The sequence below is a fragment of the Phyllostomus hastatus genome, unplaced genomic scaffold (assembly GCF_019186645.2).
Source record: "Phyllostomus hastatus isolate PE091 unplaced genomic scaffold, TTU_PhHast_1.1 phas_contig_98, whole genome shotgun sequence".
Lineage (NCBI taxonomy): Eukaryota > Metazoa > Chordata > Mammalia > Chiroptera > Phyllostomidae > Phyllostomus > Phyllostomus hastatus.
The window spans coordinates 6764309-6826934 of NW_025333999.1; the positions used below are offsets into that span (position 1 = coordinate 6764309).

The 62626-nt window shown below is 51.8% G+C and overlaps 3 protein-coding genes and 1 pseudogene across 4 annotated transcripts; 1 reads left to right on the forward strand and 3 right to left on the reverse strand.

The window, feature by feature from the left end:
• Positions 1-2736: 2736 nt before the first annotated feature.
• LOC123828582 lies at positions 2737-3325 on the reverse strand (annotated as a pseudogene).
• A 2522-nt stretch (positions 3326-5847) lies between these two features.
• UPF1 (UPF1 RNA helicase and ATPase) lies at positions 5848-40248 on the forward strand. Of its 2 annotated transcripts, none has more exons than XM_045852962.1 (24): positions 5848-6366; positions 19006-19148; positions 20655-20744; positions 22828-22995; positions 23345-23525; positions 24693-24854; positions 25432-25549; positions 25701-25799; positions 26258-26366; positions 26471-26630; positions 26729-26847; positions 27302-27466; positions 27570-27684; positions 28220-28363; positions 28737-28950; positions 32712-32829; positions 33168-33324; positions 33931-34073; positions 35065-35239; positions 35551-35632; positions 36990-37151; positions 37237-37454; positions 37813-37935; positions 38526-40248. In XM_045852962.1, the coding sequence occupies exons 1-23, from the start codon at positions 6136-6138 to the stop codon at positions 37930-37932; spliced, it is 3393 nt and encodes a 1130-aa protein (XP_045708918.1). In that variant the 5' UTR covers positions 5848-6135; the 3' UTR covers positions 37933-37935; positions 38526-40248. The 2 variants fall into 2 exon arrangements, with proteins under 2 accessions (XP_045708918.1, XP_045708919.1); XM_045852963.1 differs by having other exon boundaries at positions 25432-25516.
• A 329-nt stretch (positions 40249-40577) lies between these two features.
• On the reverse strand, positions 40578-42310 carry GDF1 (growth differentiation factor 1). Its single transcript, XM_045853568.1, has 2 exons — positions 41985-42310; positions 40578-41397 (listed from the first exon to the last, which is right to left on the reverse strand). Exons 1-2 carry the CDS (start codon positions 42307-42309, stop codon positions 40610-40612), a joined length of 1113 nt encoding a protein of 370 aa, XP_045709524.1. The 5' UTR covers position 42310; the 3' UTR covers positions 40578-40609.
• A 168-nt stretch (positions 42311-42478) lies between these two features.
• On the reverse strand, positions 42479-60204 carry CERS1 (ceramide synthase 1). Its single transcript, XM_045853570.1, has 7 exons — positions 59897-60204; positions 57552-57711; positions 53110-53290; positions 51340-51501; positions 50596-50743; positions 50249-50358; positions 42479-42611 (listed from the first exon to the last, which is right to left on the reverse strand). Exons 1-7 carry the CDS (start codon positions 60143-60145, stop codon positions 42569-42571), a joined length of 1053 nt encoding a protein of 350 aa, XP_045709526.1. The 5' UTR covers positions 60146-60204; the 3' UTR covers positions 42479-42568.
• Between the last annotated feature and the right edge of the window lie 2422 nt (positions 60205-62626).

The window sequence follows — 62626 nt, forward strand, 5'->3', positions numbered from 1 at the left end:
GTCCTGATGACTTTGTCTATTTCCACCTTGCTGCTGGAAGAGGCTGCACTCTTCCAATCTGCAGTTGGACACAGTGACATGGGGTTGGACCCACTGGAAGGTGCTAGTTAGTTTCCTACCCCAACACCTTCTAAAACAGCCACAGTGAAATTCCACTCAAAATGTATGCCAGCGTGCAGCCTGGTGCGGGAATGAAGGGGGTCCTCAGGGGGCTGTCTTCCTCCGGGAAACCCTGGATGGCCCCACCACCCTCAATGGCAGCTTTGAGTCTCTGTGGGAGCCAGAGCTCTGAGGCCAGGCCAAAACCCACCTCTCCAGACACCTCAGCACATCCTCCTGAAAAGCAACCTGTGATTGAATTAGAATCAAGGTGGCCGCCTGCTGCCCCCCACCCACCCAAGGCCTGCTGTGAACCCATCATCACCTTCAAAGAGACTGTTCAGAGAGCAGAGGAGGCAATAAAACATACACACATGCCTACTGTATTTTTCTTTTCCCACCAGCATTGCCGGGGCCTTGGCCACACATCCATGCCCCACAAGGGGCTGCTTTGAAGCAAGAATGGGGCTGCACAAGGGGGGCCCACAGAAACCCACAAGTGCCCACTATTCCTGGGAGGGCCCCAGACAGGGTCCAGTCCACAGTCTGGCAGGGCCAGCCACCTCTCAACAAGGGTGTGGTTCCCAGGGCCACATCTGTGGGAGCTGGGAGCCTTACAGAGAGTTTCAAAGAGGCTGGTGGCTGGATGGGGGGAAGCAGCTGCAGCATCCTAACTGTCCTTTTCCTAAAGTCCTAGAATGTCCCTGTGGTAGCCATGGGACATGAGAGATCGCTCCTCAAGCGATCTCTCTTGCTACATGAGAAGAATTCCACTTTCCTGGACTTGGAGGCTGGCATGGAACTTGAGGAGAGGCTGGGCCGGCCCTTGGCAGAGTTGTGAATTCAAGCTGGCTTCAGTCACCAAGTTGGATGGGCCTAGGATTGGTTGAGATCTACCTGGGCTGAGGGAAACACACACCTGAAGTGGAGGCCTGAGGGGACTTTGTGTGGTCTGAAAAGTTTTAGTTTAGGTATTTTTTTTAATTTCTATAATGAATTATTAAAATGTAGACAAAGCAAAAAAGACTGATAATTCGCAAACAGCTGACATGTGAGGGCTGGTGGCCAGGTGCTGCCCTAAGCTCTTCACATAACACACTTTGGGTTGTTGGGACCATTAGAATCCCTTTTCACAGGTGAGGCACAGAGAGGCCAAGACATTTGAGAGAGGTCACACAGCGAACCAATAGCAGGGTGAGGATGTGAAATCCAGACCTACTCTAGTTAACCCAAACTCAGCAATGGCCTATCCTACATGGTTAGAACACAGCCATGTGTTATAGTTTTCTTTTTCTTTGAATTTTTGTTTTTAAACTTTTATTTTGGTAAAAATATAACAAAATTTGCCATTTTGATGGTGAAATGTAGTGGCGTTAGGTACAGTCACAAAATGTTGTGTAATTATCACCATTGTCTACCTCCAAAACTTCTCATTGTCCCAAACAGAAACCCAGCGTCCATTAAGCGTCTCCTTCCGCCCAACCCCTGGCAACATCTGATCCACCTTCTGTTGCTATGGATTTGCCTGTTCTGGATATTTTGTATAAATGGAATAATACACTCTGTGGTTTTTAGTGTCTGGCTTCTTTCACTCAGCATGGTGTTTTCAAGGTTCATACATGTCGTAGCCTGTGTCACTGCCTCACTCCTTTTCATGACTGAATAATATTCCATTGTGTGGCTGGGCCATTTTTTCACTCATTCATCAGTTGATGGACATTTGGGGTGTTTCCACCTTCTGGCTACTGTCACTAGTGCTGCTGTGCACATGGGTGTGTAAGGATCTGTGAGTTACAGCTTTTAATTCCTTTATTATTCAGAGTGGCAAAAAAGTAGGTTTATAGTTGTGAGTACCAAAAACAGAGTTTATTCTTGTACTTACTTATTAATTATTGTATTATTTTTCCATATGAACAACTGTAAATCTACTTTTGCCCCACCCTGTATTTTTCTTACACACATTTTTCATATAATACTAACCATCATGGACATTACTTTTTAAAAGTGTTATTGAGTTATGATTGACATACCAAAAACTGCACATAGACTGCAGTTTAATATGTACAATTCAATGGGTTTGACACACATTCACACCTGTGGAACCATCACCTTTATCAAGATGGTGAACACAGCTATCAGCCCAAATGGGTTCCCTCCTGCCTTTGTCATCCCTCCTTTCTGCCCCTCCCCAGACAACCTCTGACCTGTTTTCTGTCTGTTTACACTTGCTAGTTTTCACTTTTAAGACAGCTTATAGTGTATGTGCTGTTGAAGCGAGCAATAGAATAGCTTATAAATGGAATTTTACAGTATGTAGCTTTTTGGGTCCAGCTTCTTTCACTCATCATGATGCCTTGGAGATACATCTGTGTTGTTTCAAGTGTCAGTAGTTCACCCCTTTTTATCAATGAGAAATATGTTGTTGTGTGTTCATCCATTCTCCTGATGATGGACATTCTGTTTTTTTCTAGTTTGGGACAATTGCAAATAAAGCTGCTGTGAGCATTTGTACACAAGGTCTGCTTTCTCTCTGGTAAATAACAAAAAGGAAAAGGCTGGCTTCTACAGTGGGTCCATGTTTAACTTTTTTTTTAGACATATGAAAATTTATTACTATTGTGTTTTTACCATCAGGACTTATGATCTTGGTTTTCCTTTCTTGCCTTTCCAAAAGGCCAAAAGAGAGACATTGCTACTTTGACAACCTTAAAGGGAACTCCAGGAATGTCACCAACACATGACCTTTGTGACCAAATTCAGCAACCAGAACTTCATCATTTTCCTCAATAAAATTCAAACAACCATCACTGGGTACAAAGGTTGTGATTTTTTTTGCCATTGTTGACCAGCTGGTCACTGACACACTTCCTCACGGCAGAATTCGGCTGCTTGGCTTCAACGCCTACTTTTTCCAGCACTATTCCCGCTGCATGGGAAGCGCCTCCAAAAGGGTTGGCCTTCAGGGCTTACCTGTACTGCTTATCATGCCACTTGTGATCTCGTTGGTGGCTTCGGAGTTTCCTGGCAGAATAAGACCGTGACACTTGCCAATCCTGCCAGGCCACGGGCCTGAGCAAAAGTGAGAAGCAGCCCAGGCCACGTTTAACTTTTGAAGAAACTGCCAAACTGCCTCTCCAAGTGGCTGCACCGGTTTGCATATCCAGCAGCCTGGAAAAGACTTCTGTTTACCTCCCATCCAGCGCATAACAGTGTCAGTCTTGGTCATGATAACCATTTCTGGGAAGAGTCATGGGAGAAACAGAAGATTTTGACAACATGTGATGATCCTTTTAGTCATCCCTTCAACCTATAAACATGGGTAGTAGGACTCTTTCTTGTTCTCTCCAAGCAGTGGCAAAGACTCCTGAGTTGTCCTGTAAAATATCTGTCGAGCACTGTGTGCTCCCTGTTGTGCCAGGCCTTGGGCACACAGCAGCAAACAAGACCGACACAGTTCCTGCCCTCAGAGAGCTGGCTTTACCTTGGCTTGAATTGGTTCTCTAGAAGCAAAGCCTGAGATGAGATTCAGGGTCATATGAGTTTGGGAGAAATGTATGAGGGAGTAAGAGAGCAAGGCAAGTTAGGGAAAGATCAGGCAAGGAAGTGGGCTCAGCTGGAGTCAAGCCTCAGTCTGGCCTGGGTGAAGGGTAGCTCTAGAGCTTGAAACCACCAGGGTGATCCCATTTTGATGCAAGGGGTCCAGCCTCGTGGGCCCCATATCATTCAGTGTAGGCTTCCCTAGGGTATGTGTATATGTGTGTTTTCGAGGGGTGCGGGCAGACCCTCCCTGATGAGGCAGTTTGATCAAGGGCAATTCACAAGGGGTGGCTATGAGCTGTTAGCAGCCAATACTTGGGGCAGCTGGTGTAGGAGTACACCAGCCAGTAAAAACGTTCTGGGTGGGGCACCCACAGCACCCTCTACAAAAAATGGTGCCCATTAGACAAATTATCACACTGACAATAATTTAATCACAGTTACGATGAATGCAGCCTATGAAGAGGGCTCCATCAGAGGAAAGTTTTGGGGTGACAGGGAAAGGAGGGCTAAGTAATAGGTCTGGAGTCCTGGCTATCATGTCATTGGAACCTGGGGCTTCTCCAGGACACTCTACTAAAAAGGAAGCTGAGCCTCAGAATTTAAGGAGATTAAGGCTCCTAAACCAGCAGTTGAACTTGGACAACTTTTTACTGAGCACCTCCTGTGTGTGGTTATTATTCTCTACACAGGGAAGACCCTGTGATTAACATAGCCAACCCCTGTCCACGTGGAGCTTTATAAATACCAAGGGAGTGACTAGTAGCTCATTTATTCTTTATCCCATCTTGCTGATGATTATTTCCCTCTTCCAGGAAACTTGAGGCTCAGACAGGTGAAGTCACTTGTACAGAGTCACACAGCTGATAGGCGACCAGGTGTGGATTTCACCCCAGAGCAAGTGGTCCCAATTGCTTTGCTATACATGAATATTATTGTCCGAAGCAGCAGACACAATTTCCATGCACCAGAATCTGTACTAAGTTATGTCCCCATTTGTCTATTCAACAAAGGCACACTGAACACTTATGTGCAGGCACCCTCAGTTTACAGATGCAGAAACTGAGGCCCAAGGGGCATTTCCAAGAGATGGGGGTGCACTGTCCCTGCCACGCCTCCTCAGCTGGGTGTTTGTGGAAAGCAGAACCAATAAAATAGCATTAATCTGATCAAGAGAGCACAAAGTATATAAAACAAAGTAGAGTCACTTATGTCAACCAAAATGACTGTCAATCAGCCATAACACTTTGGTTCAAGAGGGAAACTACCTAAGTCAGAGCAGATATGTCTGGCAAGGAGACACACCTAAGATATTTGCAGAATAGCCATGTCTGCAGAGTGGGACCATCCATAGATAGGCTCCTGGGCAAATTACACACTTGGCAGCAGGGGTGCCAAGGCACTTATTGAAAAGACCCAGAAGGGCAGAGTACACAATTTTCAAGGTATAACTGAGGCAGGTTCCAGACCACTGCTGAGGCAGCCGAGCTTCACACACCAAAGTGCTACTCCAGGACACACTGATCTCCATTGGCATCGGCGCCAGAGGCTCTGCCCTGTTGGACTGGGGACTTTGTCTGCCCTGCTGCCCACCTGGCTCCGGAGATGCTTCCTTACAAGACGCAGACAACTCTCTCATCCAGGTCTCCTGGACCTGCAGCTGAGACTCTGGGACTTGGGTTCATTATTCCTCATTGATTGCTGTGTGTGTGTTATATTTCTGTTAGATTGCTAGAGGGTGATTAGGATATTAATGTACATTGATGTTCTACTTTGAGTGAACCTGCATTCAATAAAAGCTCAGTGAATAGCATAGTTTCTGTGTGTGACTCTTCCCTATTCCTTGGAGCCAGACTGCTCAGCAGGCAGCTAGCTGAGCAGTTGCCTGGCTGACTTAAGAGCAAAGACTATATCAGGAACATATGCTTGTCACGGTGTTCCACCTATATAGAACATTCAGTTTGCTCAATTAATCCAAGGGACAACATCTACCACCATGTTCGCATCGCCTGCCGCCCAGGCGCCACGAAGCAGAAGCCGGGACGGGGCCACGTGTTGGTGTAGCTGAGGCCAAGGCAGTTAGAAGGCCCACCTCGGCCACCTGCCTCGGCCCGGGTCGGCCCCGCTAGTCCGGAGGCCTCGGCGAGGAGCGCGCGCGCCTGCGCTGGCGTCAGACTCGCGCACGCGCGCGCTGGCGTCAGACTCGCGCACGCGCACGTTGGCGGCGGCGGCGGCGGTTCCTGCTGGGGGTTGCTAGCGGCTGGCGGCTCCGAGGGGAGCGACGACGCTGAGGGTCTCACAGGTGGCGGCTGCGGCGGCTCACCACGAGGCTCGCGGCGAGGCTCGCAGCACGGCTCGCGCCTCTGTGGGCGTTTCAGTCCAGTCCAGGGGCGCAGACGAGGTGACGGCTGCGGCCGGAGGCCGGCGGCCTAGGCCTCAGCGCGGCGGCGGGCTCGAGTGCGACGCGGAGACGGCCTGCGGGCCCTGTGCGGCGGCACCATGAGCGTGGAGGCGTACGGGCCCAGCTCGCAGACGCTCACCTTCCTGGACACTGAGGAGGCCGAGCTTCTCGGCGCCGACACGCAGGGCTCCGAGTTCGAGTTCACCGACTTCACTCTACCCAGCCAGACGCAGACGCCTCCCGGAGGCCCCGGTGGCCCCGGAGGTGGCGGCCCGGGGGTCCCGGTCGGCGCGGGTGCGGGCGCTGCGGCGGGACAGCTCGATGCCCAGGTGAGCGGCACATGGCGGCGCCGGAAGACGGGCCGGGCCTCAGCGCCCAGGGACCTGATCCGGCTCCCCCCTCTGGCCGGTTAACCTGCCCGGCCGGCCCGGAGTAACCTGTTCCGGGTCCCTCACTCCGGTTGGGTCCGGAGTAACCTATCTTGGGACCCCCTACTGGTCAGATTAAGAGTAACCTGTCCTGGTTCCCATACTCCTACTGGGCTCAGGGTAGACCTGCTCCGGGTCTCACTCTATTTGTTGCTGGTAATCTGCCTTCAGTACCTCTAAGGCTGGGTCCGGAACTAGTTCAGGCCAGGTCTTAGGTGATTTGCCCGAAGTCCTCTTCTGAGTCCGTCCGAGGTGACCTGCCGTAGGCCCATCTCCGCCCAGGTTGGGGTGACCTGTCCCCGACTGCCCCTCATCTGGGTGCGGGAAGATCTACCCGAATCCTCCTTCCGGCTGAACCCGAGTCCTGCCCCACTCCTCCCACCTGTGGTGGCAGCCACCTGGGCAAACCCCCATTCACACCCACCGAGCGTCGGGATCAGATTTCCCCAGGCCCAGGGACTCTGGCGTGGGGAAGGTGGAGGCTCCTGGAGCAGAAAAGGAATTTTTGCCTCCAGTGGTGCACTCCATACTCGCTGGCTACTGGTACTATTTTAGAGGCAGGTTGCATTTTGTTTTTCCTTTTTGCATTGCCTGTTGCTGAAACCGAAGTGTTACATAACTCCACAGGCCTGCCTTGAAAAAGTTGGGTTTGAGTTTGTTCCTCCAGTGGGTAGTGATAGTGGTTTTACATAAATGAGTGTGCCACATCGGAAACTTTTGTTTTAGATGATGTGAACATTTACCGAAAGCTACTTGGGTATTTTAAATTCGGGTTTGGGTTATGAGAAGTATCAGGCATACGCTTCCTGGACCTGGGTCCTGGCTTCAGAGGTGAGAGAAAGTGCTGGCTAGAGTCCTGGGGAATGTGGCCATCGTCTTCTGTATCTCAGATTCCATTCATCAGCTTTTCCTCTGCCTGGCGCCTCCCTCAGGTTTATTTTCCTGAATTCTAAGCCAGGGAGGATGTACAAGGCTCACCTTGTCACAGGTGTCCCATGGCATGAGGACACAGTGCCAGGGCTGGGGAAGCTAGAAGCTACCCCAGCAGTCAGCCAGAGTGACCTCACACCCCTCTCTGGCAGGTGGGGGCTTGCATTTTGATTGGGAATCTAGTTGGTTGAGTCACTCCTGTGGGTAGACCACCCACTTGGACTTTCTTTTAGCCCTTAATAGAAGCAGAATACATTTGACTCATTCTAATCCCAGATTTCTTAAAATAGAAGCCTGATGGGTGGGACAGCAGGGAGAACAGGTGTGGAAGAATGTGTGTGTTTTTCGGTTTTGTGTAAGTGTAGTGGATGGAGGGAGGTGAGGGGGAGAGTTTGCTTGGAGAGAAGAATGAACTGTGGGAGGTGTGTGATCACATCTCTAGTCTCAGACTCTAGACATCTCTGTTTCCGTAGCTATAAAATGGGACAAAACAGTTTTGGTTTTGTTACTTTTAAACATACGAAATCTGGACTAATGTATGAGTGGACCTGAGAGTGCTGTCTCTCACTTGTGCTCAGCCTGTCTGGAAGACCAAAGATAAAGATCTTTTGGTTGAGCAGTGTGCCATGATCTGTGGCAGCCCAGGGTTGTGAAAGGTAAGTTTTATTACAGATCTTTTTAACTAGCTAATAACGCAAAATAGCAAACCTGGGGCAGCTCTGGTTCCAGTTTTGTTCCTTGTGTTTTCAATTAATTGAAGGCATGTCCTTCAGTTGAAATAATCGATTTATTTCCCTGCACCTGAACACTGAGCTGTACAAAATAGAAGTATTAAAACTCTCCACAAAGGGGAGTGAAGGGGGGGAAATGGGACAACTATAATAGCATAATCAATAAAATATGTTAAAAAACAACAACAGAAAAACCTCTCCACCGGAGGTAAGCATTGCAGCTGAGCTCACTTGAGTTCTGAGGATATCAAAAGGAACTGTCCTTTCTTAATTTTAATTAACCTTGATGACCTACCCACTTGTAGCCTTATTTTTTTTTAAGATCTGATTTATTTTTAGAGAGAGGGGGAGGGAGCTAGAAAGAAAGGGAGAGAAACATTAATGGGCTGCCTCTTGCACACCTCCACCCAGGGACCCAGCCCGCAACCCAGGCATGTGCTCTGTCTGGGAATTGAACTAGTGACCCTTCTGTTTGTGGGATGACACCCAACCCATTGAGCCACACCAGGCAGGGCTGTCGCCTAACTTTTGATTTGTGTATGTGGGAGGGGAATAATATCCTTTGTGTCACAAGAGGAGGCCCTGAATTTGGGGGCAGGAAAGTCTGAATAGACTCAGAAAGTGGAAAAAAGTTGGTTATCTCCTCTGCCACTTGGTGGCATTGGCTGCCTACAGTATTTGAGAAGACTGTTGTTTGTCTTCAGGAGCTGTCTGTGTAACCAGCTATATGATGGGCTTCCAGAGAGACTGAGAAAACCTCCCATTCTGAATGCCTTTTGATTTGATCTTAGTGGATGAGTGGTTGTAAAAGTGTAAGTGCTGTGCAGCCACTTATGTGTGGACCGACCACAGTTTGTGTATCCACATGTCTGTTGGTGAACATTTGGGTTGTTTCCACTTTTACTTATTATGAACAGTGCTGCTGTGAACATTGGTGTATAAGGTTCTTTGTGGATGTATGTCTTCAGTGAAATTGCTGGTCATGTGGTAACTGCATAACACTTTCAGGAGCTGCCAGGCTGTCTTTCAGTGTGCAGCCACTTTTGATATAAGTCCCGACTGCCGGTTTTGCACAGTTGGTTTTTACCTTCAAGTTTGTCTAGAGGCAGAACATCTGTCCTGGCCAGGATGGGAGAACAGCAGTTAGGAGTGAGTCCTCTTGAGTTGGTTCAGGTAACACTCATTTTCTTGTTTATGAAATGAAACTGATATTTATCAAATGCCTGGAGATCCTGGGGTGAAGAGTGCTGACATAGTCCTGCCAAGTATTCTTAGACAGTTTTCATTTGAGCAGCTGACCCTTTCCTGGGTTTTCCCTCACCCCCAAAGGACTGGGAACAGTAATTTCAGAAGTCCTTTGCCTAACAGCTGGTGTTGGAACCCTTCTGGTCTGTATAGTGGGAATATTTCTTCTTGACTGTTGCTACAATTATGTCTCCTCCCAAGATTGGAATTAGGGTGAAAATCTAAGAGTTAGGAATACTACCCAACTAAAAAAAATGCAGTGAACAGTTGATACATACAACAGTGTGGCTGCATGCCCCAGTAATTACACTGAGTGAAAGAAGCACTTTGACAAAAGAAAAGATGCTCCTTGACTTACAGTGAGGTCACATCCAGATAAACGTATCGTAAGCTGAAAATATTCAAAAGTGCATTTAATACACCTAAACTAGTTAATGTCATAGCTTAGTCTAGCCTACCTTAGGGCTCAGAACACTTAACATTAGCCTGTAATTGGGGAAATCGTCTCGCTGCTGCTGTCCTGCCCTACAAGTGAGTATAGTACCAGATTTCACAAGCCCAGGAAAAGATCAGAAGTTTGTACTGAATGTGCATTGCTTTCTCACAGAAGAATCATGTCAGGAACCATCTGTATATACTCTCTGATACCATTCACACAAAGCTCCAAAAATGCTGGCTAACTCTGAGTAGCAGAAAGCAGGTCTGTGTTTGGGGGGAGGGGAGGAAAGAAAGGAGGGAGGGATGACATAGGGTACTGGGGGATTTGGGGGTGGTGAGTCTGTTCATTGTCTGATTGTGAGTGTTTACATACCTTGACGTGTGTAAAGTGTATAAAATTACGCACTTTAAACATATGCCATATATTACATAGGTTGTATCTCAATGTAAGGTAAAAACCACATGGAGATACCACTGCCCACTTATTTGAGTGGCTCTGTTTTTTGTTGTTTTTTTTTTAAGCTGGAAATACCACTTGGAACCCTCATACCTTGCTGGTGGAATGGTCACCCACAGCTCTGTGGTCCAGCAGAGAAACAAGGCAGTCGCCCAAATGTGGGACTGCTCAGAGTGTTACAGCAGCTTTGTTCATGAGAGCCCCAGAGCAGAAACAACCCAGTGGCACTAAACAGGTGTCTGGATACACAAAGGCTCTTTTTCAGTTATACCCCTGAGTACCCAAACTTGGGCTGCTTTTTCCTTTTCAAGTGGGAAAATACTTGGATAGAGTTGTTACCTAGTCTTCAAAACCATACTCCTGCTGCCTTCAGAATTTGTGGAATGCTATCCCGACATATCCTGGACCATCAGGGAAACAGATTCTCTTCTGATAGCTGGCCCATAGCTTATGATGAGGAGGAGTAAGTTTGGTACAGTCCAGAGGTTCCTAAAAATGGTGAGTTTAAAATTGGAGGGGGGGCTTTTTTCATCTGCTTTTGTGACTGTGCAGTTCAGCTGTGGTATAAGCGTGCCTTGAGAAAATCAGAGATAAGACACTGGTAACCTTGCAGGGGAGCTCTGGCAAGTGTTCATCTATCATTTTCCCCTTGTTGGGTTTCCCAGGTTTGTTCCCAAATGGTGAGGACTCGTCCAGCAATTAGAACAAAGGGAGGTTTTGTGTCAGTTAATGGTGAATAAGTGAAATGACTTTTTACTCAACTTACCCATTTCTTTACCCAGATTTAGGAAGATTCAGGGGAAAATTAATGCCAGTGCAAACCAATATTAACTAAATAAAAACTGAAGTTGTCTCTTAGTTCAGCTCCCAAATACCAGAAAGAGACATCTTCCCAGCAGCTTCATTAAGGTATGATCACATACTGCAGAGCCCTTTCGTTTGTAAGTGTGCAAGTCAGTGTTTTTCTAGTAACTTTGCAGGGCTGTCTGACCTGTCTGGCAAGTGTCTGGCCTAGTCACTTGCTGCCTTTGATTTCTCCATCATGCCACCTTTTCTTTCCTCTTTCAATTTTGCTCTTGCTAATCTTTGTAGTCTTTGGTCAACAGCTGTAACATAGGGAGATTGGGTGACCTCTGCCCCGTCACTCCTGGTCATACATTGAGAAGATGTGCTAGACCCTGAACTGGGGTTCAGAGGCAGGAGGTGAGGCCTGGGAGCCCTCACGGGTCGGTCCCCATTTACTTCTGTCCCCTCTATACAGGGTACAGAAGTGCAGGCTAGCCTCTTCAGCCTGGTCCCTGACTCCTGCGCTCTCAGCAGTTCTGCTTGCTCTGCCCTCTTCATGCACAAGCAGTGAGTCTTTTGCCAACTGTAGCTGCTTTGTTAGAAACGACGGGTGCTGCCTAGACTGCAGTTGGTCTTAAGGATGGTGAGGGCCCAGAAGAGGGAGTGGTCTGTCCTGCAAAGGGAGAGACTTTGTAGTGGTTCAGGAACTTGTGCCCGCTGGACGTGGGGGTGGGGGGTGGGGGCTTGGAGGGTAGAGTGGGTGTGGGCAGGGTCTGATATGCCATGTCAAAGGGTTTGGGCTGGATCTGAAGCCTCGCAGAGCTTTTGAGGAGTACCCTGACTTCACTTCAGAGGAAGGGCTCTTCAACAGATGGCTGGAGACCCAGCAGGTTGTGGCATAGGCCAGAAGAAGAGTTCAGACAGAGGGTGCTGTGGTTGGATGTGTGCCTGCGTGCATTCAAGTGAATATATAAATTACCATGGTACCAGGCTGCCACAGTGGTCACTCCTTCAGGGCACCTGCTTGTCCTGCACTTGACGCCCCATTGCTCCCAAGTCCTCACAAGGAGTTAATGTCTGGAGCAGACATGAGTTTCTGCCATCCCCCCAATTGCCTTTAGAGGAAGAGAAAGGGAGGGACAGAAATGTTAATTGATTGCCTCTCTCACAACCCTGGACCGGGTATTGAACCCACAACCCAGGTGTGTGCCCTGACTGGGAATGGAACCCACCACGAGACAATGCTCTAACCAACTGAGCCACACCAGCCAGGACCCTGTCTGTGGTTTTCATCAGGGCCCAGGATCCATAGCTGAGGCAGGGCTTCCTTTGGATTGGAGGTCTAATGGGGGCATTGCTCATCAGCATACCCTTTAAGGCCTGAGAGGGGCAAGGTCCTTACTGAAAAGGGAGTGGCTCTAGCAGAGTGATGAGTGTGAAGGTCGAAGAGTTCAGATTCTTGGCAGCTGTGGTGATCACTGTGGCGGGTTGCTCTTGTGGTGGTGCCGGGCAGTCCTGCAGAACAGAGCCATGATGCCCAGCTGTGTTCAGTGGGTCACAGAGCAATGTGGCCTTGGAAGGTGCAGAGGGGGAGAGGTGAGTCCAGCCGTGTCTCCAGGTCTTAGGGGGTCCGTGAACTCTTCTTACCGAAGCGTTTTTCTGGAGCTTTCCCATGCTGCTTCCTGTGATAAGCATGGGAGGCGGGGTGGACCTGTGGCTGGCAGAGGGTCCTGTTCCTTTTTACATGGTCCAGTGTTGGTCCAGTAGCAGCTTGCAGGCTGGATGACTGAGCCAGGCCTCTCAGGATCCCTGTGGACTGTTCCCAGGAGGCTTCTAGACAGAGCAGATGTAGGCTGCCTGCTGAGCCCTTTGTCACCACTGAAGATGGCACCTGCCTGTCTACTTCAACTCTTTGCAGAGCTCAGCTGAAAGGGATGACAGCCTGGAGAGGTGGCTCTCCTCACCTTAGGTGAGAGGCATTTGATGGAGCTTCTGTGGGTTCCAGGTGGCCATCTGTATCATGTGAAAATGTTTACTATAGATTCTCATGTGTGAGTAGTGAGAGTTAAAACCCTGTCATCCATTGCCTTGTTTTGACAGTGGTGAAGATTTTTCTCTCCCCTTTTTTGTTTTTCTTCACTGAAGTGTTTTAAAGTGTCACTTCACCTGCCTTCTAAAGTTGTTCCGTAAGAATTAGCCATATCAAACCATTGACCTACAGTATTTAATCTGCATTTCTAGAAACATAAGGGCACCTTTCCTTCATCACTGTACTGCTGTTGTCAGGTCAATAGGGCCAACAATATTTCAGGACCATCTAATACCATGGGGCTTCCTTTCTCCCCAAATTCTTCGTTAGTCAGAAAGTGTTGCATTTGCTTGATCAAGACCTCTTTGAGGTCCAAGGTTAATGTGATTGTCATGTTTACCTGTCCTGCTCCCCAGGGAAGCCCTTCCCCCTTCTATTTATGCCACTGAACTGGGTTCCAGTTGGATCATTGTCCTGTGAGGTGTCCCGCCTTCTGGACACACCCCGGCTGCTGCTTCCTGCAGGTGTTAGGTAGGTTTCCCCTCGGTCTCAGGCTCCTTTGAGAGCTGGGCAGTCAGGGGCAGCCCAAGGTGGTTGGGGACATGTCCAGGATCCATAGAGCATGTACATGAACTGCAGGGGTGGACTCAGCCTGTTGAGACCAAAGGTCCACTGTAAGGGGGAGGAGGACAGGTACCTTTTATTTAGAACCCAACTCTCTGTTGGGTGGGACCATACCTTTGTAAATCCAAAATGGTCAACTCTCAGTGTCATGTGGTTAAAACTAATAGGTTAGAGGGGGCTAAGAGACATCACCAACAATGTGTGTTCGTTCACCAGGTCTTGAATTTAAACAACCATAAAGGACATTAGGACACTGGGGAAATGTGCCTGAGCGTATTGGATAGCAGTATTATATCAGTGTTGTTTTGAGCGTGATGCCTGTACAGGCATACCTTGGAGACGATGCAGTTCCAGACCATTGCATTGAAGTCAGCCATGCCAATGTTTTTGTTTCCCGGTGTGTATAAAAGTTATGTTTATAATATACTGTAGTCTGTATTAAGTGTACAGTAGCATTATGTCTAAAGAAACAGTGCACATACCTTAATTTAAAAATACTTTATTGCTATATAATGCTAACCACCAACCATCATTGGAGCCTTCAGTGAGTTGTAATCGTTTTGCTGCTGGGGGGGTGGGGGTGTTGCCTTCAATTTGTTTTTTGTTTTTTTTTTAAACAATATTTGCAAAGTGCAGTAAAACAAAAAATGACTGTAAATTTGATCAGGAAAATAAAAGTGTATGTGCAGAGTGAGGAGGAGAGATCAGGCGTAGTGACATCTGAGTGGCTGGTTGATCCTGGTGTCAGGCATGTGGGTATTTCATTTTGGAACATTTTCAAAAATGGGGGAGGCTGGACCTTCTGTTACCCTTTTCCTGAGGTGGGGTTCAGAGGCTCTGCAGCTCCTCTCTGCCTCAGATATCCTGAGGGAAAGGTGATTTCCCACTCCCTCTTTTACATTTAAACCTTGGGAATAAAAGAATAAATGATGAATCACTTGACAGCCTTTGTGTTTTGGATGAGATGTATTTGTTTAGCTAACACCATGAGGGCCTTCTGGGGTGTGGGATCGGTTCTGGGTGCCGAGGTCATAGGAGGGAGCAGGACAGGCATAGTGGCCTCACTGTGTTTCTTCAGATGGGGTCAGGGGAAGTCTACTTGGGACGTCCTCTGTGGGCTCAGACCTAAAGGACCAGGAGCTGGCTCTGCAGAGGCCAAGGGACAGTGAGTGCTAAGGCCCCGGGTCACCAGCTTACTCAAAGACTGTGGGACAGAAAGGTCTGTTTCATATTGAGTGGTATGATGCTTACGAAGTGTGGAGTAAAAGCTGTGGTCTAAAAGTTCTTCCCAGCACATTGAGGGGTAGTTTTCACATGTACATACTTTCCTCTGTGGGAATGAAGTGACCTCTCTTCCTGCTGCTCTGATATGCACCGTCTCAGTTCTGTAGTGGGTAGTGTGGAACTCTCTACGGCAGAAAGTCCCTGCAGGCCATGATCAGCTCAGCAGCTCATAGATGGACTTCAGATAGCGTGTTCAGAGCACAGAAGGAGAGGAAACTATTTCCCCAGTGATGTGGTACCTGGAGGTAGGCTTAAGGTGCTTGTGGATGCAGGGTTGCCCTGCCCCTCTTGAGCCCAGCAGGATCCAGTGGTCTTGGCTTGAGATGAGGGGTTGATGACCTGGGAGGACTTCAGTCCTGTGCCAGCTAAGGACAAGCACACCCTGCATTCCTTCCATTGTGTCACCTGACATGGGTCGTGGGCCTTCACTGTGCCAGGTACTCTCTAGTGCTTTAACTCATTTAATTACAGTTCTTAAGGTCAAGTGTATTTTTGAAGTTAATGTTATCTTAAAACTTTTCAGAAAGTAGAGGGAGAAACTTAACAACCCAGCTATAAAGGCCAATTTGTGTTGTGGCCAGATTATAGCTGGGCAGGGGTGGGGCTTAGTGGGAGCTAGGAGTGTGTGTGTGCACAGGCACATGAATGAGGGGGACCACATCATACTCCCCAGCCAGACAGCTGTAGGGCCCCTGGGCCTCAGGGGACCTGTACTTCTCCCCAGCTTTTGTGAGGGTGCAGGAAGCCCCCCTGGCCTTGGATCTGTGTATTCCGTTGTCTCCCTTGAGTTCTGAGAGGGGACCTAGATTTCTACCCCTTGCTAAGCCTGAGGGATTAGTGTAGTTTAGAGAGGGTTGCCATGTGGCTGTACATGGCACAGCTGGTCAGGCACCTAACGTGCTCCTGGGGTGCTGTATCCTCCCCGCCCCCTGCCGCCACCCTTGTGGAGGGTAGGGGAGGTGTGAGGCAGGAGTGGGTAGGATGAGGGCGACACAGGTAGTGTGTACTTTCCTTTTACTTCACATACTAATTTTGATTCAGGAAAGTAAAGATTCAGATTGCACCAAGAATAGATCTTTATATATAATAGCTTATGCAACCCGATAAGAGACTTTAAAAATTCTCCTAGACTAGGAGTGAGTAAACATTTTATTGAAGGGCTAGATAGTAAATATTCTATACTTTATGGGACAAGAAGCAAAATTGAGGCTATTTTTAGGTATTTAGTCCAATCATTTAAAAATGTAAATACTATTCTGAGCCTAAGAAGTAGCCTGCAGGCTGATCCACCTTCTCAGCCCCTCCCTGCAGCATGATGTATACATATATATGTGTGTGTTATATATATAGAAGATAGATATATATATCCCCCTTGCTGCCATGAGTTGAAATCAGGTGCCGTAAGTTGGCCACACACTTTCAGAAGACCGAACGAATGTGCCTAGGTATAGTCACACCAAGAGACATTGTGAGCCAGCAGTGCTGGTCCTGTTGGCAGCCTCATACCAGTGTCACTACTACATGTGTCAGAAGAAGCATTGTCAGTGGAGAAGTGACTCTTTGAAGTGGTAACCAGTAAAATTTAATCAAATTAAAAATGGGCAATGGACTTGAATAGACATGTCTCCAAAGAAGGTATGCAAGTGGCCAAGAAGCACATGATGAAAAGATGTTCAGTATCTGTAGCCATCAGAGAAATGAAAATCAAAACCACAATGAGATACCACCTTGTGTCCATTAGGATGGCTTTTTTATTTTTAACAGAAAAATTATAGCAAGTGTTGATGAGGATGTGGAGAAATTGGAACCCTTGTACACTGATGGGAATATAAAAATGGTACAGCTGCTGAGGAAAAGTCTGGTGATCCCTCAAAAACTTAAACATAAAATGACCATGTGACCCAGCAACTCTATTTTTGGGTGAATATCCAAAAGAAATGAAAGCAGAGTTGCTAAGAGGTGTTTGTATGCCCGTGTGCATAGCAGGATGATTCACAGCAACCAGAAGGTAGAGGCAGCCTAAGCGTCCACTGACACGTGGCTAGGTAAACAAAACGTCGTAAATTTCTACAGTGGAGTATTCAGCCTTAAAAAAGGAATATTATTCCTCTTATTATTAAGCCTTAAAAATAGGAAGGAAATTCTGATACATGCTATAACATGGATGAACCTTGAGAACATTATGCTTAGTGAAATAAGCCCAACACAAAAGGACAGATACTGTGTGACTCCATTTATATGAGGCTCCTAGAGGAGTGAAATTCATAGAGACAGAAAATGGAATGGGGGGTGCCAGGGGGCAGCCAGTGAGGAGTTAGTGTTTAATGGGGATGGAGTTTGGCAAGATGGAAAGTTCTGGAGCTGGATGGTGGGGATGGTTATACACCACTGAATGTATTTAAATGTTTCCAAACTGTATACTTGAAAGTGGCTAAGATGCTACATTTTATGTTATGTGTATTTTAGTACAGTTTTTTAAAGGAGATAAGAAGCCCTGGTGGCGTGGCTCAGTGGATTGAGCACCGGCCTGTGAACCAAAGGGTCACTGGTTTGATTTCCAGTCAGGGCACATGCCTGGGTTGTTGGTCAGGTCCCCAGTGGGGGGTATGTGAGAAGCAACCACATTGATGTTTCTCTCTTTTTCTCCCTCCCTTCCCTCTCTAAAATTAAATAAATACAATCTTTTTTTAATAAAGGAGATAAAGAATTCACAAAGATGATGTTATAGCATTGTTTTCTTTGCATTAAAATCTAAAAGTTGATTTTGACTTTTTTCTAACGAAACCAACAGTCTTCATGTAATTAATCTGGTTGTTGCCTTCCTGAAAAAAAAAAAGCATATTAACATGGTGGCTGACACTGTGAAATGGGGTTCTGATCTGGGCCGAAACCATCGCAGACAGGTGTTCCTACAACAGGATGCTGACTTCCTGATACCCCAGGTGTACCTTTGAAATACCTGGAGTGCCCCTCTTGAGAATCACTATCCTTAGGCTTCTACAGGTGATTTGACCAGAGCGTGGATAGGGGAAGCCCCAGTGGGCACTGCTGACTCAGGCTGTGCTGGATCTGGGTTTTGGCACCCCTGCTCTGGGTGTCAGGGGCTCTGTAAAGGGTCAGGGCTGGTGTCTGCACTGGGGCTCCTGTCACTGCTCCCCATATTTCATTACCACACAGTGCTCCTGTTGTCTGACCCAGCCTTGCGGGGGCTGTGGCCCCTGGGAGGAGATGACAGGACTTTTGACTGCCCGCCTGAGATTCCCGGGGTTTGGCATTAGGACTGCAGTTCCCCTGGGGAAGCTGAGTCTGTGTGCTCCTGATGGACTTGTGAGCTCGGCAGAAGTACCTGGTGAAATTCATGGCTTAGTTACTTCAAGTCACCTGTTTGTGTGTTTTTGCTGTTGTAACATAAAAGGTAATACATTTAGTAAGATTATTGCCTGAATTTGGAAGGTTATCCTAACACTCAGTTTCTAATTCATGGTCAAGAAGGGCTGCCTTCTGGAGAGGGTGCTGGCAGTAGAAGTTTGTAAGAGATAACTGCTCTGCTGCATCTTCAGGGCTCACAACCATCATTTCTGGGGGCTTTGGCTTTGGGAGGATCATTCACTTTGTAGGATCCCATGTCATCTGGCTTAACACTGTGTAGCTGTCCCCAGAGGGGACTTTTGCTTGTTTCTAAAAAGTTATCTTGCTCCTGTGACCTTCAGTGACAATAATGAAACATTTTCCTCTGCATCCTGGTTGTAGTTGTGGCTTCATGGGGGTTGGGTCTGGCTGCTCAGGAATCAAGGCAGATGACCAAGGCCACCAAGTGCCCTGTTTTGATGTGAGTAGGTTTGATAGGGAAGGGGAGAGTGTGAAAAGTCAAAAGCAGAAGACACTGAACTGTCTCAAAGTGAAAAGTAGGTCAGTGCTTCACAGGAGGGTTGCCATGAATGCTCACTTGGGGAGAAGCTACTTTCTTGAGGCCTGGAGGCTGAGGCTTGCCTGGTGATGCTGCTATTCTGCGGTAGGTTGGAGGACCTGAGGGCATCCTGCAGAATGGGGCCGTGGATGACAGCGTGGCCAAGACTAGCCAGTTGCTGGCCGAGTTGAACTTCGAAGAGGATGAAGAGGATACCTATTACACAAAGGACCTACCGGTACATGCCTGCAGGTGAGCGCCAACAGCAGTGGTGTCCCAGGGCCTCTGCATTTCAAGTGTGTCTGCTGGCTTCACAGAGACCACTCCAAGACCAGGGACTTGAATGCTTGATAATAAGGAGGTTGCTCTGGCCTGTGGTATACACGTCATTGGGCAAGAGGATGGGCTCAGCACCCTCTGTCACCTGATTGTTTCACCAGGTAGGGAAAGGTTCCCTTCTCTGCTTTCAGGGCCTGGGGGTGTTTCTGGTATCTCCCACACACTGATCAGAACTCTTTTCATTGGGTGAACATTTGGGTCTATAGGGTAAATAGAGCCACTAAGATTTCTCTTAGAGAGAGATTACTGTCAGATTCTTGAAAGTGTCTGCCTCTGATGTGTTCAAGATTCTTAAAAGTTGGAAGTAAATAGTCAGTGGGTAGACCTGCATGTTGACCAAATTTGGAATTCTCATCTAGGGCAGGACCTATCCCTTATGTTTGGACTTAATCTTGCTTTTTTGTTACACGCACAAGAGGAAGTTGAGACCGAAAGAGGTGAAATGATCTTGCTTAGGGCACTCAGCCATTTGGGGCCGCTTTGGGCCTGGGCCTCTACTCAGCTCTGCCTGCCCCTTGGGCATGCTGCCCCTCTGGGGTCTGCTTGAGGGATTGAGTACCATATACCACTCCCACGACCCACAGAGGTTTTCACTTTATTTTAGCTCTTTGTTCACTCTCATTTACAAATATTTTCGCATATGTGTGAGTGATGTATTAGTGTTCCTGTCATATACACAGTTGCCAATCCTGGTGAAGCTGCATGTGGTTAAAGTGTACAACCCCTGGCCCTCCTGGCTGTCCCCGTGTGTGGGGTGTTGTGGCAGGGGAGGCTCTTGGTCTAAGCACATTCTGGTCTGAGACTGAGTCTTGGCTTCACACACGTACTGAATTCTGTTGACAGCCAGTGTTTCTGTTTTTGATGTGTTAACTTGCAGAAAAGAACGAGGCTTAGGGGTTGGGGGTGGGTGGACTCGCCTAATGTTCTCCTTTTGAGCTGACCCTCTGCTGCTCAGTTTGAGTTGAGTGTTCCTGGGAGCATGGCGCCCTCTGCCGCAGTGTGAATGAAGTGTGGTCATAGCTCATCTTCCATGTGCCCAGAGCTACACATGGACACTGGTTTCTCTGCTTGTAAGTCACATTTCTGACACTTAAGGCCTTGAGGGTAACTAGATAGCCCTGGGGGTGTTGGGCTCACTTGGCACCTCGCACAGAGCTTGTCCACCACTTGGAAGGGGCTCCACTGCTGTCTGGGGTATCTCTAAGGTTCTCCACAGCACCCCAATCCCTTCCTGCATTCACAGGGCCAGGAAGCCTCAACAGTTAACTGATTGAATTGTGTTAGTAGGATCATTGGGTTTGAGTATGTGTTTAATGAAAAACATAAAAATGTTGTAAGAGGAAAGAATTTTACATTCTGCCAAATTAAAACCAGAGAATGACCTTCCAGCTTTAACTGTTCATGTTTTGACTTTTTTAGTTACTGCGGAATACATGATCCTGCTTGCGTGGTTTACTGTAATACCAGCAAGAAGTGGTTCTGTAATGGGCGTGGAAATACTTCTGGCAGGTAGGTATCAGGCTGCGCATGTGTCTTTAATCAGGCTGTGTTCAGATTTGTGTGTAAATTATGGAAATGCTGAAGTGAAGCACAATATAAAATCACGCTAACAAACCTGGGTTTTTTCCTCCTCTGTGACGGGTTTAACTTGAAACAGATGGTGGTGTGTGAATGCCTTAATGTATTTACCCTTGATTTATTCTCTGGTTCTTTTTATTATACCAACATAGTTGGCTTAATTCTTGTTCCAGCTTTTATTTATATTTTTCTGCAAGATGAGCTCCTGGCACACCCATTCATCTTCATTACTGGGTGCCCAGGGACAATGAACCCAAGGCAGTAATGGGCATCATCCATGGGAGCTGCTTCCTGAGAAGGCTGCCTCAGTCCTGAGCTCATCGAGTAGTTCAGAGGCTAACACGACCAGATCCTGAATCCTCAGCTTAAATCAAGTTCCGACCAGTGATGGCTCTGGGCTCCCTCTTGATCAGCGGCAGTTGTGACTGGGCCCATGCTTGTGCCTGTGCCTGTGCTTGTGCTTGGCGTTGGGGTGTGAGTAGTGTTTGGGTTCTAGAGAGAGTACATCCATCTAGCTCAGATGCTGGAATTCCTTGGCCCCCACCTCTGACTTAACTCCACTGCTACAAGAAGCAGAACATAGTCCCAGTGGCAAAGGGCTCCAGTTTTTGGAAGGAAGCAAGGAAGCAGCACCTCTGAGGTACATGTTTGGAGCAGTAAAGTGACAACAATCCGCAGGCGGGTTTGTGTGCACAGAGTCCCCACCCACCCTTCCTGTGCAACATCATGTTGCCTCAGGACACAGAGTGATCAGATCCTGGGTCATCTCAGTTAGGATGTGAATTGTGGGGTTCTGAGCAAGGCAAGAAAGGAGGCTGATGTTTTTAAAAGTCTCTAAAGAAAAAGCGTCTTCAGGGTGACCAAAAGAGATTCATGTCCCGTTTTCAGTGTTCTGGGCAGTTTAACTGTCACCATGTTTGCATTAGTTCTTCTGCAGGAAAAGCAATTAAACAACTCCAGCTTCTGGTCAGCAGAGCCAAGATCTGGGAAGTCAGGGAAGGCTCAGTTAACCAGCATCACATGCGTTTCGCAAGGCTCAAATGAAAGCTGATGGGCAGCCTGTTGTCAGTGTAGTTGGGTGAGGTGAGCACAGAAAGTACAAGAGGAAACCACTGGTTCTGGTAACATGGCCAGCAGCGGTGGCTTCAGAGAGGAGTGGGCGACTTTGGGGGTTGCCGAGAGCTGTGATTGTTGGTTAGAAGATCTGATGATGGGGGCCAGAGAATATTGGCATTGGAGCTTAAGCTTATGACAGGAGAGGTTTCCTGGTGTGAAGGGAGGGCTGCTGTAAGGAGTGTTGCACAAACCCATAGCCAGGCTGCAGAGAGCCTGAGGCAGGGCTTGTACCACCCATGGGCCCCCAACGAGGCCGGCTTGGCATAGACCTGGGTTTTGGTGAGCTATATAGCCTGGAAATGAGAACGACAGCATGGTCCAGGCCATGCCAAGACAGCGGGGTTTCAGAGGATTTCATTGGGCCCTTGTGCTTCCTGAGAGTAGCCCTGAACCCCCCATTCGATATTTTTTACTGTCCTCAGGTTTCTAATACGAGTACTTATCAAGTTTCCTGGCCTGCAGCAAATTAAGAGGAGCATTGCTCCTGGCAGCCGGCACAGGGGCCACAAGAAGTGACTTTGAAAGAAGCAACAGAGAGGCTACAAGGAGCAAGAGGAGCTGGGAAAGGGGCAGCAGCTGGGGCCCCAGCTGTAGATCCAGTGAGGCCCAATAAGTTGGATTTAAGAAAGCAGGAACTGAAAGAGAAAAAAAGTAGAAACTATGTGAAACGTGTTAGGAAAATTTTCCTTAACAGTGGTTCAAGGAGGGTTGAGTTTTGCACTCAGTGGGGAGCCGGTTCAGGGGCGGGCTGCTCTCTGGGGATGCCAGATGGATGAGGTGTGACCGCCTCTGCTAATGGACCGTGAATGGTACCGGAACTTTTAACAGGGGCTGGAGAACTGGAAGTGGTGAAAAGCCAAACTTTGGGTGTTAACTATTTATCATTTCCTGATTTAAGCCACATTGTAAATCACCTTGTGAGGGCAAAATGCAAAGAGGTGACTCTGCACAAGGATGGGCCCCTTGGGGAGACGGTCCTGGAGTGTTACAACTGTGGCTGCCGCAACGTCTTCCTCCTCGGCTTCATCCCCGCCAAGGCTGACTCTGTGGTGGTGCTGTTGTGCAGGTGAGGGCGCCCCAATTTCTCTGGGGGCTGGCTCTGTCTCAGTGCTTTCTGCTGACCGGCTAGGTGTGAGGATGTTAGGGGGTTGGAGTTTGTTGGAGAGCTGGGAATGTCAAGTGACTCTGGGGGTATGTTCTGGTTAAATCATAAAAACATTCTGTAAAACCAAAGTCTGTTCTGAATTTTAAGAGTTCAGAGCTCAAGTGTGTGGGGAAATCCAATTTATTACTAACAATATAAAGGTAATGTGATCACATAATAAAAGGTAGAGACTGGCACCTTGGGGTGAAAGGTAAGTCTTGGGGCAGAGGTCATCCTTACCTGGGCTCTCCTGCCCTCGGGGCTTCTATAGGCAGCCCTGTGCCAGTCAGAGCAGCCTCAAGGACATCAACTGGGACAGCTCGCAGTGGCAGCCCCTGATCCAGGATCGCTGCTTCCTGTCCTGGCTGGTCAAGATCCCTTCAGAGCAGGAGCAGCTGCGGGCCCGGCAGATTACTGCCCAGCAGATCAACAAGCTTGAGGAGCTGTGGAAGGTGAGGCCTGCTGAGAATGCAATCTGCCTCAGCACTAGATTTCTGTAGACCTCGGGGGGGTGGGGGTTGGGGAGCTATCTTCATAAACAAGAGAGTCTGGAAGGAACTTCTGGGAGATTCGGCAGTCTCTTCCTGGAGGAGTTCTGACAGGAGCTGGCCCTGGACAGCTGTGGGTGGACGTGTATGGAGGAGACAGGGCCTGCATAGATAGGATGGTGAGTGCATTTTAAAACCTTGCTGGGCCTTTGATGTGTCTGAGCCAGGGCGATACCAGGCCAAGGGTGAGTGCAGTGGGAAAGGGATCAGGGTCCCAAAGGTTAGAGATGTGCAGCGCAGCGACTGAAGGAGAGAGGAGCCCCCGGTTGTGTGGTTGGGCACCTGCTCTACATGCATACCCACTTCTCTGGGAAAGCCCTTCTCTCTAGTAAAACTGTATTACTGTGCAGTTTTAATAACAAGGCTAGAAATTTTAATTAGGCACCGGTGTGACCAGAAATCTTAAATGTGAATTTGTCTTTACTTCAGGTGCAAATTAAAATAGTTTCCAGACATTGTCTAGCAAGGTGCCTTTTCACTTCCATTTTCAGGTTGCCACAATTTTTTCATATTTCAGCAGCCCACTTACCGTTCTGTCCCTGCCAGGAAAGAGCACAAAGCCATATTGGTGTAGTGAAGGACCAGGAGGAAATGGGGAGGTGGGTCTCGTCTCGCCCTCTGTTTACACAGCCAGAGGAACTGGTGGTCTTTCTGGCAGCCTGGAAGAAGTGCCGTCCCTTCCAGTGCAGGGCCAGGTGATTGTGAAGGGCGCAGCCATTTGATGGTGTGGGCGTGTTAGTTCTGTACCTGGAGTGCGACCACCAAGACTTGTCAAGACTTAGACTATTGGTTTAACCTTGTTAGGGGTTGTTAGAGCAGCAGCTAAGGCATGAGCATGGCCTCGGCAGGCCTCCAGCTGCCCTGTGCCACATAAACTTCCTGATGTGAGGGCTCTCCCGTAGGGTTGACACCACGGACTGCTGGCTCTTTCTTGGCGTCAGCCCAACATCAGCTCGTTCTGAGAATTGATGGGTGTGCCCCCGTCCTTGTGGTGACTGGTGAGCTTGAATATAGTCCATTTCATACACAGGTGAAACCAGGGGTGAACTCGGTGTGGTTCTTGTCTTCTAGGAGAATCCTTCTGCTACCTTGGAGGATCTGGAGAAGCCGGGGGTGGACGAGGAACCGCAGCATGTCCTCCTGCGGTATGAGGATGCCTACCAGTACCAGAACATATTCGGGCCTCTGGTCAAGCTGGAGGCTGACTATGACAAGAAGTTGAAAGAGTCCCAGGTGACGTGGTGTGTGCAGGAGGATGTGGTTGTTTTAACACATCTTTCCTGAGCTACAGGGAGGGTAGTTTTCCCTGCAGGCTGCCGATGCTGTCATGACTAGAGACGGAGCTGTGGATCGAGGGCAGATGCCTCGTCACTTAGAGCTAGACACCAGCCTGAGTGTTAGCTGATATAAATCTAACAAAAGTCCTTCACAGTTGGGTTTGCAGCCTTTGGAGCCATGGCGGGCACTCCTTGTGCTGGTCCCAGGAAGAGCACGTCTAGGGAGCCAGAGCCCTGGAGCTCCTGGGCCGTGTCCTCAGCCTTCAGCTTCCTTTCTCTCCCTCTGAGGACTTCTGAGAGCAGACGTCATGTGGAGGTTCCTGGCTGTTTTGTGGGGGTTCTGGGGATCCTAATGTCTTCTCTCCCAGCGGTGCCCTTGTTGGTGTTTCAGGCTGCTGGGTGCTACTTGCTGCACACCAGCATCAAGGCTCACGAAGTTGCCTTAGGGCACATGCCTGTGGAAGCCCAGACACAGGAGTCCAGGCCATGTCTGTGTCACAGGCTAACAGGGCTCTTATTTTTCATGTGCTCAGACTCAAGATAACATCACGGTCAGGTGGGACCTGGGCCTTAACAAGAAGAGAATCGCCTACTTCACTTTACCCAAGACTGACTCTGGTAATGAGGATTTAGTCATAATTTGGTTAAGAGGTGATTTTAAGTTTTAAAATATTTGTGACTATAAGTAGCATAAAATTCCTAGTTGTGCCCTTGTAAAGTGACCCTTAATTTAAACTCTTCATGGTGGTGGCCTAGGCACATGTTGAAAACGCTAACTTTCTTGCTGTCTTTTTCCTGGAAGACATGCGGCTCATGCAGGGGGATGAGATATGCCTGCGGTACAAAGGGGATCTGGCTCCCCTGTGGAAAGGGATCGGCCACGTCATCAAGGTCCCTGATAGTATCCTTTGTGTGAAGAACAGCTAACGTAGGAGACCTGTGTGGGGGCCACTGGGGAAACCAGCTCTGGGGCCTCTGGTCGGGGGTGTGGCCATGGCTGTTGGGGCCCCCTTGAGTTAAGTTTGTTTCAAGCCACTGAACTCTTTCTTCATGGAGACTGAGGGTATCCCATTTATATAGAATAAGAAGCAGCACTGCTAAAAAGAACATGGGTTCTAGATGTGACTGATCTATCCCAGCATCCTGGGTGACACCCAGAGGCTCACGGGGTAGTTGTTGGGGGTTGGCTGCAGGGGACTCGGATACCATAGACAGAATCTGTCAGTGAGAACATGGGTCTCACTGGCTACATTGTCACCTTTTGGTGCAAAGGGAGAATCTATCCTCGTAACCGAGTGAGGGCTCCTCAGAAAGATACAGCCAGTTTATGACGAGGTGAACCTTAACTCTGCTGTGCAGATTATGGTGATGAAATTGCCATTGAGCTGCGGAGCAGTGTGGGTGCACCTGTGGAGGTGACACATAACTTCCAGGTGGATTTTGTGTGGAAATCCACCTCATTTGATAGGTGCGACCGCCTCAGCCTCCAGCTCCTTACGAGTCTCCCTTCCTGTGGTGACCTGGTGACCACCAGTCCAGTGAACATGTGGCCAACCTATCATTTCCCCACAGGATGCAGAGTGCACTGAAGACCTTTGCTGTGGATGAGACCTCGGTGTCGGGCTATATCTACCACAAACTGCTCGGCCATGAGGTGGAGGATGTGATCATCAAGTGCCAGCTGCCCAAGCGCTTCACAGCACAGGGGCTGCCTGACCTCAACCACTCTCAGGTTCTCACCATTCTGGGGGTGGGCAGGGCCTGGCACGGGGAGCTGCTGTGTGGGGGCCCCAGGGCATCTGCATCCTTAACGGCCACTTGTATCTGAAGGTTTACGCCGTGAAGACTGTGCTGCAGAGACCACTGAGCCTGATCCAGGGACCACCAGGAACAGGGAAGACTGTGACCTCAGCCACCATTGTCTACCACCTGGCACGGCAGGGCAACGGGTAGGGGTCCGAGGGCCTGACTGCAGAACATCTTGGGAAGGTTATCTGCTCATTGTGTTTTACATTGTTTTGTGTTAGGTCAGGCCTCTGGTTGCTTTTGACAAGCTAGTCTGATGCTCCTACAGTTGTGCTGGCACTGGTCGGTTTACCCCAGGGTGTTGTGCTATATGTACCTCAACTTGGAAAGTCGTCTCCGTGAGACGAGGAGGGAGGGGTGAGGATGGAGGTCTTTTATTAGCAGTGCTTTGAACAAGTAGAGTGAAAGCTGGGTAGGGACAGGAAGCTCTGGACTGGCTTGAGTTTTTAGTGTCTTCTGCATTGTGTCGTCCCTAGCTTTAATTTTAAATTTGAGCTGTCTGCACTGCCCATGGTTCAACACAACAGCCTTGGTACTTAGCATTTTGTGACTCTCCTCTGGGTGAGCACTGAGACGTTCATTTGTCTTATGTCAAAGGCCTGTGCTCGTCTGTGCTCCAAGTAACATAGCTGTGGATCAGCTGACTGAGAAGATCCACCAGACAGGACTGAAAGTCGTTCGGCTTTGCGCTAAGAGCCGTGAAGCCATCGATTCCCCGGTGTCATTCCTGGCCCTGCACAACCAGATCAGGAACATGGATAGGTGGGTGTCATCAGGTACCTCGCTGCAAGTGAGAGGGGTGGGTCTCCTCTCCGGCCCTGGCACACAGTCCTTCATGCCCACTGACATGACCCCGTGCTTCCAGCATGCCAGAGCTCCAGAAGCTGCAGCAGCTCAAGGACGAGACTGGGGAGCTGTCGTCTGCTGATGAGAAGCGATACCGAGCCCTGAAGCGCACAGCTGAAAGGGAGCTGCTCATGGTGAGGGCCTGGGCCTCAGGGCGGCATCTGGGCATACAGTGGCACTTTTAGTCAGGTTGTTACTTGCTTTTGGAAGAAAGCTTAGATACCCTACTTTATTTGCTTTCTGAGAATACACAGACATGATTTTTTAGTAGTTTCTACTCCCTGCCAGCCCCCCTGCTTCTGGGAGCTTGGGATCCTGATCTGCATTCCACCCCCCCCCCAGTGGGTTTGCTATTTTTTGACAAACCAAGCAAAAGTGGATCCCAGCCCAGCACCTGTCCCCTGGCTCTGCACTGCCCCTTGGAGGCTGTCTCAAGCACTGAGCCATCTACACTGAGAGGTTTTCTCTGGTAAGGCCCCACCGCTTAGGATCTTAAAGTTCCATATCACTGCAGCCTGGACAGTGATCACTGTCAAGGAGAGACAGCTTGTTTTTGTGGCTGTAGGGACCATAGTGGTGTCCTGTCCTGTCCTGCTTGCCTGCCCCTCTGGGCCTGGTAACATGTACTGTTGTAGATGCTTCTGATGTTCACATACTCTTCTTCCATAGAACGCAGATGTCATCTGCTGCACGTGTGTGGGTGCAGGAGACCCCAGGCTCGCCAAGATGCAATTCCGCTCCATTCTAATCGACGAGAGCACCCAGGCCACAGAGCCAGAGTGCATGGTCCCTGTGGTCCTTGGAGCCAAGCAGGTGGGCCCTGCCACTTCCATTGTGGTCTTGTTTGAAAACTGGTTGTGCATTCTCTCTTGTTCTAGTTCTCTATAATTCTTAATGCTGAAAGTTTGGGTTTTTTAATGTCCTTTTGAGGCTGTGTGACACCCTGGCAGAGCCCAGGGATGTGTGGTGAGCCGTTTGAGGGTGCCTCTGTGTGGGTCTTGAGTGCAAGTTTCGGTGTGTTTCATGTCTGTAGTGGGCAGCTTTCCCATGCCCAGTCAGTATCTTACTACTGGAATTGACATGGTTGGGGCATATGTGGACCCCAAGCCTCTTAGCCTTCTGAGAGTAAACATCGAAGCTCCTTCATATTTGAACCTCTCACCTGTGTGGGCCTCTCGTATAACAGCTGATCCTCGTGGGTGACCACTGCCAGCTGGGCCCTGTGGTGATGTGCAAGAAGGCAGCCAAGGCAGGGCTGTCTCAGTCGCTGTTTGAACGCCTGGTGGTGCTGGGCATTCGTCCAATCCGCCTGCAAGTCCAGTATCGGATGCACCCTGCACTCAGTGCCTTCCCATCCAACATCTTCTATGAGGGATCTCTGCAGAACGGTGTCACTGCAGGTAATACTCAGCAGAGGGCAGATGAGGGGTATGTGAAACCTACGGTCAGTTCCTTCCTGAGTGGCTTCACCTAGTAGCCACTTGTATGTGGGGGCCACTTCTGAGAGTCACCATGGTCAGCAGGACAGCATGTCCACTCTGGTGTGTGGGGTAGCCAGTTTCAGAGCCCATACCCTGGGGTACATAAAACAGGGTAAAGACTTCTTTCAGAGTGACACTAATCTGGCAGGTACCCTTCACTGTGCTGACACTGAGTACAGAAACAGTGCTGGGCGTCAGTGGGGACCTCAGCATCAGTCTGGATGGTGTCACCAGACTGCTGTGTGTCATCACTGCCACATGCTCATGGCAAGCAGTACCCTAAGTACATATCTTTGTGACACTGGTGGGTATGCAAGGTGCTTGAATGAAGGGCTCACAGACACAGTGGTGGTTGAGAATAGGGTGTATTTGTCAGGCATTTTCCTGGAAACAAAGCAAGCTTGTGGCTTCAAGGAAAACAACTGACAATATTTATCACCAGCGATAAAATCTGAGGATGCAACGGAATTAGTATTTTAGAAAACTCATGTCCCCTAGGATGAGCTGACCAAGTGTTCCCGATGCTAAGTGGTTTTTCTGATGAGATTGAAGTGGTGACGATGTTTTGAGTCAGTAAATACTTCTCATCTCAAGAGCTAGTGAGCATGTTGCAAAAGTCACTCAGGTCAAAGGCTGTCCAAAGCACAGGCGCTCAGCACAGACTTTCAGGGCATCTCCCAACCTGCTTTGGTGGAGAATCGGATGAATCCCACAGTTGTGGGAAAGGCTATAAAACATGTCACTGGCTCACTGGAGGCCAAGTGCAGGAGCAGATCCCAGTGAGTCAGATGGCATAATAAGTTGCACAAATTCACTAAGTTTATATTTTAGTGGAAAATACAATAATTTTTTTGAAGATTTTATTTATTTTTAGAGATGGGGGGAAGAGAGGGAAACATCATTATGTGGTTGCCTCTTGCACACCCTCTACTGGAGACCTAGCCCGCAGCCCAGGCGTGTGCCCTGACTGGGAATTGAACCAGCGATCCTTTGGTTTGCAGGCTGGCCACTGAGCCACCCCAGACAGGGTGAAAATACGGTAATTTTGTTTAAGAAAAAAACCCCCTAAAGTTAATACATAACGGGATTTTGTTTCAGTTTTGTTTTGTAACTCCCCCCACCCCCATGGGCCTTTTTTTAATGAAAAAAATGTTTTGTTTTGTTTTTGTTTTTTTAGATTTTATTTATTTATTTTTAGAGAGAGGGAAAGGGAGGAGTAAGAGAAGGAGAGAAACATCGATGTATCTCACTTACCTCTTATTCACCTCCCAACTGGGGACCTGGCCCGCAACCCAGACATGTCATAACTGGGGATCGAACCAATGACCTTTCAGTTCGTAGGCTGGCACTCAATCCACTGGGTCACACCAGCCACAGCTAATTAGATTTTTTAAAATTTGTTGATTTTAGAGAGATGAGAGAAAAACATCGATTTGTTCAACTTACTTATGTGTTCATTAGTTGATTATTGTGTATGTTCTGACTGGGGATCAAACCCACAAGCCTGGTGTGTTGGGACAACGTTCTAGCCAACTGAGCTACCAGGCCAGGGCCAGTGGGCCTATTTTTATTTTTTATTTATTATTTTTTATCCTCACCTGAGCATATTTTTTATTGCTTTTAGAGAGGGGATGGGAGAGAGAAAAACATTGATGTGAAAGAGAAACATTGATTGGTAGACATCGCAACTGGGGATTGAACCTGTGACCTTTCAGTCTACAGGAACGGGATGATGCTCAGCCAACTGAGCCACACCAGCCAGGGCCTAATGGGTCTATTTTTAAGTGAAGTAATGGATATTTTAAGTTTTTAGGTTTTAAAATAGAGCAACTGTCAGCAGATGGAAACAGTAACTGTTTTGCCTCTTCAACTCTGTTCAGAGTTTATGGGGGCCCTGAGACCAGTATTTGAGAGCCACTGACTTAGTGTGTTGTTAACACCAGTAGCCCCACTTTATAGATGAAGAGGTTGATAGCATGCCCATCCAGGGCCACACAGTTGCCATGCATGGAGGTCCAGGTGTTGCTACTGCTGTTCTCACCACAGGTGTCCTCACCACAGTTCTTAGGATGCTACTGATCCATTGGATGCTGGGGCTGGGAAAGGCCAAGTCATAAGGAGCTTATGATTCTCCAGTGTGGCTGGCATTCATTGGAAAGCTGCCGCTTAGCCCTAGTTCAGAGACAGTGGTGGTTCATTGCTGTGGAATCAGTGCCCAGCATATGATAGCACCCAATTAGTATATATTTTTTAAATATTTTATTTATTTTTAGAGATGGGGGAAGGGAGGGAGAGAGAGAAACTTCGATGTGTTCAAGAAACATCAGTCAGTTGCCTCTTGAATGCCCCTACCTCGGGGCTGGCTCACAATCCAGGCACATGCCCTGACAAGGATCAAACTGGCAACCTTTTGGTATATGGAACAATGCCCAACCCACTGAGCCACACTAGTCGAGGCCAATTAGTATATTTTTAAAAATAAATAAAAGGTTTTATTTATTTATTTTAGAAAGGGGGGAAGGGAGGGAGAAAGAGGGAGAGAAACATCCATGTGTGGTTGCCTCTCAAGGATCCCCCTACTGGGGACCTGGCCTGCAACCCAGGCGTGTGCCCTAGACTAGGAATTGAGCCGGCGACCCTTTGAAATGCAGGCTGGCACTCAATCCACTGAGCCACACCAGCTAGGGCTATTTTTAAAGTTCTTTACTGAAGTGTGAAGAAGCACCCAAACTCTAAGTGTTGTTCAACTTAGTGTGCTTTCACTATGTGAACACACCTGTATAACCAGCACCTGCCCAGTCTCCAGGAGCCCCTGTTTAGGGTAGTACTAGCACCCAGACCTGCTAAATTGGGGCATTTTGACACCTGTGGTGGGAGTATTTACACCACAGAAGTTGGCAGGTGGTACAGATCAGCCCCAACCTCATTGGGCATTAAATGTTTGCCAGGAGCTTCTAGACTAACAGGCCACTACACTCACCAGCTGGTGTCTATCCTCTCTTGAACAATAGAGATGGAGTTGACCTCATTTTCAGCTTGACATGAAAGGTGTTATACCGTGTATTCTTGTATGTTAACATTAGGATATTGTGATACGGAAATAATAGTTTCCTCACACTGATGGGCTAGTTAGACGTAGCTCCTTCAGCCAGGTCTGTGACCAGGCGGGTTGTTCAACATTGTCATCCACAAAAGCCAGTTGTAGGGGCTTCTGGGTCCTGTGAGGACTGCAATAAAAATTCTAGAAGGAAACAGGAGAATGTCTTCATGGAGGTGAGCATAGATTTCTTAAACTAGATATAGAAAGTAGTGACCAACCCTGGTATGGCTTAGTGGATTGAGTGCTGGCCTGAGAACCAAAGGGTCACCAGTTCAATTCCGAGTCAGGGCACATGCCTGAGTTGCGGGGCAGGTCCCCAGTAGGGGGCATTTGAGAGTCAACCACACACTGACGTTTCTCTCCCTCTCTTTCTCCTTCCCTTCTCCTCCGTCTAAAAATAAATCTTAAAAAAAAAAAAAAGTACTGACCAGGGAGGCATGTTCAGGTAGTGAGTGGCTCTGTTGTATGCAAGGCTTCACTCAGTCCTGGCCCCTTGAGCAGAGGACCTGTTCAGGTCACCTCTGGCTAGGTTTTTCTTCTCTAATGAGAAGTGTTGCCTCTTTTCCCTCCCCTGTGACAGCGGATCGAGTGAAGAAGGGGTTTGACTTCCAGTGGCCCCAACCTGATAAGCCAATGTTCTTCTATGTGACCCAGGGCCAGGAAGAGATAGCCAGCTCGGGTACCTCCTACCTGAACAGGTAAGCTGAGGTTTGCCCGCTGCACCTGCTGGTTTTGGTGGCAGTTTGGCCAAGCTGTTGACCAGTGTATGTAATGCTGGGTTGCAGTTGCCCTCCTCGCTTTGTTCTGTTCAGGTTTCTCAGCCCACAGCATGTTCTCATTTTGCTTTCCAGTGTAGTTCTTATGTTGAGCAGATTCTTTTTGTGCCCATGTGTGTGAACTTTTTCTGTTCTCCATGACTCCCTCGGTTCACGACAGGGTGGCCCATTGTGGGCATAGCTGCCCCTGTGCCTCCCACAGCCTCAGGACTCAGGAGCCCACAGGTGCAGCCTGGGAACTGAACACCTGGTTTCCTTAGGACGGAGGCTGCAAACGTGGAGAAGATCACCACGAAGCTGCTGAAGGCAGGCGCCAAGCCGGACCAGATTGGTATCATCACACCTTATGAGGGCCAGCGGTCCTACCTGGTGCAGTACATGCAGTTCAGTGGCTCCCTGCACACCAAGCTATACCAGGTACGAGCTCTGTCCTCCCCTGCCAGGCTGACCTGGACCGCCTAGCTGGGGAAGTTTGCATTCGATTATCACTGTCTTTTCTGCCCTTGCCCTGCACATCAAGACTTTGCCTTAAGGGTCAGAAATGTGGGCCAAGGTTCATGCATAAAAGTGTTTTTCTCAGGATACTTTCTAAATCAATGTTGAAAGGGCTCCAGAGTTGCCCAGTAGGGCTGTAATTAATTTGTGCTGCCAAGTATAGTCATGAGAACACTGCCAGCTCTTGGGTCAGCACCTGGGTAAAGTGTCCAGGTGCATCTGTCATGACATTGCAGGACAACATCATTATTTCTCCGTGTGGAAATGAACCAGAATGCAGGGTAATGTCTCTGACAGTGACACGTAACTTGGGGAACAGTCTTGGGTTTTTGTTGAGCAATTATGCTTTTACTATTTGGAAACAAATGACTGCGATGGAAAAGACAACCAAAGAAGGAAAACCAGGAAAGCAAGTCTGTGAACAGGGCTGCTGGGTGGGATTCAGTGATGCATTTGGGTGTGCTTTGTGAAGTCTACAGGTCCTTGAGGGCAGCCTGCTGGTTGACCATGACCATGTATCCTTTGCAGGAGGTGGAAATTGCCAGCGTGGATGCATTCCAGGGACGTGAGAAGGACTTCATCATCCTCTCCTGCGTGAGAGCCAACGAGCACCAAGGCATTGGGTTTTTAAACGACCCCAGGCGGCTTAACGTGGCCTTGACCCGAGCAAGGTACAAGGGCTGAGTCCTGTCTGGGCTAGCATGCCAGTGACAGATGCTACCATCCTGCTTTAGGGTCCTTCAGAAGGACTTGGGCTCAGTATATGGCTCTTGGAGGGTTTGCACTTCCTGGTGCTCTCATTAATAACCCCCACACCCCAGCTGCACCTCGGGCTGACAGCACAGGCATGGGAGAGGGCTTGCCAATGCCTGAGGTCCAAGGGCTTCAGCAGAAACTTAGAAAGAAGGGCTCACCTGTGGATTTCTGTGTCCTGATGGTTTTCTGTGCCCTCATTTCATGAATAGCATCAGTCTCGGCCCTTTTGACCTGAGATTAAAACCCAGGGCCAGGGGTGTGTTCCTGTTGAATTTTGAACCCACAAATCTAACATTTTGGTCCTGGTTTCTTTTTGCCTCTTGGGTATAACTGCTCTGAAATCGTGGTAAGAGGACAGAAGGGACCTGGAGAACAGGGTGGCCCCAGGCTGCCCCTGTGCCAGCAAGAGGTCAGGCTCACCTTCTCACATCAGTTCCTTGCCCCACCCAGGACACTTGGCTCTCAGGATTACCCCCTTTCTGTGGTATAATCTTGTTAGGTGGCCAGCCTGGGCGCACGTCCCTGACGCCACTGGGTGAGGGTGAGTGTCCACAGAAGCGAGGCCCAGGCTTACATGCCCTTCCTTTCAGGGCCCCTGTAGCCTCTCAGAAAGCTGACTTGACGCTGCAACAAGGAATCTAGTCTCTGAGCTGTGCTGCCCACAGGGGTGTTTGGCTTGAGCCCCTGAAAATCTGCCCCCAAATAAACTGAGTGCCGTGTAAGCAACTTGCAGGGAGGGCTCCCGTGCCTGTCGTCATGGGCGGGCCAGACTCTGGGCAGGGAGGCAGAGGCTGGCCCCCAGGAACTTTGGACTTGGGTTTTGAATTTGTTTAGCTTCAGACTGTTCTGCATGTTTGCTTTCCATGTGGCCCTAAACACCACACTCTTTGCACCCACATCTTGCAGATATGGGGTCATCATTGTAGGCAACCCCAAGGCTCTGTCCAAGCAGCCACTGTGGAACCACCTGCTGAATTACTATAAGGAGCAGAAAGTGCTGGTGGAGGGGCCCCTGAACAACCTGCGGGAGAGTCTCATGCAGTTCAGCAAGCCCCGGAAGCTGGTCAACACCATCAACCCTGTGAGCCTGGCTGATGGGAGGGAGGGCTGGGACTCCTTTTTCCCCAAGCCCACGATTTAGCACCTGGCAGTGAGCAGTGGCCGGTGTGGCCTGTGGCAAGTGTGCGCATGTCAGTGTGTGAAGAGAAGCAGTGTGTACTTGCCCCCCACACCAGTGTCTTGAGGGCTGGGATGTGTGGGATACTAAGTCCTGGGGGCATCTTGGAGTCAGACACAGGTGGAGGGGTACAATGCTGCTTGAACTGAAGCCAAAGATTGAACCAGGTCATTGAGAGAAGGGTGGCATTCCTCACTTACCCAAACCCTCTGCAGGGAGCCCGCTTCATGACTACAGCCATGTACGATGCCCGGGAGGCCATCATCCCAGGATCAGTCTACGACCGGAGCAGCCAGGGTAAGTCCTCTCTGTGGGAAACCGGACCGGCACTGGGTATATTGACCCTTCTCACGCCTGTACTGCGTCCGTCCACAGAAACCTACCTGGCAACGAGTTCCTTCTCAGCTTCCCCTGTCTGAGATCAAAGAGTTGGTCTTTGGCAGTTCCTAAGAGCAAGATGTTTTTAAATAACACAGCTCTGCCTGTTTGCCCCAGAGCTCCACCCCACCTGCCCTTTTCAATGGGAAGTCACGCCTGCAGTTCTTCCAGGTGGCCTGCAACCTCTTTTCAGGTTTTGCCTCCTCCTTGAAGCCTCCACTTGCTGTGCCAGAACTCAGAGCTTGGTGCATGTTCTAGTCTCCTGTGTGGAATCTGTGTATATTCTAAGGCTGATTCTGACCCTTGCTGCTTACAATACACCTCCTCCTGCCGAGCCTGTCTGTAGACGGCTCCTGTTCACTCCCCAGGTCCCTGCCTCCTTGGACCCTTCCCTACCACTGTGCCCAGAGACTCAGTTCACTGTCACCTGCCTGCTTTTTTGCTCTGGGCTTTGTCCCCTCATGTGCTTGCTGTCTGTTCTTTTTCAGATCTGAGAAACATCAGTTTGTTGTTTCACTTATTTTTGCCTTCATTGGTTGATTCATGTATGTGTCCTGATGGGAGATCAACCCACAACCTTTGTGTATTGGGAAGACGCTCCAACAAGTTGAACTACCCAGCCAGGGCTAACTATCCATCTTGAGGTGTACCCCAGCTTCTCCTCTGACTTGTTACCTTGGCAGCTCCCATTCTTTGCCATAGAAAGGGCTGCTGGGCTGCTGGGCTCAGGTTGTGGACGGTGTTCTCTAACAACAGCAGGCATCTCACCACCACATCCAGCAAATTGCTGTGTAGCTGAGGGTGTCCAAGGCCCATACTCCTTCCCGAGTCCTCAGGAGCCAACTGAGAAGGCCACGCTCTCAGGTCCTTGCCCCAGGGACCTTTGCCTTCAGCGGATCTGCTGGTCTGTGGACGTAGGCGTTCTGTTTTGTGTGTGTAGTGTGCATGTGGTATGATCATAAAATTTGGCACAAAAAGGACTTTTTGTTTGAAGTACTGTGTGGTAGTTCAGTTTCTCGGGTTCATAGAGTCATGGTTCCCAGAATCCCTTGGGAGAAAAGGGGGTTTCTTAAGCACCATCCCTCAGCAGGTTGGAAGGGGATTGGCAGTGAGAATTTGCAGCAGGTGGCTCTGCCATGGGATCACCCCAAGAACCACAGGCAGAACAGTGACAGGACGGGACCACCATTCCACTGTCGGCAGAATAGTTGACTGGGAGTGGGCAGCAGGCTCACCTGGACACTGTGGGGAACTTGCCATCCACCCTGTCTTGCAGGACGTCCCTCAAACATGTACTTCCAGACCCACGACCAGCTTGGCATGATCAGTGCTGGCCCCAGCCACGTGGCCGCCATGAACATTCCCATCCCCTTCAACCTGGTTATGCCACCAATGCCACCCCCAGGGTACTTTGGGCAGGCTAATGGGCCAGCTGCAGGTGAGTAAGCACTAAGCCCTTGAGCATTATTGCTTGTCTGTGAGGCTCAGACCTCCTTCAAGGAACCCTGAACACTGTCTTTCAGGCCGGGGCACCCCCAAAGGTAAGACGGGTCGTGGAGGACGTCAGAAGAACCGGTTTGGGCTTCCTGGGCCCAGCCAGACGAACCTGCCCAGCAGCCAGGCCAGCCAGGATGTGGCATCGCAGCCCTTCTCTCAGGGTGCCCTGACGCAGGGCTACATCTCCATGAGCCAGCCCTCCCAGATGAGCCAGCCTGGCCTCTCCCAGCCTGAGCTGTCCCAGGTGAGCTGGCCTCACTGGAAGTGGCACGTTACACCTGCAGAAAGTTAGCCAGCCCAGGGTGCCCTCCACACCCACCCCACAGTACCTCCCAAGGACTCGGGGGAGGATAGCCTCCTTCATGACTGCCCTCAGCGGTGGAACTGTGGGTCCAGAACATCCCATCCACAACACTGTCCCTTCAAACAGGCCTGGGTCACCTGTCTCAGTAGTGACATAAACTGGGAGTTTTCTGTTCCTCAGGCTTGAGGACCACTTTTTCACATTCGTCTCTGGGCTGGGGAAGGGCTGGACACACAGCAGATTCTCAAGGATGGGAGCCAGTTTGCTGGCTGCTTATCTTCCCAACTGTGTCTTTCAGGACAGTTACCTTGGTGATGAGTTTAAGTCCCAGATTGATGTGGCGCTGTCGCAAGACTCTACGTACCAGGGAGAGCGGGCATACCAGCATGGTGGAGTGACGGGGCTGTCCCAGTACTAGAAGGCAAGCCAACCCCAGAGGAGGGCTTCACCCGGACCTAAGCTTGTGGGAAAACTCAGGAAATGTGGTGGGAGTCTCAAGTCCCCAAGGGGCCAGGTCATCGTGTGACCTTTAAGTTCAGGTCCCTGTGTCATATCTTCTGCTGAGAGTCCTAAAACTCCTGAGAAAATCTGATGTGACGGCCCATAGCCTCCTGGGCCGGCGGGCAGGAAGGAGGATGCATCCTTGCTCTGATTGAGAACTCATGAGGGCGGCAGACCCCAGCGCTAAGTGCACGGGGAGCACTCCTCTGCAAGAGGCGCCATAGGTGGCTGTCGGAGCTGTAGCTTCCCTGCGGTTCCCATCTGTCTGGGTGTTGGTGCTGCAGGGAGGAGGCGTGCCACTGTGTCAGCACAGGCTCCAGCCTTGGCTCTTGGCTGCCTTCTCGCTGGTTGGGAAGTCACTAGTCTGAGGGCTGTCCAGCACCCGAGCTCCCATTCTGCAGGTGAGACCATAGGTGCAAAGTGGAAATGGAGAGAAAGCCCCTTGCCTTCGAGGTGGGGGCAGGCTCCCACCTTCTCTGACAGCTTTCTGCCCTTCCTCCCTCTCTGCAGGTGGTGGCAGAAGAGCTAAGCTATGTGGCTTAGTCCATCAGCATCTTACTCTGGGTAATAAAAAATAAAAATAAAAGGATACCTGTTTTCCACTGCTAAAACTGAAGCACCACTGTGAGCAACAGGAGAGGGAGAGGAGCACCCGAGGGAGAGCAGCCCGAGATAGTGCCCACTGCTGGCACTGCGGCGAGGAGACAGAGGGAGAGCGGAGGTGGGGCCGGCCCTCCCGAGAGCCCTGGAGAGCCCTGCAGCCCGCTCGCCACGGAGGCCCAGCTCGCCGTGTCTATACCTGGGTCTTCGACCAGGTGGAGGGAGGAAGACCCTCATCTCAGAGTAGCCCTTTCCTCTGTTCTTTCTTTCTTTTTCTCTTTTATTGAAAGGGGACTACGTTTTACCAGGAACAACTCGCATTTCTGTGCTGAGCAGGCTCCTTACAGCTGTGCTTGGAGAGCCCCACCGAGGCGTGGGTTCCGTCCATGCCGTCTGAGACCTCGCAGTCACGCTGCCTGTGTGCTAGAGGGTTTTCATTTAAAGAAAATACGGTGTTTGGGGTTTTCTGTTTGTTTTTTAAAAGATTATTTCAAAGGAGTACTGAAAAATATACTGAGTTCATCTCTCAAATCTTAGTGGTTGGACCTGGGAGATGCAAGAAGCTTCCAGAAACGAAGTTTAATCGAGCCACATGGTTAGGATGAACACCTGTGACGTGATTGCGGAGAGGAAGATTTTTGTTTCCCGTTTCGTTTCTAGCAGCTTCTCCCTGTGCATCAGGGCAGTGAAGAAATGTCACTTGGGCCCATGGGCCCCACTGGACTCCAGAGAAGAAAGGCACTTCTCACATATAGTGGACTCAGTCCCCTGAAGGGCCTGGGCAGAGCTAGCCCTGAGGCCAGAGGGCAGGAAGGTGGTTGTTCCTCGCCCAGTGTCTTCTTCCCCAGGGTCCTTCCTGAGGATTTGGCAGAAGACATCAGCTAAGATCTTTATCCAGGGAGGCACCCTCAGCCCCTGCAGCCATCAGAGAAGCTGAGCACCTTGCCCCCCTTATCCTCCACCCCACTCCCAGACTTGGAGCCCTTCTATCTGTGTGCATAGCTTCAATGAGTTGGGGTGGTTTCTACTTTTATTTGGGAAAAGAAGTTTCAGAAATAAGTTGATTCTGTGCTGAAGGTGCGTGGAGGAGTATGTCACTTCAGCTGATACAGACGGGCATTGACCTGGGTCTACATTGAGGAAATTCTTATAGTTGGGAAAGGCCCTCTGAGGGTAGGTGTTAGTCTCCTTGGTGACCATCCAGTTGAGGACCGTTTCCTGCCTACCCAGGTCCTAGTGACAGTGATGCCCTAGCATCCTTTCCCCATGCGCCTGGCACTGGCCCTTATTCTAAAGCCTCCAGGTGCCATCTGGTAAATGGAGACAGGGATACACAGGCACCTTCTGGCAAGCCCTCTTATTCCCATTGCTAGGCTTTTGGTCCCCTTTTGGTAGGCCGCCTGGAGGCATTGGGCTTGGATAGGCTTCTGCTGCGACCCTTTGTGCCTGTCCACCTCCCTGTTCCTTCCTTGGAGTGCTCTACCTCGCCCTTTGCTGTTGGCTTTGTTCACCTTCTAGCAGCAGTTACTTTGAGTTTTCCAAATCAAGGAACATCTGTACTAAGGCAATGTCACTTCTGATTTTTGGTCAATTTGTTTTAAGCTCTTTTGTCACCAATAAAATGTTAAAACAACTCTTGCCTGTCACAGGGCTGCTAAACTGCAGGGGTGGGAGAGCATTTGATTTGGGGCCTACTGCTTCAAGGGCACGTGTAAGAAGGGCTGGGTCTACAGACTGGGGACGAGGGGGCACTTATGCCCCTTGCACCTGTGCTTGCAGGGCTGGGCAGGACTCCCAGGGCCCCCTTAGATGTAGAGCCACCTGGCTATAGCGCTCTAAGAGGGTAGATGGCACCATTATACGACTCCCGTCTCCACCGACCTGATGTCCATCGGATGGATGCAGCAGGCCCTGCCCCGCCCCGGAGGAGAAAACCGAAAGACGCGCAGCTCAAACCACCTAGTGTTTATTGTGTTCCCGCTCACGCCTGTTCGTCAGCGGCAGCCGCACTCATCCACCACCATGTCCTCATAGTGCCGCAGGACCACGTTGTCGCTGTTGTCAAAGAAGAGCACGGAGATGGGTGACAGGCGCGCGGGCACACAGCAGGGCAGGCCGGCGGCGCCGGGGGCAGCCGAGTACATGAGCGCGCGCAGCACCGCGTGATTGAGCGCGGGTGGCCCACTGGGCCCAGGCAGCGTGGCGGACAGCGAGCACTGTCCCTGGCAGTAGTTGGCCAGGAAACCGCGCGGCGCAATGACCCAGTGGTGCCAGCCCACCTCGCGGAAGCTCACGTAGAGTCGCCGCGCACGACACGAGCCCCCGGGTCCACCACCCATCACGGGATCGGCATCACGCCGCGACCGGGCTACGGGGTGGCACAGGCGCGGGTCAAGGGTCACCAGCAAGAGGGAGGCCTCGGCCAGGCGCACGCAGGCACTGGTGGCCCGGTGGTGCAGCGCCAGCACCAGATGGAGGCTGCGTGGCACTGAGGTGTTGTGGGACCAGGCGACGCCCAGCAGCTCCGCGCGCACTGGCATCCCCAGCGAGACCACCGCCTGGCGGAGCAGCACCGGACCCACATTCGTGCCCTCGGCCGCCCACGCCACGCTCAGCTCCCAGCCACCCTCCGTCCCCATCGTCGCTTCTTCTGCCGCGAAGCGCAGCTCCAGGCGGGCTCTGCTCGGGTGCTCTGCGGGTTCCACAGCCGACAGGTCAAAGACGACGGTCCACCTCGAACACTGCCCTGCGGCCGCGGGCTCCGGGATCCGGCTGCGCGTACCTAGGAAGGCCAGAAGAGGGCTAAGCTTTCGCTGCATCCTTACCCTCCCCCGCCCCCAGCGCAGTGCCCGCCGGTGCTCGAGGGGTTTTAGGTTGGGGAGATGGGGGAAAGGTGAACGCCTGGGACTGAGGGTAAACCATCTGTTATAAAGCGTCAAGGGGTGTGAAGGAGGGGGTGGGATGGAGTGGGGGCGGGGCATCACTTGCAAAGAAGACATCTGCCCAATGCAGGGTGGCTTGTCTGTGTGGGGAGCACAGGCAGGGGGCAGACATGAACAAGCGCCTGAAGAAGCGATGCTGGAGCGAGGTGTCATCTGCAGCAAGGCTTCAAATGGTGTGACGCAGCAGGAGTGGGGGAGAGTGGGGGCAGGGCTTCAGCGGCAAGCCTGGGCCTTTGCCCGGTGCAAGGCCTCGCAGCCTTGTGATCACTCTCCCTGGTCCCCCCAGGTGTCCATGGGGATGACGGATGGAGTACGGGGACCCAGGCTGCTCCTGGGCTGACTCCACTGGGTGTGTAGGGACCCTCGGCCGCTGAAAGCTCATGGTGCGCTGGGGCGCCCAAGGAGGGGTCTCAGCCGCCCCACTCACCTCGATCCGGGATGTGGCGCACGATGTTCCCAGCAACCCCCAGCTCTTCCATTTGGCAAGGTCGTAGGGTGGCCCCCGGGGACGTCCGTCGTGGGCTGACCCTGGCCTCCTGGGGGTCCTGGCGGCGGAACAGGCGCCACATGACGGGGGGTACGGGGCGGGGCTTGGGGGCACCCTGAGGCGCGTCACGCAGCCCGAGGGCCTGGAGCAGAGCGGCGGCGGGGCCTGGGGCTGCAGGGGCGCAGGCCGGGGCCAGCGAGGGCAGCAGCAGGGCCAGGAGGAGGAAAAGAACGTGGTGGTCGGGACAGCGGAGCAACAGTGGCATCTTCCTCACAGGCGGCAACCAGACGAGTGCTTAGGCGTCTGGGGTTGGGCAGGGGCAGGGTCCAGGGGGGCGTGGCCTCGGTCCTGAAGCCCAGCAGGGACCGATCCCGGGGCGGGGTTGCGGGACCGGGGTCCCAGGAGTGGTCCGGGCCGGGAGGGGCGGAGCTGGACCAGCTGGAGGTCGGGGGAGCAGCATAGCAATCTCAGGGGGCAGGGCTGGGCGGGGCTGTGTCCTGGGGGTCGGGCGGGAGTCGAAGGGTTCAGAAGCACTTGTCCTTCACCAAACCGTTCCTCAGCGGCTTCCTGTGGACCAGAACCCGGCCCTGGTTAGCCTAGGGACCCCACGCCCCCACGTATCCAATCCAGTCCGCCTTGCGATCCACATCCCTTTTTCCAGCCCAGCTCCTTGGCTTCTCCCCACAATTAAACCCTCCCCTCCCCCTCTCCTTCCCACCCTAGGCCCCGGGCAGCCCCTGGAGAGCAAATGCCATGTTCGCACCTCTGCCTGACATAACCCCACCGCCGCAACCTGGATTAATCCTGCACTTTTTATCCTCCACTCCTCCCAAAAATGCAGAACTGGCCAGAGGCCCCTGCCACCGTCCAGGGCAGCCCTGACTGCTCCAGTGGCCTAGCTGGCTCACAGTCCCATCAAGACAGACTTCGCTGCCCCTCTTTCTCCATCCGTGGTCTGTCTACACTGCTGAAGCCCTTACTTTCATTCCATGTTTTTAGAACAAGTTGCTTGATATTTTAAAACTCTAATCAATATACTAGATCCCAGAGAAAGGCCCCTAACTTCTAAATATGCGTGGTTTGCATATTTCAAACTTCTATAAAGATGTCATTGATTTTCCAAAGATGTGACACTTTGAGGTCTCTCCTGTGCACACTGCTCCGCTCCACATGTTCCACATCCGCTGCTAGTCTCTGAGGTTCTGAGGGGGAGGGGACCTGTGCCCGGTGGCAGTGCGCCCAGGCCCACCTGACTGGCCCCTGCCCCTCGTCGTCTGGGCCAAAGCACAGAGTTCATCCTGTTAACTGGCCGGCTGGTGCCCAGATGGCATCTCAGTGCAACCTAATGTCGTGGCCAGTGGCCACTCCCGTTCCCGCTCACAGGAACTCTTCATGCCTTAGCACACGGTCTACTGGTCTCCGTAGAAGTGAGTCCTACAACCTAGTTTACATAACTTTCCTGAGCTAGTAATATGTTCTCATGATCTAGACGTCGGAAAGTGTAAAAACCCATACGCAACCCTAGCCACTCCCGGGGCGTAGTCTTACCGACACTGGCAGACACCCTTTCACATAAGAACGTAGACTTGCCCTCAGAAGATGGTCTCAGTCACTTTAATTTGTCCTTCCCTTGGGTTGGCTTTCTCTCCTGGGAGCACACTAATCCTGTCCTTGCTGCTTTTCTCGCGGGTCACTGCTCTTTCTCTGCTGAACCAGCAGGAGCCTCTTATCTGTGAGGTGACAGATAAGTCCGACAAGACCTCCATGTGTCCCTTGTCTTTCGGCTGTGCCTGTTCGTCCTTAGACAAAGCAGAGGGAGGCGGTTCTTGGCTTTTGGACATTTCTTCTACACGGTTCAGTTTGCTAGATGACACAGGGTCCCATTCCTGGCTCTAGCTGGAGTTCAGTTTCCACTTCTGTGACGTCTTTGATCCATCAGAGTTTGCCCTGGGGGCTGAGGCCAGGTAATGTCCAGATGGTCACCAAGTGTCCCCACCATGTTCCAACTGTCCCTCCTTCCCTCCTGGTGACCTTTTATTCACTCAAGCGTGAATTGGCTCTGTTCCCACAAAGTTTTAATTCCTGTACTTTTTTTTTTATCCTCACCCAAGAACGTGCTTATTGATTTTAGAGAGAGAAGGGAAGGAGAAAGAGGGAGAGAAAGATTGATGTGAGAAACATCAATTGGCCACCTCTTGTATACACTCCGGGGCCCCAGTTGAACCCACAACCCAGGCACCTGCCCCGACCAGGAATCGAACCTGCAACTTTTGGTCCACAGGACAATGCCCAACTAACTGAGCCACACCAGCCAGGGCTAATTCCTGTACTTTCATAGTAAGTTGAATTCCTTCAGGGATCGGTACCTCTGCCCCCATGGCTTTTTTATCAGCTTCCTGGTGATTCCAAATTGTTTTATGCACAAGTTTCCAAGTATCCCTCCTCTTTTGTTAGTGTCTCTGCAGTGGAGGGGGGTTGGCCTCCCTAGATATCAGAGTTAGACTTTTCAGCTTCAGTGCACCACTGTGGGGAAAGAATCAGGCAAAGGAGGAAGGTGGTGTGAGATGAGGGCAGAGATGAAGGCAGCCAGAAACTTGGATGGGTTTTGGATGAATGAGGAGGAGAGAGGGAGCAGGGGGCTTCCTGGGGTTTCTGAAGGTTCCAAGCTTTTCTGGCTGAGTTGCCATCCACTGTGATGGACAGATGTTCACGAGGTGGAGTGTGGGGTGGGGATGAGCATTGATTTAGGATATTTATCTTTAGAGAGAAAAGAATCGAAGGAGAGAGGGAGAGAAACATCAATGTGTGGTTGCCTCTCACATACACCCTACTGGGGACCTGGCCCACAATCCAGGCATGTGTCCTGACTGGGAATTGAACCAGCAACCCTTTGGTTCACAGCTCAGGCTTGATCCACTGAGCTATGCCAGCCAGGGCAGATTTGGGGTATTTTAGAAGAATGACATTCCGCTTAGAATGTCGAGCAGATGCTAGAGACACAATGGCGCTCAGAGGAGCCCTGGGAGCTGGGAGGGAAACTTGGAAGCTGGGGTGGGTTAAGTGAAAGGGCCCTAGAAGGCGGGGAGGCCAGAGACTGAGCAGGAAGCACAGGGAGGTGGGGCGAAGGACATCAAGAAGTGGGGAACAGACTGGGGGATGTTAAGGGGGTACTGGGTTGGGTGCAAGATTTTGGGGGTGATTAAAATACTCTAAAACTGACTATGGTAATGGCTGCACAACAGTGAATGGACTGAAAACATTTAATTATAGACAGCAAATGGGCAAATCGTACAGTATGTGAATTCTGTCTCAAGAAAACTTTGTAAAAAGAAAAAAAGACAGGGAGGTGACCCTGGGTTTAGCACTAGGAAGGCCTTGTGGAAACCGAACAGGAGTGGTCTTGGGGAGGAGTGGGAGGAGGACCCAGGAGTGGGGTGGGTTCGAGAACGGAGGGGTGCTGCTGAAAGAGAGAGAAAGAAGTGGGCCAGGCTAGCACAGAAGGCTGGAGAAAGCGAGTATCTCTCCTTGATCAGAATGTCCTGAGCAGGAGAGAGGATGGACGTCCCTGGCCCTGGATGGTGACCTTGGAGGGAGATGGACTGTCCACTGAAGCAGCCAGGCAGTGTGAGGCTGGATGTCTCACTTCTGATTTTAGGTGGACACAGAGACCAGGTTGGAGGTCAAGGGGATGATGGTGATGGCAGCTGAAGGCTGAGAAAGAAGTAAGGAAAAGAGGCAGGCTGGCACTGTGCAGGCATCAGTGAGGGCCCTCCAGCCCATGCCGGCGCTTCGTCATGAGCTAGACACGCGGGTCACACACCGTTAGACACGGCAGGGGCGGTGCTGGCAAACAGTGTACAAAGCAGTGCCGTACCACGGGGTGGGTCAACAGAGCCAGGACAGGGTGAGGCCACCTTGGCGGTCAGCGGTCCCAGAAGCCTCTGAGGATAGTAAGCTTCAGACCAAGGCGCCAGGTCATGACCAGGGCACAGGGGACAGCCCAGGGGGCTGAACTGGTCTGGGAGGATGGTCAACCAGATGACTAGTGGCCCAGCTGTTGGGGGGACCAAAAGAGAGAACAGAGGGAGGAAGTAGGAGTGAAGACAGGGCTGGGAGAGGAACGGATTGGTGCGATTTAGTTGTCGTCGGGTTCGTCTCTCCTGAATTACCTCCAAGCTGTTCTCAGTTGTCATTTTCTTACTGTTTTCAAACCTAACTGGATTCTCATCTCTATAGTCTGTGCGGTCCTGGTTTTGAGTCACACTGTGGCTTGCTGTGGTCAGTGCCGAAAAAGGTTCTGTGTTTTTTAAAGAGTATCTGTTCACCCTGCTTCTGAATTGCCGGGTGAGGAGCATAAACCATGAACTGTGCCTCCCACAGTTCCATCACCCCAACGTTCAGGGCCATGTCATGTGGAACATTCCAGATCAAGAATTACACCTGAGCCCTGGCCAGGTAGCCCCACTGGTTAGAGCGTCATCCCGATATGCCAAGGTTGCGGGCTCTATCCCTGGGCGGGGCGTACACAGGAATCAACCAATGAATGTGCAAAGGGGTGGAGCAACAGGTCAAGGCTTCTCTTTCTCAGATCAATAAATAAAAATTTAAGGCAAAAAAAAAAAAGGACTCCTGATTTTCTCTTCCTGTCCTTTTCCACTTGCAACTTTATGTACCCTAGAGTTGAAGTCTTTTAACAGATAAAAGTAGATTAAAAAAAACAAACAAAAAAAAAGCCAGTCTCATAGCTGTCATTATTCATTTGTTTCTTTAAATGCCTAATATTTGAGATTCTGCCCTCTTACTTTGCATCACTTATGCTGACTTTTCTAACCTTCCTTTTTTTGCATTTATTTTGTACCTGTTTTTTGTTACCCCAATAGTGTTAACATAACTACCTAATACAGCCTAAAGGTAATCCTGCCCTCTTGCAAAAAAACCCAATCCTGTTTTGATATTTAATATTTTAGTTCTGATTATTTTATCTCTCTCAAATTAGGCATTTAAAATGTTTATTCAGCCCTGACCAGTGTGGCTTAGTCAGTTAGATGCCATCCTGCAGTGCAAAAGGTTGCCGGTTCAATCCACTCCCGGTCAGGGTGCACGCCTGGGTTCGGTCCCCGATCAGAGCACATCCAGGAGACAACCAATCGGTGTTTCTCACATCAATGTTTTCCCCCTCCCTCCCCCTCTTTCTATAAATACTCTTTATTAAAAAATGTTTATTCAGACATATACCAGTTTCTCTGCTAATCCACTTCTTGAGAGAGCTTTCTTGTTTTCTGAACTACAACCTTCTTAGTGTTTATTCCTATCTCTTGAGAATTGTCTTTAAAATTGGGTACGAAATCCCCAGTCACTGGGTGCTTCATTTTAGCACTTGTGGCGATGCTTTACTCCACAGTCACCTGTGTCCTTGTTGCCGTTAGGCTGTCATTGCCTCGTGGGTCATTTCTTCTTTTCTGTGGCTGTTTCACATTTTCAGTATCACTTTTGGGGCACGGATGCCTTTTCATTCATCTTGCTTATTACCGCTGTCTTGCCACTTTCTGGAAAATTCTCAGCATTACGTCTTCTTATAGTGTCTCTTCTCACCTGTCTCCTATTGGGATTCAGCTAGACCAGGTCATTCTTGAAATTCTAGCTGCTCTTGTTTCCATCTGTTTTTGCTGCATTCTGGGTCATTTCTTCACAGCTTTTGATTTACTGATTTTTTTCTCCAGCGGTATCTAACCTGAGCCTTGACAGTTTTAGTAGGCTGAATGGCAGTCTCTGACAAGAGAGGGCCATGTCTCTGGAACCTGTGCACGTGACTTTATTTGGAAAAAGTCTTTGCAGACATAATTAAATGAAGGCATTTAAGGAAAAAAAAAAAAAACTCGAGAGAAGAGAAGGCCATGTGAAGAAAGAGGCAGAGATCAGAGTGGTGCAGACACAGCCAAGAACACCTGGAGCCCCGGAAACTGGAAGGGGTGGGACGCATCCTCCCTTGGAGCCCCTGCCGACACCTGGTTCCGGTCTCCAGGATCCCCAGAGCCGCGAGAGAGCACATCCTGCTGCTGGAAGCCGCCTGGTCTGTCTGGTCTGTGCGTCCCGGTACAACAGCCTCAGGAAAGCAACAGAACGTCCAATGCTTTTTCTGATGGTCAATCATGCCTTTTAATTTTTAGATAAACTTTATTTTGGAATAATTTCCGATCTGCAGAACTGCTGCAAAGATACTACAGAGAGCTCCAGTGCAGCTCTCACCAGCTTCCTGGATGTTAACATCTTACAACTCACAGTACATTGGCCACCACTGAGCAACCGAGGCCGGGACGCTGCTGCACACTAAACGGCAGACTGGACGTGGGTCTCACCAGGTTTTCCACGGCAGCCCTCTCTCTGGCCCAGGGCTCCCGCCCAGCCTCCCTTCCTCCCCAGCCCCCCGCCCCACTGCATTCAGTCCTCGCTGTCTCCTTGTTTTCCACGACCCGATGACTTCGAGGTATCCTGACCGCCCAGCACTGCTAACACTAGCCATCTGTGGGGAATTGAGTTTTGCCGGTGGTGGCCCCGGGGTTGACCTGGCAGCGTGTTGTGTGCTCTGCCATGCTAGAGGGGACGCTGGCGGGGTGCCAAGCCCTCAGTCCATATTCTGGCCACTCTCTGAGAGACAGAGCAGGAGTGGCACTGGCGGGGCTGGGGGTACGGCCTTGGGCTTTGCCTGTATAAGGACTCTCCGCCAGAAGCTTACCGTTCTACAGCAGGAAAAGCTCTGAGATTTTTAGATTTGGCTAGCAGGGCCTCTCCTCCCCTGCCCCTGGAGTTGTCTTAGCCACCACTGTTGCTGGACGCTCTGAGGGTCAGGCAGACTCCTTGCTAAACTGATTTCTCAGTGGAATTCCTGACTCGTGAGACCCTGAACATCGATGATCAAACATCGCCCCGTACCAGATGCCTACCCGCCCCCCACAGGCAGAGCCCTGCCTGACTCCCGTTTTGGTAAATGGCAGCTTGAGCCAGAAGTCTTGGGTCATCTTTGATTCTTTTATTTCAGTTTGACCTACATCCAAAGCAAGTCTGGTCAGTTCTACAACAGCGCTGGGATCTGACCACTGGGGCAACCTCACTTGCTTCTTGCGTCTATGCTTTCTGTCCACGGTCTGGGCCCTCCCTGCCCTGGGTGCTGGTGTTCTGGCCCAGGCATACCCTGCCTGTAGCCCCTTGTTGGTGGGTGCAAAGTGTTTCTCTGTTGGAAAGGCCTTGAGAGCCCTCCCTTGGTCCCACTCTCTGCCCTTGTTCTCTGCTTCCTTTCTTCTGTCTTTCCCAGGGATTTTAAAGTCCCCGCTCCTCTCATCCTCCTCACTAGCTATCCTGACCCACCTCAGTGAGCCGGGGGACCCACTGCTTCCCCACAACCACCATTCCTCGGTTGGCCACAGCCATCTCCCCAGAGGCCAGACTGGAGGTCCGCTGGTCAGCCCGATTCCCCACTTGCTCAAACACCCGCAAGGCTGCCTGCCTTTGGGGCACTGCACACTCTGGACCCTGCTTATCACCCCCACCTGCCTCTCTTCACTCCTGGGGCCCCTGAAGACAGGGGTTCCAGACACTACTGGGCTCACATCCTGGGGCTGACAATTCCCAAGTGCACTGCCTCCAGGATGCCTGATGTGGCCCCCTTTTCTCTCCTTCCCTAGGACTCCCACCTGGGCTGGACTGGGTCTGAGCCCCCAGCTCCCATCCCATCCGAACTGGGGGGCCAGGGAGCACTAGCATGGACAGAGCATGGGCTCTGTGGGTGGCCTGTGGCACCCCTCCTCCCCACTGCCACTGCCTGTCCAGCAGCCGCTCCTCACCACCACAGGGCCCTCACTCGCCTGCTCCGGCCACACCAAGCATGCCAGCCACTCGGCGTGGCCCTCACTGATCACTGATCACTGACAGCACCCTGCGTCTTGCCCCTCATACTCTGCCCAACCTCAACCTCCGCCCAACCTCAACCTCCCTATTGCCTCCTCGGTACCTCTCCTTATAGCACCTTACTCCATCACTACATTATCCACGCCTTTACTGCAGTCTTTGTTTTGGACGTAGGCTCCGGTGGCAGCGTCCGCTATGGCTTCATCCGCTGCTGTGTCTCCAGGGCCTGCCCACAGTGTGCGCTCAGACTGTCAGATGTGGCTAAAGGAACGAACCCGGGGCGGCAGCCCCTCCACACTCACTCAGCTTTGCTGGGCTTGGGGCTTGGGGCCTCTGCTGCATCGTATTCCCGTACATCCTTCAGCTCCCGTACCTGGCCCGTCAACACCTTGGCAGCAAAAGCCACGATGTACTGTGGGAGGGGAAGGCACAGGTGAGATGAGAGCCTTCCTACGCCATACTGCCCTCCTGATGGCTATGCACTCCTGCCACAGGCCCTTTGCACGTGCTCTTCCTGTTGCCCAACATGCCCCTCCTGGGGCATGCCTGAGAAGGGTGTGTACCTGGACTGCTTCCCTGGGAAAGGGGACCAGCATGGACTGGCAGCTAAGGAAGCAGGTGGGCAAGGAGCTGTGGGAGGCCGACTCACCAGGAACCAGTAAAGGTTCATGAGGGTGAGAAGCAGCAGGAGTGCGTTGAAGAAGAAATAGAAGGGAATGTCAGGCACGGAGCGCAGGCTGCAGTGGCATGTAGCATACAGGACCTTGAGTGGGAACCAGTAGAGGCGGAACCAGAACCTGTGGTGGGAAGGAACAGGTCACAGAGTCTGTGGGACAAGAGAGGGAGGGTGGCCCACCCAGTCCCTGTCTAGTGCCACCTGGCCTCTTCTATCTGTCCCTGCTCATCCCCACACGTCCTTGTCTGGTTGCCCCATCCTTATGTGCCCCTGCTCTGTCTTTACTGCCCAAACTCCCTCCTTCCCCCCACCCCCATTCATCTCCTCCCCTTCCCTGCCAGGCCCCTCCCACTTCACCAGGCCCCACCCTTTCCCTGACTGGCCCTCCTCTTCCATCAAGCTCCGCCCCTTGCTTGACTGGCACCTCCCCTAACCAGACCTACCTTCTTTCCTGCAAAGCCCCAACCCCTCCTACCATGCCTATCTCTGTCCCTGACTGACTCTGTCCCTTCCCACCAGGCCCACCTCCTTCCCTGTCTGACCCTGCCCTTCCAACAAACCCCACCTCCTTCACTTCCGTGCCGTGCCCCGCCCCTTCCCCCATCTGGCCCGTCCATTCCCATAAGCTTACCTCCTTCCGGCCTGGCTTGCCCCTTCCCACAAGCCCTGCCCCTTCCCACAAGCCCCGCCCCTCCCTTCTTTACCCAGCCTGCTCACCAGCTGAGGCTGAAGCTGAGGCAGCCCAGGTCCGCAGCCAAGGCGTGCAGAGGATGGTGAGTGCCTCCGCGGGACTTGAAATAAACATTGAGCTTGGTAAACTCCAGCTGCACGTCGCTGATGTCATGCAGGAAGAGCACCAAAATGCCCACGTTGTGGTACCTGGGGAGGGAAGCAGGTTAGGAGAGGAAAGAAGGCCAGTCACAGGAGGTCCAAAACTCTGCACTGAGGCCCGGAAGACAGGCCCCTTGGGCACACCTTCCCTGCCTTTCAGAGCCACCCTCCCTGGCCCACCTGCCCTGCCCATCTCCCCACAGGGCCAGGTCAGCGGCAGCACCCAGGCTGTACTCACCTGGTGGCAGCACCACCCCTGAGCTCTCAGCGTCCTCATCTCACCATCCCCACCTGACCATCCCCCACGTGGCCCAGAAGCCTCCCTGACAGGTTCTTCTCTAATCTTTCCTCATCTCCATGATTTCTGACCCTCCATAACCCCTGACCCTCACAGGCCAGGGTCATTCTGTGTCTCGATTCCCTGTACACTTGCTGACATTCCCAGGTCTATATGATTAACCTGAACTTTGCTGTGGGCTACAGGTGCCTAGGAAACACACCACTGCTACTCGGATCTGAGGAGGTCTGAAAGCCCACCTCCACCATCCCTCCCTCGCCAGTGCTCCCTGCACTGCCACTTAAGCCAGGCGGGCGCCATGGGTCTCTCCCACCATGTGTCCGTCCCCACTTAGCCTTCCTGCTGTAAGTCCTTTGCACATGCTGTCCCCGGACCTGACATGCACCTGCCCCCGTCACAAGGCCTTCCTCCACCTCCTTCGGTCCGTGCACCCGTCACCCCAGCGACCCCACCGCACCCTCACCACCCCTGCAGCCTGTATCCTCCCACCTGATTTTTCTCCATAGTTAATACCTTCAAACAAATTGTTACTTCTTTTCCTTTCTTTTTCCTTTTTTGAGGGGGAGGCTGTTATCATCTGATTTTACCCTCTACAGTAGTGCTAATCCAACTTTCCAGAGCAAAAGGAATGTTCTAAACCTGCATTATCCAATAAGAGAGTTGCCAGCCAGATGTGGCCACTGCGCAGCTGAAGTGAGGGTGGTGTGGCTGAGGAACAGAATGTGATTTTATTTAAGCTTCATTAAATTTGAAATAGCCACCTGTGGCCAGCAGCTAACCTACTGGACAGCGCAGCTAGTCTAGTAGGAACGAAACAGGAGGGTATGCTTCATCTTAGGTTTTCTATCAGCCATGTTAAAAAATAGAGGGAAGTTAAAATAATATATTCTAATTAACACAGTATATCCTAAGTACTATCATTTCAACATGTGATGGATGTAACAAAAGCACTGGCAAGATATTTTTACTCCTTTTGCCTTTGAAGTTGGGGTGGATTTTGAAACAACCAGCAGGCTGTAGCCGGGACAGGCCCCATGGCCACGTGGGGCTCCAGGACGTCGGCGTTTGCCTGCCGTGTGCGTGGCTGTGCTCCCAGCAGCACCTGCCAGGTGGCAGGTGTTCAGGAAACACTTGCTATGTGACCTGGCTGAGGGTGCCATCCGGGCAGAGCTGGAGGGGGATGGATGAGGATGGATGGGGTGGGGGCTCCCTGCACCTTTTTCACCCCATCCCTGTGGAATCTCTCTGGAACCCTCCCCCATGGACACCCGGATGCCTCTCCCCCGAGACAGTAGCTTCTTCCCTGGGCCAGCCTCCCACCCTTGCTCACGCAGTGCCCTCTGTACTCTGGCACTCACCGGAATGCATAGGAAGAGACGATGAGGACCAAGGTGACCACGTGGTGGATGAGCATGACCACCGAGTCCTTGCGCCAGGCATCCATGTACAGCGTGGCATAGATGGAGTGGCCATAGAAGCTTCCCTGCAGCAGATAGGCAGCTGCAATGTCCCGTGGCACCGCCATGCCTGGTGTCCAGTCTGGGGAGAGCCAGACCGTGTTGTCAGAGACCTGCAGGGCCTCTGGAGCCCCCAAGTGACCACACATGCTCTCAAGCCAGGCATGAGTCCTCCCCACGCCAGGTAGGTCACGTGTCTCTGCCAGTTTAATGACCACTGTTTTCTACCTTTTTTTTTTTTTAATGAGCAGGCATTATTTCCTAAGACTGTTTTATATTTATAGAAAAGGGTGCCCCTACTCCTGCCCTGGCTGCCCCTCCTGTCTTCTCTGATTTTCAGGCATTGTCCAGCCAGCGGCATGTCCCTGTTCCAGGCACCGCCCCCGACCCCGGCAAGTTTTCAGGTGGATGGAGGCCACTGCCCACCCCTGCTGCTGGCAGAGCAGCCGAAGCAGAGACGCTGCCAAGGCTGAGGAGTACAGGCTCCCCGCAGACAGGCCTTGGCCAGCCCCCCTACACGGCCTCCTCCACTCCTGGCGCTTGTGCCCGCCTTTGTGCCGGTCTGGTCCCTCTTGGTAACACTGGCCCCCCAGCTGTCCCACGACCTCTGTTCTCCACCCGTCATGTGGCCAAGCACTCTGCCCATTGACCTGGGACTCTCTGTTCATTGGCCACTCCTTCTATGCTCCACCCCGGCCTCAATGACCTGGAGCCAGACCCTCGTGACCCCTGTGGCTGTTCCCTAGACTCCACTCATGTCTCTGCTTCATGACAGCCCTTCACCTGTGTTACGGCCCCTCCTGAAACCAAAACACACTCAGACCCCTATCCGGGGGCCCCTCTTCAGTCCACATCTTGGCTCACTTTCTCAGCACCCCCACCCCCACCTGGTCTGGGCACCCAGCACTACCCCAGCTCCTCCAGGCCTCTGAGTGTGCTCCCGACTGTCCGGTCTCCCCATGGTGGCCTCCAAGGCTGTGAAGACACACACCCCATGACCCAGCAATGCCACTCCTGGGCGTGCACTTAGGGAACTGAAAACAGGGACTCAAATAGGTACTTGTACATGCACGTCTGCAGGGGCACTAGTCACAGCAGCCAAACAGTGGACACAACTCTCAATAGAGGAAGGACAAACACAATGTGGCCCATCCATACAGTGGAGTATCGCTCAGCCACAAACAGGAAAGGCACAGACACACACCACAGTGTGGACAAGCCTAGAAAACACAATGTTCAGTGAAAGAAACCAGGAGCAAATGGTCACATAAACTTCAACCTCCTTAACCACTTTTAAGCTCAGTCGCATTGGGTACATTCACATTGCTGTGTAAGTGGCCCTGCCATCTGTCTCCAGAGCTCGTTCCACGTTGTAGAACTGAACCTCTGTCCTCGTCGGGCTCTCCCTCCCCAGCCCTCCCCCGACCCTGTCTCTGTGACCCTACGTCCCGCCTCTCTCAGGCCGATTGCTCTAGGGACCTCTTGTAAAGTGGACTCACAGTATTTGTCTTCCCGTGTCTGGCTAAAGTAGTAAATTTTATGTTATGAACATTTTACCTAATAAAAAATGCAAAACTCCCCAAGGATCAGATCTAATCTCTCCCGACTTTTACATGTCCAGAGGCTTTTCAAAGTAGGCCGGCAAAACCACAGTTCCAGCTGCCCACCCCTGGCCTCGAGTTCCGTCCTCAGCTGGGTGAGGACGCTGCAGTCGGTGAAGGCTTCCCTGCCACAGACGCACACAAGTGCCAGATGCCTCTGTATCTCTTTGGAAGGAAGGTGTGCAGAGTGTCTCGATGTACAGAGCCCACTGTGGAAATGGGACACCAAATTTTCCATCTATCGCACAAGCAAGACTTACAGTGGGTGAGCATATGCCTTCCAGCCTCGGGCCCCAGACCTGAGGCGGAGGAAGAGTGGGGCATACAATTCAGGCTTCACTGGAAGGCTGGGGACTGTCTATCCACATCCAGCCTCCTTTCCATACATGTCCCACCTGTCACTCTCAATGCCCCGTGTCATCTCCTCCTCATCCCCTTCCCTAAGCTCCAATATCAGGCCCCTGGGATTCCCAAATCCAGCTCCTAGTCTCCCCCAGATCTGGCCTTCCTGGCCCCCGATCTCACTGAGGGGCCCCAGATCCTGGTGTGGTCCTCACCCGCCTCTGACACCCACCTCTGGTTTGGCAGCAATAGCTCTGCCTTTAAATCATTTCTCAAATCAACCACTTCTCTGTTCAGCCCCAAGGCTGGAGGCTCCTTGAGTCCAGTTCCTGTCCCAGGCCCCTCCTCTGCTCCCAGACCTTCGTAAATACCCTCACTGCACACCTACCCCCCTCCTCACCCTGTGCTCTGGCCAGGCGAGCTTCTCTCTGTTCCTGATCCACCAGGAATGTTTCCTGTCTGCTTTAGGCTCCTCCGGGTCCCATTCAAAAGTCACCTTTGGTGGGACCATTCCCAAGTGGTACAGAAAATGCCCCAACCCCCCTCACAGATACCCCATACTTCTCCCTTTCCCCCCAAAGTTTTCTCAACAGTGCTTATCCCTGTCGACAGATTTTGTACTTCACTGGCTGTTAGGGGTTTTCTCTGAACTGCTCACAGCCTGGTACACAGCTGGCACTCAAAAAAATGAGCATGCAAAGCAGCAGCTAACTGCCCCGGTGGGTAGCTCAGTTGTTCGGAGTATTGTCCTGCATAGCAAACAGGTTGCGGGTTTGATCCCCGATCGGGGCATGTACAGGAGGCAACTGTTTGATGTTTCTCTTTCTCGCTCTCTCTCAAATCAATAAAAAACATATCCTTGGTTAAGGATTAAGTAAAGAAAAAAAGAAACAGCTACCATATTTTGCTGTGTCTAATGTGTACTTTTTTTGCCCAAATTTTTGAGGGAAAAATAAGGATGTGCCTTAAACATTGGTAATACTCATTCTGTTTCTATATAAATGTTTTTGTTTGTTTTGTGTTTTTTTAAAGATTTTATTTATTTTATTTTTAGAAAGGGGGGAAGCAGGGGAGAAAGAGAGGGAGAAAAACATCAATGTGTGGTTGCCTCTCAAGCTCCCCCTCCTGGGGCTCTAGCCCACAACCCAGGCATCTGCCTTGACTGGGAATTGAACTGGTGACCCTCTGGTTCATGGGCTGGTGCTCAATCCACTGAACCACACCAGCCAGGGTTATATAAATGTTTAAAATTCTTACATTTATGCTTATGAGTTAAAAGTGTAACTCTAAAAAGGCAGTAACAATATCTATGTGCAAAATAATACTCTGGAATATGATAAATCAGTTTTGTTTCCAAATATAAGTAAATAAATAATTGAATTAAAAAATCAAAACAGAAGATTTTTTTCCTGAAAGTTCAGGCCAAAAACGGGGGTGCACATTGTACACAAAGAGCACACCATATGTGGCAAGATACAGTAACTTGCAAATGTGGTAACAGCATAATTCATAAGCCAGAGGCAACTCCATGCCTGAAATTTTTTAAGAGTTCAATTATGGTTCATTTGCATAAAGGGAAATTGAATGACAGCTGAAACCTCTCCTCTAGAGATTCACCACATGGGAAATGCACACAGGGAAATGGCCCCGTGAGCAGTACAGTCCCATGAAGACAGGTTGGGGCCCAGTAACCTCGGCACTTGGTACTAGGACCCTGCAATGCAGGGGCTCCGTTCTCAGCCTTCTAACGGTGCTACCAGGAGCCCTCTCAGGCTGTTCCTGTCACATAGCAGAAAGCACATCCATGATACACAGTCTGGGTGGTCAGCACAGGACCAAAGGAGCCTGACCCCCCATCACAGGTGACCTGCCTGTTGGTGACAGAGGACCCTGCAGTCGATCTCCTGCACACCCCACCCAGAGCTCAGGCCTTGACCACCCCCACATTTACCCCAATCCATGGACGCAGTCACTTCTCACCATCTTTATCTGTTTGCCAAGCTGGTCCAAACCACATTGGTCCCTCCCCTTCCCTCTAGGGCCCTGCTACCATCCTTACCCAAGACCTTGCTGTCTCCACATGGCAGCCAAAGGAAGCTTTTTATAATCCACACAGCATTCCATTTAGAGTGATGCTCAAACTTCTGCCACTCTCCTCTCATTCTCATGCACCAAGATTGTGCATGCCTGTTCCTGACACCTGGAGTGCCTACCTGGGCCCACTCAAGGGGTCATCTCCTCTACGATGCCTTCCTGAACCCTAACAGGGCCAGATGCCCCCTCTCCTGTCCCAAAGGCCCCTTGATCACCCAGTATGAGATGGCTGATGAGTGCTGGCTCACTCATATACCCTTCTCAGCATTTAGAGCAGAACCACCCCTCACACCGCAGGAACCCTACCATAGAAGACAGAGGGCGGGTCGTGAAAGAAGGGGTAGTTGGTGCCAAAGAGCAGGTAGGCACTGTAGCTCCAGGCGCCCAGATAGAAGAGGAACTTCCAGGCGCTCTCAGGCATCTTGGCAGCATCTCTAGGCTGGAGGCGGCACCGCTTGGCCAGGGGCTGTAGGGGAGAAGGTGGGTGGCTATCAGAGCTGGGAGCCGCTCCTCCAGGGCGAGGAGACTAAGGCCCAGAGATTCCCCGAACTGGGTAATGTTGGGGAGGGGCAGCCTCGTACCCACAGCCGCCTGGAGTAACCAGAGCCCGCATGTGCCTGCCAAGGGCTAAACTTAGCACCCAGCTGTCTAGCTGAGGTGTGCAGAGGGGAGTGTGTGTGGGGGGACTGAGGAGGGAAGTGTGAGGGCCGGGAGGGAGACATGTGGGCATAAAGCAAGGGCGGTCAGTGGGGCCAACACAGGGGAGTCAAGGGGCTTGGGGGGTCACGGGGAGCTGGGGGAATGACAATGAGGAAGGGATTAAAAGACATGGAGGGGACTGGGGGTGAGCTGGTAAAGAAAACATGGAGGGGAATATGAGGGCATTTGGAAGAAAACCCCAAGTGGGAGAAATTTGAGGGAAAGGGTGCCTCAGAGGAGGAATCTGGGGAGACCAGAGAAGAAAAGGGAGCAGGAGAAGATGGAATAAGTATTTGGGGGAGTACATGGGGACATTACCTCTTTTGTAAAAAAGATAATGAAGCAGAGAATGGATGACACAGTGAGATGCGGTGACCTTAGGGGACATCAGGGAAGACATGAGGGATGTGGGGGCATGCACTGGTGAGCTGCAAAGAAATTTGACTCTGGGGTCCCAGGTAGGGCGGGGCCTGAAGCTGCCCAGGGGCGGGGCTACAGAGCTGCTGGGCCAGGCCTCTCCCCCTTCCCAGAGGCTGAGGGGGTTGGAGCACCTCCAGTTGCCATGGAGACGGCCAGAGCTAGCTCCGGTAACCCCTGGCAACCGGTTTTCTGCCAAGAAGATGAGTGTTGGAGAACCGCGCAGCCCCTCCACCTATTCTTGGGAAGAGCGAGCCTCGAATTGGGGCAAGACACTGGCGAGAGAGGGCCTAGGGCAGGAGCGTGAACCCCTGGGATTCCAAATGCGAGGGGGCGGGGTGCGTAACGTTGCTGTCCCCACCCAGCTCCCTCAGGAACATGGGGAGAGAGCCCACTCTGTCCTGGTAGTCCCAGAGCCACAACATCCCCCGCCTGAGCACTGGCCCTCGCCCTATTGGACCTCCAACTTCCCAGCTGGAAATTGGGAGAGGGAGCAATAAAGCCCAACTTGGGACCAGGACTAACTATAGAGGGAACCGGGGGCCTTGTCATACTTGCCTTCCCCCCCCTGAGCAGGGGTGATAGGCGAGGTCTCTTCCTTACTCATGATGTGGGGATGGGGGTGGGGACAATGGCAAGCAGACAACACCCTATCCCGACTTAACAAGAGCCAGTCTCTTTCTGGCCAGCAGAGAAAGGCCCCTTTGTTGGTGCTGGGCACTCTGTCCCTGTACCCCTGCCACCTCCAGCCAGACCGGGGCGGGGTGACTCCAGCTGGTCCACGGGGGAGTCGCAGCCGAGGTAGGGGACCAAACACCTTCCCAGCAGCTCCCACAGGAGACCCCTCCACAAGGATGGGAGGGAGGCCAGGCACCAATGTCACCCCCATGGTCACTCTCCAGCCTCCAGCTGGGGCGGCAGCCTCCTCTGGGTCATTGGAAACTGGGCATTTCCGTCAGAGCCCCTTGGAGGCGCAGCACAGCCCAGCTTTTAAGACCTAGGCCCTGCCATCTCCCAGAGGCTGTGAACACCAGGGTGGCGGGTGAGCCCAGATCTTTGCTTCCCTAGAGGCAGCGCGGATTCCAGACAGGAGCGAGGCAGCGACCAGGCAGCTCCAGCCCCTTCCCTCTGGCAGCAGACAAGGGAGCCCTGCCCACCGCGCAGACCCTGGACTGGACTCCAGTTCAGGCTCTGAGGGCCACCCCCTCCCCACGGCCGTGCGATGAGCCCTCCCGGGCTGTCCTGCACTGAACGGAATGGGCCGTACTCTGGTTTCCCCCACATCACTAACACCCACCCGTGTCGGGGTCCCCACGTCGCGGACTTCCCCCAGCCCGGCCACACCACCGCATCCATTCCCACCCCCACCCCGCACTGACAGAAAGGGGCACACGGCCGCGGCAGACCAGGACCCTGCGTCCGAGCTCCTACAGCGCAAGGCTCTCCCACGTTCAGTGACCCAGCCTGAAAAGACAGGAAGGGACTCACGGGTCTTCCACCCCGGGCTCCCACGACCGACCCCTAGCCGCACTGACCCGAAAGAGGCGCGTGGTGGCCGCCGAGCGCAGCGCGGTCCAGCCGAGAGCGCAGAGGGCAAGCAGCAGCAGCTCGGGAGGCGCCAGGTGCGCGTGCTCCGCCAGGCCGCGGCGCGCCAGCCCCCAGCCGCAGTCCACGCAGCCCCGCGCGGCCGCCACCGCGCTACCCCAACCGCGCTGTACTAGCTGCGCGTAGCTTGGCATGGGCTCAGGCCCCGTGGGGCTCGCAGTGGTCCCGGCCGCAGCCATGCAGCCGGCTCACAAATCCGTTTGCGCCGCCTGCGCCTGCCCGCGCCGGAGCTGCGCGTTCCGCGTCACGCGCCGCAGCTGGGCCTGGGGCGCGCCGGCCAGAGCCCTGGGGGCGGAGGGGCGGGGCGGACGCAAGCTCCGCCTCGGCAGGGACGCCGGGTCCGGGCGTGGCGTCCGTGTTCTGGGGGCCGGCAGGTGCTGGGTCCTCCGGCGGTAGCGTCGTGGACCACTGGCATTTAAGTCCTGGCATTGTCCCACCGCGTCCTGGAGGAGGGCCCGCGCTCGGCCCCATTTTCCAGTGGGGGAAACCCAGGCGCGGAGCTCCTGGGACTCCGCTCCCCCAGTGCTGTGTCCGCAACAAGGGGCACGGTGGTCACCAGCAGGCAAGTGTCCTCGACTGGGTACTGTCTCCTCACCAGCCCTCCAGTCTGTCCGTCCCATCCCCGGACCTCACTATTCCGAGTGCGGGCACACAACCGATGAATCCAGTGGCCTCACTACATTAAGTTTAGTGTAAATTAGGTCTCTGTTCTCGTTCTAAAAGAGCACTGCCCACTCAAGAATGAAGAAGAAACACTTGGTGGAGACTCTGCCTTCCATTCAACACCGGGCTCTTGGACTAGGGACCCGAGTGTGGAAGCTTCTCAGAACTGCTCTTCTGGATCTACCCAGGCTGCAGGGATTCCAAGTGTGAGATAAGGATTGCAGGCATCACGGTGCTCCCTGGAGGGGGCCTGAGAGGCTGGGATGAGCCAGAGGGCCACCTGATGCTGTCCGTGGCTCTGGGGACCTGGCAGGACTCCCCTGCAGCAGGTTAACATAGGCCTGCAGGGAGGCCAAGGGAGTGAGTGCCCACTAGGTGGTGTGCTCAGAAGCTGGATCAAGACCAGGCTTTACTGGGACCACCCCAGGTAATCCTCCACCACCCACTGACTAGGCTCTATACCTGAAGCTCCAAACAGCATCACTGAGGGCACTGGTCACCTGTTGGGCACATTACTTCACCTGGCACTGACAGACCCTGTCCCAACCCTAAGGACTCCTGTCCACCTGTGTCCCCCCACCCAAGGATGTTATCATCTAGCCTTTGAGGTGCAGGATGCCAGGAGTTGGGCTAGGTCCCCTGCAGCCACCAGCCTGACATGCCTGCATGGTGCACAGGTGAAAACAGATAGGAGTCAAGGGGACCTCATTTCTTCTCCCTCTCACCGCCCCCCACCCCATTCAGCCCTGCAGTACATTCTGTGGCCCCACCCGCAAACGTTCTTGAATTCTGCCACTTTTCTGCACCTGCACCACCTGAGGTGGTCCTGGGCCACCTCCTACCTGGCATCCTCCTTACCTCACACAGAGGTCAGAGGGAGCCTTCTCTGCTCACAGTCCTCATGGTTTCCATTACTCAGAGTAAAAGTTCAACTCCTGTGACTCACCACCTGCCCTCCTCTCCACCTGTTCCCTCTGTTACAGCCACACTGGGCTCCTCTCTGTTCCTCCAACACCCAACACTGCAGACACAGTTCTGCCTCAGGGCCTTTGCACTGGCTGTTCCTTCTGTCTCCAATGTTGTTCTAGGTACTGGCAGGGCTTCTCCTCTAACTTCAGGCTTTACCTACAAATGTCACTTGCTCACTGTACCTCCCTTAGCACCCCACCCCCCATCAGTCTTCTCCTTGGCATTTCTCACCAGCTGTCCTGCTGTACCTCCTACTATTTTTGAATGTGCTTGTGTACAGGGGGGTCCATCCTTCCTATTGGATGACTAATACCACAACCAACCTGGCAGGCAAAGGGGCTCAGAGGTCCCTGGCTGGCTGGACATGCCCCTATAGGTCCAGTCCAGCCTGTGGGGCAGCCCTAGACTTTCCTAACAACCCATCTCTGTCCTCCCACCCAGCACTATCTGGTGTCCATGGTGCTCATCAGTAATGGGAGAGGGCTCCTGCCCACCAGCCCAGCCCAGCCTCAGCCTCGAGTTTCATTCTGGCAGGGCACAGAAAGGAGGCCACCAGTGGATGGGTGTAGGGCAGGAATGGAAAATAGCTCCTGGTGCTGGCAGTTGGGGACCAGGGCTCCCAGGTACCAGGGGACTGGTAAGGGGATGCTGAGGTCCCTGGACTGGTACCCCTTTCTTGCCCCACCTGAGAGGGAAGGACTCCTCTCCCTGCACTGATGCTCCTGCCAGGGGAGCTCTTCTCTGTACCTCTCTCCTGCTGAGCTCCTGGCCAGCTCCACTGATGGGGGTCCCTTGCTCTGTGTCCTGTCCTGGCGACCAGGGACAGGGTTTGAACAGCCACCTCTGAGGTAGGTGAGACCAGGTACTGAGAACCCAGGTGTCTTATTTTCTCCTAGGAGGGACCCAAACCTGGCCCAGGGACAAAGGACAAGAAACCCTGTCCAGCACATGGAGCCCAGTGTAGGCTCAGAAACTTTATATGGTCTGTTCTGCTGCCTAAGATGCTTGTCCCCTAGGACCTGGCCTGG

Bases quoted from the DNA above. Each gene is read 5' to 3' on its own strand.
- UPF1 (XM_045852962.1), top strand. From the start codon at position 6,136: ATGAGCGTGGAGGCGTACGGGCCCAGCTCGCAGACGCTCACCTTCCTG. The intron at 6,367-19,005 runs GTGAGCGGCACA...ATTCTGCGGTAG, and splicing joins CGGGACAGCTCGATGCCCAG to GTTGGAGGACCTGAGGGCAT. The intron at 25,800-26,257 runs GTATCCTTTGTG...TCTGCTGTGCAG, and splicing joins CGTCATCAAGGTCCCTGATA to ATTATGGTGATGAAATTGCC.
- GDF1 (XM_045853568.1), bottom strand. From the start codon at position 42,309: ATGCCACTGTTGCTCCGCTGTCCCGACCACCACGTTCTTTTCCTCCTC. The intron at 41,398-41,984 runs GTGAGTGGGGCG...TGGCCTTCCTAG, and splicing joins GCGCCACATCCCGGATCGAG to GTACGCGCAGCCGGATCCCG.
- CERS1 (XM_045853570.1), bottom strand. From the start codon at position 60,145: ATGGCTGCGGCCGGGACCACTGCGAGCCCCACGGGGCCTGAGCCCATG. The intron at 57,712-59,896 runs GTCAGTGCGGCT...TCTCCCCTACAG, and splicing joins CCACCACGCGCCTCTTTCGG to CCCCTGGCCAAGCGGTGCCG. The intron at 50,359-50,595 runs GTGAGTCGGCCT...CCCCTCCCACAG, and splicing joins TGAACCTTTACTGGTTCCTG to TACATCGTGGCTTTTGCTGC.